Genomic DNA, 72,089 nt, shown 5'->3' on the forward strand with positions numbered 1-72,089 from the left:
GTATTTGATGACATTGGGTTTTGCTCCACTGATGGATACTCAAACCCTGCTGTTTGGTCATTACAAGCAATGCTGTATTATGCACACACATGCATGTTTTTGTTACTTTTTTAATCATTGCTTCCTAAAAGTGAATGGACTGGGTTGACCAGGTGATTAATGAATATTAAACACTCAGGTTTATTTATAAACTGCAGCATGGTTCTCTGCTTCCTGTGCTGTGGGCCCTGGCCAGCTCCGGTGAGTTGGTTTCCACAAGCTGGTTTCAAGAAAGGGACAGAAGAGCTATATTAAAACCACGTTGAGGGTCAAGATGGAGAAGCCAAATCAGATGTCAGAACATGAGCAGATGTCAGGATGCCAGATGTCAGAAATACCACGGACAAATGGGACAAAGTTCAGGAACGAAGCAAGAAAATGGGAGAAACCAGTGCAGAGGTGCAGACCCAGTTGCGAAGGCAACCTGTGTTGGATGACAGCTGGATAGTGTCTGAATGACCTTGCCTGGGACAGACACCCCAAAACCAAGATCCAGGGCAGAAGGCACAAGAGACGGCTTGACCCCACATGTCAGATTGTGAAACTGTTTGGGGTGTTGGAGGAAAGCATTGGCAATGAACTAAGGGACTTCGGAGGGCTTAGTCAGGTGTTAAATGTTGCCTCATTCCATTTTGGTTCAAGAGAAAAAAATAACTGGGTAGAAAAATTTAGAATATTGACTTGCTAATGTTATTAAACCAGAAAAACAAGTTTGTAGGGAAGAAAAAAAAAGCAAGCAACCCTGAATTGGAATCTTGGTCTTTGACTTATTAGCTGGAAGAATTTGGGCAAGCAGTTTGGACTAGTAACCTCTGTGCACTTGAAGTTCTCATCATGAAATTCAGATAATATCCATGGGCTATTGGGAGGAATCAGGGAGATACGGATAGTGATGACTTATTGAATACTTAATATGTACCAGGCCCAGTATCAGCAGCTTCCATATACTTTGCTTTATTTTCTAGTATAATCCTACAAGACAGCACATTATCATTCTTATAGCACAGGTGCAGACTGAGCTTCAGCACGGTTGAGTGCCTTGTGCACGTCCCATAGCTAGACAATACATAGAACCACAATGTATGGAATACAGTAGGTGTTTAACCCATGTGAATTCTCTCCTTTCATTCTGCCTGCAGTGCTAGCCATAGATGATTTTTAAATTATCGGATCATTGAAGATAAAGCCTTGGAAGTGTTCCCTCTGTGCTAGGATTTGTTTAACTATCATGTTCTTTGTGAATTTGATAGCTTCTTAATCCACCGAGGCCATGACCTTATTGTAATGTGTTGACTTCCTCTGACGCCAGTGTCTCTCGAGGGACCTCCATCTGCATTTGTTTGTGGCTGTCTCTCTCAGTGACATTTCCTCCTCTACCTGATTCCCCAGATGATTTGTTCCTCATTTGAGCTTGAGCAGCCTAAGAGATAATGTCAAAATCAATCAATCCCCCAACAAGCTTTGTAAATACATCCCTCAGCTTTGCATAGAGGAGGATCTCTAATGGCACGATTCTATTCTCTCAGGAGCAATGAGGCCACCCAGAAGAGAACCAGGACATTAGAACACTTCCTAGAATACAGAATCTCATCATATGGGGACTTCAGCCTCATAGCACCTGAGTCCAAACACAGGAAGATGGGAGCTGAGAAAGTGTCATCCCCTAGGACTCCTGGGAGCTACAGGTGGGACATGGGAGCCCTTGATCCAAAGTGAATAACCAAGTGCTCTTACAGAGAGCCACTGGAAAAATCCCTGAGTCTTGTCTTCCCTTCTCCCTCAGTATGGCTTTCTGTTTGGGGGAAACCAAAGATGACTTGGGTGGTTTGAACTAGTTTCTGAGGAGAGATTAAGGCTGGTTACCTCTTTTCTCAAGGTGGGCCAGCAGTCATGGGCTGAGTGCAGCCTGTTGTAGATTTGCCCTATAATGGGTTTTTTAAAAAAAAAAAATTTGAGGTGTGCCTGCATGGTTCAGTGGGTTAAGCATCTATTGATTTTGGTTCAGGTCATGATATCAGGGTTTGTGAGACTGAGCCCTCCATTGGGCTCTGCACTGACAGCTCGGAGCCTGCTTGGGATTCTCTCTCTCCCTCTTTCTCTGCCCCTCTCTGGCTCATACTCTCTCTCAAAATAAATAAATAAACTTAAGAAAATTGAATTATTTGAGACATTTAAAATGAGACTACACATGAAACTCCACATTGCTGATTTCTCTTTAAAAAATCATGTTTATGGGTGCCTGGGTGGCTCAGTTGGTCAAGCATCCAACTTCAGCTCAGGTCATGATCTCACAGTTCATGGGTTCTAGCCCTGTGTTGGGCTCTGTGCTGACAGCTCAGAGCCTGGAGCCTGCTTCAGATTCTGTGTCTCCCTCTTTCTGCCCCTCCCCTAGTTATGCTCTGTCTCTCTCAAAAAATAAATAAACATTAAAAAAAAGTTTTTTAAAAGTCATGTTTGATATTCTATGGCTGGTGTTTGCACACCAAGAGTAGGCTGGATCTAAAGAAGCCTCTTTGAATGAGGGAGGCCCTCTCCTATATGTCTTGGTCTCAAGGTAGCCCCACACTTGCCTAGGTTATGTGTCCGGTCTCCTGGGCATTACAGTTTTCAAAGAGGAAACGGGAAGGAAAACAACACTGGAATTAAAAGAGAGTGCTAATTTATAACAGGAAAATTTTTTTAAAAAAACATTTTATAACTCTCAGCTTTACATATTGTTATCTCGACTTTGCAGAAAGAAAAGCTGGAGACCAGAAAAGTGAATCAACACGCTCTATATCACATGTTTGGTAAGTGGTAGAACCATAATTTGGGGCTCTCTGGGGCCAAGCTGCGCGACCACAAAATCCCACTCTGCGTTTCCATCCCACCCGGATTCTGCTTTCCCCTTCTGATGTCCATGAATTCTCAAATCCCCAGGGCACTTAAGGATTAATATTGCCAGGCCCCCCTGAATTAATATTATATCAATGGCCATATGGGATATGAAGAAAAGCGGAGTCTCGCTTTTCTCCTACCCTAGCTGGCACCCTCTCTGCTCTCTGAATCCCTAATGGAAATGTATGTGGTGATTTTCAAATAGGAGAGGAGAACCTGCTTTGCAGATCACTGAAGTTACCATTTGCATTAAGGTTAAGAGGCTGAATGACTCTCAGTCCTGAAACTCAGCAGCCATCTGCACTTCACATCACTGGCCTGAATTTTCAGCCTCATTAAATTCCTTCAGGGCATCTGGTCCCCATCTTTGCAGTTGCCTGAACGCATATTTACGTCCCAGGAGTTATTGCCTTTTCTAACCTGGGCTTTACTGCTCCCGCTCCCCACCACCTTTAGTGGCTCTTGCAGTACTTCTGGTATTATTTTAAAAGACGTCCCTCTCTCAGTTATTTCTGAGAGCCTGCAGGGGCTGCGTGTGTACCAGACATCTGTCTTCTGAGTTTGCATGGCATCTGCCTTGTTCTGTCAAAGCTCCTGGTGAGCCACTTTTGCTGAACACTGTGGTCTCTCACCTTGACACCAAGGCCTCAAGGTCGTACAGGTTCCCTTGCAGAGGTGGGTAGAATAAATGCATCTCTCTCATGTTTGGCATGGCTACTAAACTTCTGTTTTAGAGAGTCTTAGCTTGGTTGGTGTTTATCACAGCACTGCTCTGCCTCCATGCATACCCTTACTTTGCTTCATAGGGTCCAGGGGAGATGTTGCAGGGAAATGGGCTGGGAGGCACAATACTGAGCTAGGATCTGCCCCTCTCCTTTGGTGACTAAGGCTTTATTGCTGCACCAAGACTGTCTGTCCAATGTCTTCTTCCTTTAGACTGAGTTTTCTGTGAAAACCTTGCCCACATTAGGCATGACTGGATCTCAGTGATGCATGTGACTCAGAGTCCAGTTCAGACTCCTGAAATCTTGGGTGTCAGTCTTTTATATTATCTGGTGTTCTTAAAGCCTAAATCACTTGAAATAGGCTTATTACACAGCCTCAATCCAGACACAGTCTGGCTTAAGTGTTCCTCTGGGTGCTTGGGTATGCAGCTTCAATGTCCTCTTTCCTAAAGAAGCAAGCCTCATGACTCCAAGGAGATTTGGGGGTTTGGACTCCTGCACGGTGTGGGCAGAGTAACAGAACCACAGAGCCACAGTGGCTGCTGCAATGTGGGACTCCTCAAGCAGCTTGAACAACAGGAGGATATGGAATTGGAACCGAAGGACAGGCACATAGCTGGGTCTTAGGAATGGACTGAGGTAGGAAGCTCTTTTTTATTACCTCCTTCTTCTGCAGACTGGCTTCATCCTGTCCCTCTCTGTTGGATATTCGTCTTTGTCTCCTCAGTTCCTATGGCCACCCCATCGCTCTCAGGTTTCCATGCAATAGTTCCCCCAAAAATGCAATACTTATCATGCCTCCCCCAATCCCAGTATCAAATTTCCAGAGGGAGAACCTGATTGTTTTCATCTAGAGCAGTGTTGACCTCTGATCCAAACACCTCTGCCCAATCCATCATGTCTGCATCTATGGATCAAAGGCAGTCCACAGAGGTCAATGTGAGCTGGGCAGCTATACTCATGTTCATTCTACTGGATTGTATTTTTTCCACATCTTCTCACATCCATTTGTACCTTCCTGGGAAGGCATTGAGGAGGTGAGGGATGGTACTGAAGAGAAGCAGTGAGGTCTGCCAAATAATCTCCATAGCAAATAGTTGCTGAACATTTCCTAGGTGCCTAATACTGTATTGTGTGTGTCACAGGACTCATCTCACATAAGATTATATCAGTGGTTATTATTAACCTCATTTCACAGTGAGAACAGGTTTAGGGATCTGGGTGGCCCCAGATCTCTGTGGAGAGCAGAGCTCAAACCAAAACTCATGTTTCTAGTCATTATATTTGGAGTAAGGCACACCTGATTTCAAATCTTGAGGTTGCCACTAGCTATGTGATTCTGGACTCATCACTCTGAGTCTGACTCTCCTCATCTATAAATGGAGATAAACATACATTTCCAATTCAAAATGTTTAAGCTAGGCAACCAAAGAACATCTTTCTTCCAGGTACCTGGGCTTTTCTGCCTCATCCAAGCACATCTGTTTCCATTCTCCCTGACTGTAACCAAAACCTCAGAGTTCTCCAGCCACCCTCTGATCTCCATGAGACCTCAGAGAAACAGTTTGAAAAGTGACAAGAAAGCAGGATTTGAAGTCAGAAGATTTGACTCGTGTCAGCATTATACAAATTTCTTGACCTATGGCAAGTCTTTTTGTAGTTCTGAATCACAGTTTCCCCATCTGTCAACTAAGAATAATAGAGTTCTGCAAAGACATGGATGTGGTGGTGGCAGCACGTGTGTCTGCCCCAAGGATTAAATTAAGAAATGCACACGAAAGGTTCTGGAAACTCTGAGGCACCACGCACTTGGAAAGGATTATAATTTTTAAGGCAGAAAAATTCTAGAATGACCTTCTGGCCTATTGCCTGGTTCCCAGGATGTTTTAGGCAAGCCATTCTTTGCACAAGACTTTCATACTCTTAATTTGTAGCTGTGTATATTTGCATGTCTTCCCTTTCGGGGGCATGAGCCTTGAGTCTAGGGTGTGTCGTCTAAGTTTCTTTACAGAACTTAGAAATGATGGATGCCTAATAAGTGTTAGATATACACATGGGATTCAGGCTTTCTATGCATCGGTCTTTCCTGTTTTTGTTGCAATGCTTTTCAATAGTTGAGAGACCTCTTAACAATGAGAGTGAAAGCCTTTGAAAATCTCAAAAAGCCCTGAGTAAATGCAAAGGTATTAAATTTACAGGAGCTGCTATTACTACTAACACTATGCAAATTTATGAGTAGCGATGGAAATAACTCTTTAAGAAAGAAAATGCCTTTACTTCTGTTTTGGTTTTTGCATTTGACAAGTATATCTTATATAGGTCAAATTTTTACATTTCTGTATCCTGGCTGCTTAAGGCACATATTGAGGTATCAGAAGAAGAAAGAAATGTATAACGACATGGAATCATGAAATGTTGGAGCTTAAAGATCACTATGCTTAGTGCTGTCACTCTATGGATGAGAAGACTACGTCTAGGAGACAGGAAATGACTTGCCTAAGGTCACACTGTGAAATAGTAATTCTTTTATGTCATTATTCTTCCTAAGAAACATTTTGATGTCTTCAGTATTATTGACACTTCCTTAGAAAGAGAACAATTTTTCAAATCAAGTCTTTCCTTCCAAAGGCCAGTGCCATATAGCCTAGGTCCCCTGATGGATATAGTAGAAATGAGGTGGTGGAAGGAAACCGGAAAAGAAGTATAAGCTCATCACGCATGTGTCAGCTCACTACAGGTGCGTCATTCAAGTAGCTAATCCCGTAACAGCCAAGATGCATCTAACCAGGTGAATTTCTTCAAATTAAATATTGAGTCACTTCCTTCAACTAATTATTTCTTGAGCATCTACTCCATGCCAACAGTGTACTAGACTCTATAAAGAAATGAATTTTACTCATAAAAATAGGTAACATTTACAGAACAGAAGCAATTAAGTACAGTGGCCAAGTGCATGGATCATGGAGCAGACTACCTACTGTAGGACTTTGAGCAAGATCCTTAGGTTCTTTGTGTAAAGTGGAGCTTTATGATAGTTGCTATAAGGTTCCTGAGTTTAATAAATATCAGGTGCTTACCACGTCTGGCATACAGTGCTATATTAAGTGTCATTTCACATATATTTTCTCACTGAGTGTCCCGGCAACCTTATGAAGTAGGTACCATCCACCTTTAATAGAGGAAGCAAACCGAAGCTGAGAGATCGAGTAACCCCTCCAAGGTCACCCAGAAACCAGTAGCAGAACCAGGACTCAAATCCAGGTCTAACAGCTGGACCTCATGCCCACTGTGCTGTGTGCTATCCTGAGAAGCAAAATCTTGCGCTCAAGAAAGTCATATTCTAGAAGCACTATTGCAGGGTTGAAGACACGATGTGCCACTAGGGAGGTAGAACCAAAGTGGGACAGAGATTGCTTCTAACCCAGGAAATAGGAGAAGCTTTGTGGAGAGGAAGTGGCGTTTGATTTGAGTCTTGAAGGATTTATTTATGCAGAGGCAGGGATGAGAAAGGAAAAGCAAAGGGTTGGGGTGGGAAGGGCAAGGTAGAAGGGAAACAGGCAGTGGGTGTTTCAGTAATAGTAGATCCCGGGGTGTGTGCAGGAGAGCAGAGAGGGATGAGGACTGAAACCCTCAGTGAAGACACATCACCAGGGACCTCAAGTATGAAGCTCCATAATGTGCATCTAAAGTTGAAGATCCCTAACATGGTTCTTAAAAAGACCAAATGGGAAAAGAATAAAACTCAAAAATAGAACCTACGCCTGTGTCAATTAGTAAGAATTGACAAAATATGGGCTTATGTATCTAATTAGTTCTTTTCTGAAAAAGTTACATTAGTTTACTGAAGTTAAAAGGCTTTTTTTTTAACCACAAAGGGAACTGATTTTGCAAACAACACGCTTGTTCATTTGAAGAGTTTTCTTTCTGAAATATGACACAATTTCCATATCTAAGTAAAACGCAAATATAGGTATTTTCCCCTGACTGAATACATCTAGACTTTAAATTTTATTTGTGATTTTTTTTTTTTTGCCTCCCTCCTTCTTCCCTCCTTCTCTCCCTTCCTTCCTTCTGCTTGCATTTCACCTTTGTTCATAATTTGGTTCCTGGACAACTGATGTCTTCTCCATCTTTATTTCAGATTTCTCCTTCATGTTATGGATGTTTTCCTATGTTCGAATATTATATTCACTGTAACATGAACTCTCAGTCACTAGGGCCCCAATGCTCCTAAAATGGCAGAGCCGAAAGGGATCATAGAGAGAATGTACTTGAACACCAGATTATAGCTAAGAAGAGTAGGGCCCACAGAGGGAGCACAACTTTCTCAAGAACATGGAGCCAGTTCAAGATGGAACTGTGTCCCATCCAGTGCTCATTTCAGTGCACTGTCTGAACACATATATAGGCAGGACTTGGGGGAAGAATGTTGTTTCTTAAGAGTGGTTCATAGAGTCACAACAGAGCTTTCATTGCTGCTTCAAGGCTTAGAATCCATGGAGCATTTAGAGCTGGAAGGAACCTTCAGATCATTGAATTCAGTGTCCTCCTTTTGTAGAATTCATGACCAAGGCTGAAAGAAGTAAGGGGGACTTGCCCAGATCACAGAGCAGGAGGGGCAGAGCAAGGTCAGGGATTCCAATCTGCTGACTCCCAGGCCCATGTTTTCTCTCTGTTCATGCTCATCCTTACTTTTCAAACTCTCCATTTCAAGAACCCATCTCTTTACAGTCACATACACTGAAAGGAATTCTTCACATGCCTGGAAGAGCTTCAAGTGGAATGTATCCAAACCAGGAAGAAGCCATTCCTTGGTGTTTTCTCTGGTTGGTTCAGGTCGGCGAGTGGTGGGGATCGAGGTGTGGAAAGCTGGCCAATTCCTCATTAGCAAGTTCTTCATCCTTTCATACCCAAGACGTATCACAGCTATTGATTTCTTGGTGAGACCAAAACCCCAAAGAGTGAAAGTGGAATTGGGATCTAGCGGAGCAATTCCCAACCCAACCAAAACCAAGACTGACTGCACGTCCACATAGCACTTCTGTAGCCACCATGTCCCTCATACTCACAAAGTGAACGTGCGGCGAAGACTAGATGGCCAGACTGTGTTGTGGGTGTGGCATGTGCGTATGTGTCCATGCATGTGTGAAAGCACTGTGTAAACCATAAAACACATACAACAGGAAAACAACAAAGAGAAAGCCGTGACTCTCCCTCACATTATCCTATCCTCTGTCCTCTGTCATGCATCAGACCCAGAGAAGCATCTCCAGCAACCACTCCTAATTTTCAACCTTGCTGCCCAATAAAATCACCTGGGAGCTTTGAAAACAACATGGATGCCTGAACTCCAAAGATTCTAATTCACTTTCCTTGGGATGGTGCCTAGACATAATGCTAACATTAATTTTTTTTAATGTTTATTTATTTTTGAGACAGAGACAGAGCATGAACGGGGGAGGGTCAGAGAGAGGGAGACACAGAATCTGAAACAGGCTCCAGGCTCTGAGCTGTTAGCACAGAGCCTGACGCGGGGCTTGAACTCACGGACTGCGAGATCATGACCCGAGCCGAAGTCAGCTGCTTAACTGACTGAGCCACCCAGGTGCCCCTAAACATAATGATTTTTAAAAGAAACTCTCCAGGTGTCACATGTAACTAGGAGGAAGAGTCACTCAACTAGACTGTCCAGCAGCATTACCTGGTTGCTGGGTAGATTCCTTGTGTGTCTACATAGGGCTAAATTCACTTAAAATGCAGTGTTACACTGTGGCGTGCAATTTAATGGATACCTGTTGAGTACTTTCTGGGATGTGGTTAGACAGACTTCAGTGGGTGCACACATGAATGAAATATCCATGGCGCTAAAATTGCATTGGGTAAAACAAGGGGCTGAGTCACTTATAAAGTAACTACCACCTGGAGAGGGAGCAATTCCATTTTCCTTGGAAAATCCTGAAGACCTCATGGAATTGAATCTTAAAGATTCTATAAACAATTTTTATCTTCTTAGTAGACAATTCCTTTTTATGGAAGGGTATGTTTCATCGAAACGTTGCTTTCGTAAGTTCGCCACAGTGTGTGAAAGAGCCTTGGGCCACTGCTTGGGTTTGGAAAATGGAAGCTTCTCTGCATAATAAGGAGTGGGAGCAGAGCGGAATACTACATAGGAAAGAGGTCAAAAGAATGTTTGGTGACTTTTTGACCAAGAACAGAGGCTCATGAGGCCATTTTTTTTTTTAATGCTTATTTATTTATCTTTGAGAGGGAGAAGTGGCAGAGAGAGGGAGAGAAAGAATCCCAAGCAAGCTCTGAACTGCCAGAACAGAGCTCGATGCAGAGCTCAAACTCACAAACTGTGAGATCATGACCTGAACTGAAATCAAGAGTTGGACACTTAACCTACTCAGCCACCCAGGTGCCCTGAGGCCATTTTTTAATAAGAATATTTTTTAGACAAAATGTTAGGTATTATGGAATGTAAGCCCCATCTTCCATGTTTACTAAGAAACAGTAAAATACACGTTGTTTACTAGTGAATTCTGTATGGAAAATACAAAGAAGCACCAAACCCCACTTTGAGATGGGCAGGATAAAACCAGAGGATACATATAACATCTTATGAGTAGTGTTGTCACATTTGTCAAATGAAATTATAAGATGCAGAGTTAAATTTGAATTGAAATAAACACAAATAACTTCTTTAATGCTTATTTATTTTTGAGAGAAAGAGAGACAGAGCATGAGTGGGGGAGGGGCAGAGAGAGAGGGAAACACAGAAGCCAAAGCAGGCTTTAAGCTCTGAGCTGTCAGCACAGAGCCCGATACAGGGTTCGAACCCACGAACTATGAGATCATGACCTGAGCCAAAGTCAACGCTTAACCCACTGAGTCACCTAGGCATCCCCACAAATAATTTTTTAATATAAGTATGTCCCATGTAGTATTTGGATATACTTATATTAAACAATTATTTATTATTTACCTGAAATTGAATTTCTTAAATTTTATTTATTTATTTTTGAGAGCAAGACAGACAGAGCGAGCAGGGGAGGGACAGAGAGAGAATCTCAAACAGGCTCCGAGCTGTCAGCATGGACCCTGATGTGGGGCTTGAACTCACGAACCATGAGATCATGACCTGAGCCCAAATCAACAGTCAGACACTTAACCGACTGGGCCACCCAAGTGGCCCCTGAAATTGAAATGTAACTGGACATCCTGTATCTTATCTGGCAATCCTACTAGAGGTTACAGTCAGGTGGGGCTTCTACAATCAGAGAGGGAAACAGGAAATGCACACAGGCACAGAGGAGCAAGAGTACAAGCTGTATTTGAGGAGGAGGGTGGGGTGGTGTGAGAGTGCAGTGTAGGGCGTGTTGGGGGTTGTCTGGACAGTAAAGGAGGAAGATAATCTAAAATCACATCCTAGAATGCCACAAAGGCCAGTCTGACTATCTCTGTCAGCAATGGAGAGCCCTTCAACATGTTACAAGGAGGCAACTATGCTCCATCCTTTCATCCATGCATCCATCCACCATCCACATCAAGGTGTCTGTGTCAGTGTGGTACCCTGGAAAGCACGTGTCCTCCAAATGCGTGTTCTGGGCCTGCTCTGCACTCACTGAGTGATGTCTGGCACATCAGCTAGCCACTCTTGTCCTCGGTTCTTTGAGAGACGGGCATGATTAGGCCTCCAACCTACACTGCTCATCAGGAGTATCAAGATGAGAGACCATCGCAGAGCAGACAAGTCCACCTTGGATGCCTTTCGGGGACTTGTTTGCAGGTTCCAATACTGTGTGCACCAATTCATAGTCTTTTTACCCTAAAACGTTCCTCTCAATCTATTTCATCCTTTTGCAAAAGCACCGGACATTATCCCCCTGTGTGTTCACCAGGGAGGAAGGACTGCACCCCTTCTCCTGCCAAGTCAGCAAACTTGTGTGTAGGTAGGTGTTGCTACTTGTAAAATGTGTTATGAAACATTTTCACTTCATTATTTCCGTTGAACTTTTAGGGGAGATCGTTCTGCTATCACGCGAGGGTAGACTGGGGAAGGGGTAACAGATTGGAGATAGAGAGCCCACCAGAAGGGTGGTAGGAGAGTCCAGACGAATCTAATGAAGACCTGAACCGGAGTAGTGGCAAGGTGTGCTGAAAATGAAAGGACCAGATGAAAAGAAATGACACAGAAATAAAAACAAAGGGACGTTGTGACACCCGCAATCTGGTCTCCTTGACACAGCTTCCATTTCCTGTAGGTACATGTCCCGGAAAAGGGTGAAACCTGATGCCCCCTGGCACTTTCAGATGACACCACCCCTAACTTTCCATTGGATAAAGGAATGCCCAAAATAGCCTCTGGTCCCACAGGCTTGCGATTACGGGGACTCACATTCCTGTTCTGAAAAGATGAGGAAAAAGCCAGGCACTTGCCCACTCACCCTCTAACCAGCTGACCTGGGGCATTAGCACCCCGGTGTCTGCTGACGCAGAGCATTTGCCAATTTCGATTAGCCCCGTGGCCTGGCTAAGCCGGGCATGTCCTGCTTTGCTGCTAAAAGAAGCCTCCAGGAAGGCGCCATGAGACAGAGATGTTTTTCCCTACTAACCGTCAATCAAGACTGGCTGCCTGGCAGCTGGAGGTAGGGATAGGGGAGAGAGAAAAACTACTAGAAGGCGCGGAAGGCAAAGCCACATGTTAATCTAACGGTCACTTTGGGAAACAGAGAAACCGTTCCAAACAATCAACACGGACTACTTGTTTTTTTTCTCTTTGCTTGAACTTTATAAGGTTCTTTGGAGTCCAGCAGATCAAGCCAAGTCTTAGTGAAACAATGTGTGGGAGCTTGTCGCTGGCTCCAAGCAGGCTACGGGGGGGTGGGGGGGGGGTCAGGTGATCTGCCTGCCTTCTGGTCTATGGGGTCTGTCCTCCACACCACTGGGCCACTTGACCTTCCTCTGTGGCTCAGCCCTCCTGCAGCCGCTGGCACATCTCCTGTTTGGGCAGTAATTCTACCCTGGCTGGTCAACGGAACTACTAGAAAGCTGTAAGAAAAACATATGCCAGGGCCCCACTCCCGGAGATTCTGATTGAACTTATCTGGGATGGGACCTGGGCATAGGTATTTTTAAAAAATTCCTTAAGTGATTCAAATGTATACAGATCAAGGTCTAGAACCACTGGTCTGGTGGATAAGACTGGGGGCCTTGGCATTTGCGAGGGTATTTTGTTAAGTGAAAGGAAGTCAGAGAAATATACTGTATGCTCTCACTTATATGTGGAATCTTAAAAAGCTGAACTCCTAGAACTAGAGATTAGAATGGGGGTTGTCAGGGGCTGGGGGGTGGGGGAAAGAAGAAATGCTGGTCAAAGAATATAAACTTCCAGGTCTAAGATGAGTAAGTTCTGGGCAATCTGATGCACAGCATGGCAACTGTAGGTAACAATACTGTAATTGTTTACCTCAACTGTTGCTAAGAGGACAGATCTTTAATGTTCTTAGAAATGGTAATTATGAGAGATGATGCAGGTGTTGGCTAAGGCTATGGTGGTAATCATTTTGCAACATATAAGTATATCAAATCAACACATTGTACATCTTAAAGTTATACAATGTTATCGGTCAATTATATCTCAGTAAAGCTGGGAGCGAGGAGAAAAATGACAGAAGATATAAGGTTATACTAGAATGCCAACAGATTGTGAATATAGAGGCAGCAGTAAATTTACTAAGATTTTTAGGTAGCATATGAATAATGAAAGAAAATAAAACAATTTTCTCATTAAAAAAAAATTGGGGGTGGGGCACCTGGGTGGCTCAGTCAGTTGAGCATCTGACTTCAGCTCAGCTCAGGTGAGTTCTAAGCCTCGCATCAGGCTCACTGCTCTCCGCGTAGAGCTGGCTTCGGATCCTCTGTCACCTTCTCTCTCTGCCCCTCCCTCGCTCACTCTCTCTCAAAAATGAATAAACATTAAAAAAAAATACTTTTAAAAATTGGGAACCTTGGAATTATGTAGATGTGGCTTCCAAATCTGAATGTAACCTTTATTAACTGTGTGACCCTTGGGACAAGTGATTTAGGCTTGTGTATTGTTAGTTTCCTTATCTCTTAAATCTCATCTCTCATGGTTGACACGTATTTTGGATAGCATGTGAAACATCTACCATGGCATCTTGTACAAAATACCTCGGTGATGTAATAGTATTGCCTATGGCCAAACTCTCTTCCTTGTGTTCAACCACTTCCTACACTAATCACCCTTCACTGGGCTTCTCACATATGGATCATCCGTCTGTGATGGATATCACTCTCTACGCACTTGTCTATAGAACATTCTTTACCCTTTCGCACCCTAATTCTGCTCCAACTTGATGGGCATGTCCAGTCCTCAGCACTTTACTTTGTTGCCTGATCTATCCCACTACCTCTGAGATCTATTCTAGAGAAACTGGGAAACCAAGACAGCAAACCGAATTCATCTTTGGGGTCAGTTGCATTCAATTGGCAGTGACTACACAAAGCCCAATTTTAAGAAGGATTCTGAGGCTGAAACTCAGCTCAGCAAGGACTTAGTAGTCATGTCTGCCATACGCAAAAGCTGTGAAGGGGCGGTGGCACATGCCCCCTGCATCCTGTCGTCCAAGACCTGTCGTCCAGACACAGCAGGGCCAAGGTCCCTGACCTTTTTTTCTTTTCCACCAATCTCAAACACAGAATAACTTTGTAAATTTTTGACCTGGGGAGGACTGGGCCTTCCTGAGTTTAGCAAGCGATTCCAGAACACGTTGTCTATCCAATGCTGGCAACTCAGAGGAAACCCTTCTGATCTGCCATGAGGGTGAGGGGGGTGACAGCTGTCCCTTTCCAGGTATTGGAAACAGCTGGCACAAAGCTCTAGAAACCCTGCCCTCAGATTGTTCAGCGCAGAGCAGTGTTGTGTCCGCTTTTGGAAGGGCCTCCATGCAACATGAGCCTGTGCATGTTAACCCTTAAAAGAGAAAGCCAGTGTTCTCTTGAAAGCTAAATATTGAAGATGCCATTAGTGTTCTTCCTTTCTGATGGAAGCCCGAATCTTCTTAGATACATAGGTACTTTCCATTTCTTTTGTTTCTGTTTCCCTCCCATGTTCTTTACACTCTTTCCACTTTGCAGCAGTTAGCAGAGTGGCTCCAGACCCAGACTGCATGGATTCCAGTCCCTGCTCTGCTACTCACTAGTACCGCGACCTTGGGCAACTCCGTTGACCCCTCTGTGCCTTCCTTTCCTCACCTCTAGTATGTGAGTGCTAACACTGCCACCTAGATCTGCAAGAGGTACCTGGAACAGTGCTTGCATAGAGAGAGCACTAACCGTTAGCATTGTGTAATGGTCTGGGTAACACGAGGCTGAATGGTGAGATAGGATCCTCCTGACGTGCCATGGCTATTCTTAGAAATGTGGCTGGGGCTCCTGGTTTCTCTTTCCGACTATGTGAGTTCATCCACTTCTCCCTGGCTTCAGTCCTTTCCATTCAGCTGGAATGGACACTTAAGGCTAATGGGCTTTATTTGGACTGGACAGTCTAGAAAAATGCCTTTTATTGTAGTATATCTCCTCCATTTGTGTATTGGCCACAGCTCAACGGCCAAGGAGTATTGTTAGTGGCTAACCAAGAGCTGCCTCTCTGAGTCTTCCAGAAAAGACAAAGTGCCCTAGATGCTTATGAAACACCGATGAAATGGGATCTCCTCTAAGAATCAGAGAATGTTAGAGAAGGATCTCTGATACCCATGCTAGGTGAGCCCAGTTCATCACCAGTCAATAGAATAAGAGCTTGTAAAAACATCTTGACACCTTCCCACAGGTCCGTCATTTTTCAGTGCTTTATGTGTATTCACTCATTTGATCGTCACAAAAATCCTCTGAGGTAGGTGGTAGAATTTTTACCTGTCACTTAGAAGGAAATTGGGGTGAAGAGAAGTTAAGTAACTTGCCCACAGATACACAGCCTCTAGTAGCAAAGCTGGGATTCAGACCCCAACAGTCAGGCTCCAGAATCTATACTTTTAAGTCTCATACTATGCTCCAAGAGGCGAGACATTGGATTCCAGAAGAAACGACTCCTCGGGTCACTAGGAAGAGAGGATGGACATAAACTGGGAGCAGAAGTACATTGAACTAGAAAGAAAATAGGGGCTTCTCAGAGATTCAGGCCTAAAGGCCCCTGGGCCAGGAATAAGCCAAGGTTGGGAGGCTGGCATGAAGAATTCCAGACTCCGCTGTGCCAGTGAAGTTTGTCTTCTAAGCTCCACTCAGAATGACCTTCCCTAAAGGTCAGCTCTGAAGAAGTCTGCTGTTGGGTATAGTGTTGCCCTGGTTTATCGTGTGACACTCTTGTCTTCACCGCCATTGTCTCAAGAAAGAGGACACATCCAGAATGTTTGGGGCAGCAATGAGGCAAGCTGAGAGCAACATGTCGTTGGTGACAGCAAAGGGACTGAGGTGTGAGCCCTGTTTGTTCAGAGTTCTGCGACAGTGATCTGCAGGATGAAGATGCTGTGGTTTGATCCAGGGTTTCCTGACTGTGCCTCCACAAAACACCCTGCGTCTCTCTTGGCCAGGTACCACTGAATACGGAGTGACATAAAATAGGCAAATATCATTGTCTGGCTTCTGAAATTAAGTTTAGATGAAGTTCACCCCTTGAATAATATTTGGGCACCACCTCCAAGGCATTTTCTGCCTGATTGTCAAGCAGTTTGGTACCATTTTCATAGTCACATATGAAGTGAACACCTTCCCTGGGGCATGTCCCCGCTTCGACTTCTATGCAGGACCCAAGTGCTTCTGGATTTCAATTTTGTGGTACGTGCCAAGCAGTAAGGGCATCAATGATGGAGACAGGGGATGGACAGTGAATCCTCAGATTTGTTCCCCAGCCTTTAAGTGCTTCAGATACCTCTTTAATCTCTTTGTACCACAAGTGATTTAGTAGGAAGAACAGGATGACAGACTCTTGGAGCTGGAATTTGCCTCCAAGACGGTCCAGTTGAGTCACTTCCTGATAGATGAGGGCTTTAAAGTTCAGGACCCAGAAAAAGGCTTCACTTAGTTAACTGAGCTACAAGGACTCCTGGCTCCTAAGGCAGCCTTGCCAGAATTCAGGTCTCCACGTTGCCCAATAGATGGTTAACATATTTGGACACCTCCACCCCAGCCCACAAACAGAAAATCTTCAAACGCTGTTTGCGGAGTCTAACATGTGCAGAAATGTGCACACACACAGACATACACATACACACAGAGATGGGGTGGGGGTGGGAATAGATTACTCTCCAGTCCCCGTTTCCAGAAACAGTTCCAACAGTCAGGGAAAGGTTTGCCACAAACACTGGAGAAGCCCTTTGTGTTTACAATCTGGTCATTCTGGAGGGGTTGAACCTAGGACTTCTCAGCTGGATGTTAATAGCTGATTAATTCAGGAAGCTTATTTAATTTGTGACCAATATAGCTCTGTTTCACAGAGAGAGGGACGTGCTAGCAGGTGCAGAGCCCAGCTCCCCAGATGGAATAATCTTTTCCTTATTAATTTGCTGCATGTTGTTTCTCATTTCTCCCAGTCATTCCAAATGTGTTACAAACGACTACATGCTCTGGGTCCTGAATCCACGACTGCTGTAGTTTTGAAAGGAAAGAAAAGAATTGTTGACTATAAACTATGGTGAGCTTTCCCTGCACACATGTACGTGCTCGCTTTTAAATCGTCAGTGCCTTCTTCCAATGCTGAGCAGTATTCTGCCTGGAACAGCCACTGCTCTTGTGGCTTTTAGGAAATGAAAAGCTAGATGGTTTGAATGAAGCTTTCAGGGCCCTGGAAAGAGGTAGCGGCATGGCTGGGATTCAAACTCACGGTTCCAATTTCTTGGGCGGCTATCTTCCAGTGATCTAAAACATAGGGTGGGCCGGTTGTCTACTTCCCTTAGTCCAGTGATTCCCAAACTTGTGTGGGCATGAGAATCGCCCAGAGGACCTGTTAAAAACACAGATTTGCTGGCTCCACCCCCAGAGCTTTTGATTCAGCATGTCTAGGGTGGGGCCTGAGAATCTGCATTTCTAACAAGTTCCTGGAGAAGCAGCTGCGGATTGGAGAGCCCATCCAGAACCACTGTTAGTCCAATTACACGAGAGTATGGGGACCACTAACTCCAAGAAAGTGCTGTCTGGTACCTGTCAGAGGTCTCCTGTTTAGGGAGTTTCTGTTTTGTTTTGTCTTTTCCTCTTTCCCCACTTGATATGCACCAAGTTTCAGTCTAGAAATTTTTTTTTGGTTTAATGTTAGGGTTCAATGGAGAATGTAGCTCAACTAAATTAATTTGAATATGTACTGCAATACTTGATATGGATTTTTCCAAAATGTGAGCACTTAAGCTAGACAAAAATATTTCCCCTGGGTTCAGTCATTCTGTGCAGACCAGCTCCTGGTTTCTAAGGAACCATTTGAACAGAATACAACCCAGAAGCGCCGTGCTGCTGAAGCATCCTTATGATGAATTCTAAATGTGGAACATACCCTTCAAGCCAGTTGTCCAATCAACAATTCTTGGTCATTTACAGGCTTATGACAAGCCCTGTCATTAAACTGCAGTGTTTTGTGTGAGATATTTTAGGACAGAAGGAAAGGCCTATTTTTCCAAAGGAAAAATAATTTTGTTTCGCCAGATATAAAAAATTAGTGGTTCCCACAAATATATAATGACTACAAAGGTCCTGTTTGGTGTGTGTGTGTGTGTGTGTGTGTGTGTGTGTGTGTGTGGTGAAAATTAATTGGAAGAACAGCACTTACAATTCCAGGATACTGAGAATATGCTATTGTTATTCAGACCAGCAAATGCTAGGTCAGGGAGCCCCTGATCTGGTGTTTTGTGCCTAGCAAATAATCAAAGGGGCTGAGGTAAGGGACTATGGAAATCCAACAGGCAGTGTACCACATAAAGAGCTCTTTCTTAATGAGGAATATAATGATGTGTAAGATCACAATATTTTTCTGTTAATATTTAAACATTCTTCAGGCAACTTACTGCATCTAATTACTTATCAAAAGAGGAGGAGGTGATCTTTTTGCCTTTCTATAAAGAATTAAAAGGTGGCTAGCATTGGAGAGTGGATGACGATACTCAAGTCTGGGGACAGAGGCGGTGGCGGCAGGCATTTATCAGCTGCACTATGCATAAACACGGGCTGGTTTGGAGTGGTAGCACCTACTTTAGTCACTCATGTTGACTCTTGGGTGGGGATTCACAGAACCAACCCATCAGTTAGCTTAATGTAACCGACAAGAATCAGATTCCCAACCCTCCTTCCGCCCAAATCACCAACCACCTAACCTTTAAAACTACAGTTAAAACACCCCACAGCTAAAACCAAAACCAAACCAAAAACCAAAAATTTTTTTTTTTTAATTTTGTTAAATTACAAAGTGCCCCAAAGGGCCCAGATTCCATCACTAATTTCACTGTCCAACATTTTGAGGATGGATAAAATCCATGGATGAATTTCTCCAGGCTAAATACTTTATCTACCTACATTTACGAACATATATTATTTCTTGTGTTGTTAACATTCCTTAACAATAGCTTACCAAAATATGCAGCTGTCTTAACTTTAACTGACTTGTAGAACAGGCTTGATGTGCGAACGCAGACAAGATATGTATTTTTTGTATTAGGCTTAAGCCCTGATGCTGCCTCAGTGCTGGTTGAACTGAGGCCAGGCTGGAAGGCTTTGGTTGCAGTTCGTAAGGTGTTTGACATTTTATCCAGAGTCCAGTAATCACTTAAATGAATAAGAGAAGATTTAGCATTGATCCGTTCTAATACTTAGCTCACAATATCACAACTGGGGTAGTATTCATGGAACTAGTACAGCTTCATAGACACTGCCAATAACCACAGAGGCCTCTCAATATGGTGGGAAAAAAAAAAAAAAACCCAATAGATCAAAGAAAGCAATGATCTGGGCTATTTCTAGGCATCTCAGTGATGGAGCAGATTTAACTGCTTGTACCCAAAGAACAGAATACAAATTGACTACTACTCCTGTTTAAGTCCAAGTTGGTTAATTTGGTGGATGCCTTCATTTTTTGTGTCTCTGATCTCATCTTCGGATGAAAGCTCTCAGTCCTGTTAACCAGATTCCTTTAACTACAAGTAATTTGAACGCCACACTTAATTCTCCCTACTTTTTACATAATCCTTTCAAAAATGTCTTAGTCTTCTCTGACTATGAAAATTGGTTAAATCTGACGTTTACCAAAATTCTTATTCCAGGGCTGGGTTCATGCCTCGACTGGCAGTCAAGGGGTTCTCTTAGAGTTTAGAGTACTTTGCAAGCTCCCTGGACAGATTAGGATGGAGCAATTCATCTCATTTGATCTGTTCTTCCATATACACAAGACAAGTCAATGTTTGTTATGACTTTCTTGATCCTTATTTATAAGACAATACAAGAGGAAACCATGTGTGTATGTTTGAAATAGAAATGATACACTGCACAGATATAGTTCACCACGTTATGCGATGGGTTGTCAGTGTTCAAATGGGGAGTCTGAAGAGTAGGAACAGATGCTTTTTTTCCTTAATGGCACTTTCTCTAATTTAAAATCCTTCCATTTATTTCCCTAAGATTTAGTGATAACTTTAAACACTTTAACTAAATTACCCAGCGGCTTGGCAGCCATCACAGAGGCAAATCTTTTTAGAAATCCTAGCAATCTGTTAGATCATGGGTACTATGATATAAAATCTGCATGCTCCACATTCAAAAATTAAATCAGTGCAATGGATACAAATACATAATGCAAATGGCACCATTTCCAAACTGAGGGTACATGACCTGCCTCTAAATATTGACTTTCTATGTTTTCCTTCAGTCATTGACTTTCTAAATTTGGGCCAATTTATTCTCATTATTCCTAAGTAAACCTGCTTTTATTTTTTTTTTTTTTAACAGTTATTTTATAATCAAACAGAGCCAGCCAGCCCTGATTCGTGGATCCTGATGTTGCTAGGATACATGGCTTGGTACTTGATGAAAGTATATCACTTCAAAGGAGAAAACTTTCAAGTGTCCTAGAATATGACACTCCTGTCTTCCACTGTGGAAGACGGGCCCAATCCTAGAGCTTCTTGGAAGCTCACAGACTGCAGGATTGGCTTCCCATGCTTTGCAATAAGCATCCCCTCCAGGGAGGGGAGGGGGGACTGTGCAATTGCTAAAACTAGTCAGGTTGGTCTTAAAGCAAGGAACACACGTATTTATAATGAAACACGTTTTCATGTTTGTTTCACAGTGAAGAGAAAAAACCCAGAACCCCCAGATTTTATGTACTTTGAAAATATATTTAAAAACATTAAAAATTCTATATTTAAAACATATATTATATGTTAATTAGTACACTTAAATAGAACTTGTATTTACAATAGGCTTCTGATGCGGTTAAGTTTTAATGCCAATTTTTTTCAATAACATAATTATATAAATATACTAAAATACAATAAATATTTTTTTTGTTTTACATGGTGAATAATATCTTTACCATAGAGAAAACAAGGCCACAGACATTTACTTACATTTTCAATGGAAATCACCATAAAAAAGCAACAGGCCTGCCGGCATGCACCAAACACTTCTGCCACAAAGAGACCACAGCAAGACTTTAAAACAAAACAAAACAAAACAAAACTGAACAGAACAAAAATGAACAGCAACAGAGAAAGATTTTAACAAAATAAATCTTAGATCAACGTAAACCACCAAGCATGTGACCGTGATGTATCCTATCGGGTAAGAGAGAGCCAGTGACCACACAATTGCCGAATGTCTCCTGTTCAACCACTTAATACATCTGGCCTTAGCAGGACTTTTGAGACTGTGATGGGCACTTCTTTGATAATTTCGTCCCTCAGAAGGAAGCTGCGAAAAGTTAATATACAGCAGATTTTCATTACATGTCAAAAATAATTACAAAGACAGTATTTCCAAACAACACAAAACAAACCTAAAGTCTTCCCTCTTTGAAAGACAGGTGTTCGGATGGTATCGTAAAGGATAGGCTAGGCTCGTTCTAAATGAAAGACTGAACAAATAGAAATTATTTGCTGATGGTATCTTCATTCCCTGGGTCATGGTGGACAACCTCTTTTGCTTAGCCCTCACTCTACTAAGATGCGGCAACTTCTCGAGGCTTTCTGATATTCAAGGACACTGGTCAAGGACATTTTCAGATTTGGATAACGGGCTGAATGGGTGAGTGGGTTTAGCACTAATTTTCCCTGGGATTCATTTTTCCCAGGACCACGCTATTCCAGGCTCTCACCTTTATTTCTCCAAACCCAAGATGGCAGAGGTGAGGCAGGGACCCTCTCCATGAACGGACAGGATGGGCAGGAGGTTGCTGAGGCCTTCACTGGGGAGCAAAACTTTATCAGCTCTGTCCTGGCCTCTTCCATTGAGCAAGGCACCTTCAAGCCTTTCGTGTCCTAGACATGCAGACACCTTCCTGAAGTCTTGTCTTGGGACAAGATTTTCTCTTGGTAGCCTTGGTCATCCAACCTGAGTTTTTGGGGCCTTTTCCTGTCCCTTCCCTCTTACCGAAAGTTCTCAGAAGACAAAACCCTGGTTTTCCTCAAGTCTAATTTCAAAGCAGAAAGTGTTCATGTCGCAAGCATTTTCCATCTCATTGTATCAGTTTCATGATGACAATGTCACATTTGGTTCTGAACCTGCCCCAGGCTAATCCAGCTGTAGGACAAATTACCCAGGGTGGAGAATGTAAGTCAGCTCAAGTGGGGTCCTCCAGCGAGAACCTCTTAGCACAGTTAGATAATGTAGGCACTTAAAGCGCGAGGTCCAAGCAACTTGACACAGTCATTCCAGAGCCACCTCTGAAAGGTCCTTCAAAGGTCTCCCTCTTGGAATGTCTCAAGTACCATTCCCCACCCCCACCTAGACATCAGGATGGCCACGCAGAAATTCCTCCTGCACCACCCGGAAATGACGTGTCAGCTCCACACAGCCTCCATATGGCTGGTTCAGTCTCACGTCACTGGCAGTGTGGACTCCTGCTCTGATCTAGGCATTTCTGGGTCCATACAGAACTCCACCTTTTGCTTGCAAGACGGTTTTAAGCCTTACCATGATTTTGTTAAGCCTTACAAATGATTTACCCAAGTGTTTACCCCTCATAAAAAAGAATCTTTGAGTTTTTTGTTGTTGTTCTTTTTCTCTTCTAAAAGAAAGAAAGAAAGAAAGAAAGAAAGAAAGAAAGAAAGAAAGAAAGAAAGAAAGAAAGAAAGAAGAAAAGAAAGAAACCACTGTTCTCCATGCTTATGAATGAGTGCCACAATATGACAAAATTTGTCCACTCATTCACAGCAGTGGTAAATTATTTCAGAGCACCCAACTGATTTTTCTTCCTTTAAGAGAAAACAAAATAAAGAGGGACCAAAGGGGGAGGGAGGGAAAGAATGTGCTCTAAGAAAATGTAGATCTTTCCAGCAAAAGAAGCTTCTGCTGACCAAGGCCCAAAGGGTGAGTGGGAGCCCAGAAGGTGCATCATGGGAAGTGGAGTGAGCACTTCATTCAGTTGCCTTTTTATTCAGTTTCCAATCATCTGATTGATATTGCCAACATCTTTACAACATACAAATAAATCTTTTATCAACCAGAATATATACTGAAGGAATTCTTTCCCCATCCCTACTCCCTGTGGGAACAAGAAAGAAAGAAAGAAAGAAAGAAAGAAAGAAAGAAAGAAAGAAAGAAAGAAAGAAAGAAAACAAAACAACAAAACAAACAAAAAAAACACAAAACAAACAAAAATATACCCCTCCCATCCACCCATTCCCTAAGCCAGTAAAGCAATGACAACAGCACCTTGACATTGTTTTAATTCCAACGCTATCAGAAGTTAAAAGCAGTAAAACAGATAATAGTACTAACAAGAACGAAGATACTTACTGTCTAAAATGTAAACGGAATGTTTTGGTTCAAATTTTTGTTGGTTTTTTTTTTTTTGTCTGTTTTCTGAAAGAGGACAGTTTATTATCAATTCACAATTAAAGCAGCATGCAATTTATTATTATTTTTTTTTAAACTTTTTACGTTTTCAATTCTTGGCAACGGCAACAAACCACAACATTATCGAGGAATGAAATGCAGACTTTTTAAAGTTGTGCGCAAAATGACTGTTTCCCTTCTGGTCATGGATATGTCCAATAAATAGATTGTAGAACCACTGTACTGTATAAACTTCATTTATACATGCAGTTCATAAAATTATTTTTTCTTAACTGAATAATTTACCCTGTTATGTATATATACAAATAGATAATTTTTGTCTCAATATAATCTATACAACATCAATCCACTATCTTCCCCTTTTAATGGTCAATGTACATACACAGGAAGTGTCTATCCTTATGAATCGCCAGCCAATTCTCTTTTTGCTATCCATGGTGAGGGCCCGCACGTACGACTGGGTAGTTCGGCACTGGGAGTTCCAATGCCTTTTGTCTATGCCCCTGCAGCCCTCCTTTGTGTAACCCATGGGATTGCACTTGGTCTCGTAGAAGTACTGCTTCAGTTGGCCTTTCGATACAGGGACTTTTTCAAGGACGGTGACCGTCCCGCCCGACATGTCCACTGCAGTCTTTTTATCTGCCGCTGTCACCCACTCGCTAATGCTGTCGCACACGCTCAGCTCCCCGCGGCGGGCAGGGTCAGAGTGGCGCCGGACCCTCATAGACATGTTTGCAGCATCCAGGTAATTTTTGTATTCCTCAAGCAGAAAGAGGAGAGGAGGCTCCAAAGGCACTTGACTACTGAGCATCACCCTGGAAGTGTATAAGTCCGCGTCCTTACTGTTTTCTTCATTGGGTCGACCTTTCTGGTCCTCGTCCAACAGCTCTTCTATCACGTGTTCAAAAGTGTCAGCCAAGGATGTCAGGCCTCTCGACCCTGCCTTGGGCCCGTTCACGCTCTCCAGAGTCCCATGGGTCCGCACACCTGGGTAGGCCAAGCTGCCTTGTCCTCGGCCGTTGGCTTCTTTCATGGGGGCAGCCTTCATGCAACCGAAGTATGAAATAACCATAGTAAGGAAAAGGATGGTCATCACTCTTCTCACCTGGTGGAGCTGCAGGGAAAAAACAGAAACAGGACACAGAGCCAGTTAGCACTTTCTTTCGCAGGGATGCGCTGTGGCCATCGGACTGTGATTCCAGGCCATTCTGCGGGGGCAAGGATTTTATGCACTGGTGATGAACTCTAGTTGCATCAGACACACGTTAGCGTCAGTCGTGTGCTCTGTGTGGCGTTTACACCCAAGGTTAGATGGCTTCTACATAAGTGAAAAAAACTGTGGCTGCAAGTTCTCCCTTACCAGCTTTGTAAGTTTAATTTTTAATGATCTCTGCTCAGGCTGTCACAAGAAACACAAAATCAGAAATGTTACTAGGCAACAACTCCAAGTGTAATAGTAATTTTTTTTTCAAGTTAGCAACACGGTCCTATTGCGGGAGCTGTGTGACAGGAACAGCAGTGGCCTGAGGGGTCTGTGGGGGCCTTTCCGGCTGTGTGATATCTAGGTATGAAGAGCACCGTAAAACAGAAGTCGGGGAGCTGTAAGGAGCCTTTTACATGGACTTTTTTTTCCCCTCCCATAATCTATTAGGACAAAGCGTAAAGATAATCTCATCAAGCCATCCCGCTTTACAGATAAGGAACCAAAGGCCACCGAGGACTTGCTTCCCGTCCTGAAGAAAGTTTATGTCCTGAAGAAAGTTTACATTAGAACTCGGGGCTCCCAACTTTAGCTTCAATGTTTTCCTAGTACACCTGGGTGGTCACTACTGAAAATGTTCTGCTTATTTCCAAACACAAATCATTTTCTACACGTTGATTTTAATGGTGTGTCTATACCTGGGGCTGATGTCATGAAAACAATGTGTCTGCTTAAAAGAGCACTGAAAAAGTCAGCATTAAAAAGGCAATGAAGTCAATGTCAAATGCCTCCCATATGCGGATCCACGTTTATCTCCACTAACTCTGAGCCCCTCACCCCTTTGACTTTTCTGGCTCATGTACAGAGCCATCCAAGCAAGCTCAGCTTCTCCTTTTATTAGAAATGTGGTCCTTTGAGTACGTGTATGTGAGAGAGCTCAGAGTTTATCATAACTTTAAAAGGCTGAGTGGCGTTTTGCACATTGTGGAATAGGCAGCGAGCACTTCTTTCTGTGCTTTTGAAGTTTTCTGGGAAGTCCCTTAACAGCACACCACAAAATTAATCTTTTCCTGTTTGCCAGAGGGTTGCTATACTCTAAATCTGGCTCTACATCTATAAGCAGGCTCTGGGAAGCCAATTAGAATGGAAGAACAAACAAAATGAAAACATACCTATAGACCGACCCAAGGTTACCGTCAGATGGTGAAGGACTTCAGAATCACTTACCTGAAGCACTGGGTCTCTTAGCAAGAAAGAGAAGCATCCCTGGGCTCCGACACTCTAACTATTCCTACTTCTCAGTCCTGGAGCAAGGACTTACAAAAAGACACACATGTGTCTAACCAGTAGGGAAAAGGACTGTTTTTCTGTCCATATGAAGTGTCACTGAACAGGAAGACAACCTACCTCCAGTTAATAGGTCATACTTCAGAAATGGCTAAAAATTCTGGCATTGAAAAGCAAACGTTTCTCTTCTCCACTTTCATAAGAGATCACATTTTCTACCACTAAGGGGCTATTACCATCCCCAAACACCCACAAATTTCTTTGTGGATTCACTCTCACTATATACAAATAGCAAGAACGCTCAGAGCCGTTTGGAGCGCACAATGGCCAGAGTCAGAAGCACACACTGGTTTGAATAAACCACAGACGTCTATTCTGCTAACACCTGAACTTTTTGTGAATGTTCTGGATTCTGCACCATCAAAGAAATGTATCCTCCAAGGAGGTTTCTATTCCTGGCAGGCAGTATTTACACCATTGAATGAAAACCTTTTCTCCTGATGTTCCCAGTCCAAGTTAAAACAACCCAAGGGGCACCTCAAATGTAGGTCGATGAAAGAATGCAAATATAGAATATTTTACTCCAGTCATCCATATCACTCTGGTAGAGATTTGCTGTGATCAGCAATCTTTTAATGCCATATTTCATCAAGTCTAAGATACCAGCATTATAAAACACATCATTTTACGTACCACTAAGAAATAAAAAATGCAGCCAATTAAACCATTGCTTTCTTTATCACTTGGAAATATTATTGTACACTTACTGAAGAGTTCTTTTAGACTTATTCAGACACATTTTATCATATACAATTTTTCTGCATATGTAACAAAAGTAAGCAAACTAAATTGGTTAAGGCGATGACAACTATACGATGACTCCTACATGGCAACAATAACAATACAATAATATCAGCTATAAGACACAACTTCAGAGATATTACAAATATGAATGACAAACTGTGATTCTAGAATTAATGAAATGGAGTAAGTTTCATAAATACTTACTAAATGCCCACATGAACCGCTTAAAATGGCCCAAGGTACTGAGGCATCTTCAACTACAGAGTTAGGAAATTGTTTTATTATCACTACCACAGATAAGAGGCTTTTAATGATATACCTTTTTCTATACTTGGCTTAGAGAAGTTTACTCTGCCTTTCACTGGTCTCCTCTTTATATGTTAGTAACTTTTTGGTTCCAAAAGTGGTACTTTATGTATCATTTTATTAGCAGTTCCATAAACAAATATTTCAGAGGACGAAATGGTATCTGAGTAAATATAACTTGGCTTTCATCCTGAAGCCCAAACAGTGGCATCCCTCAAAGCGGAACATCTGCACAGATTCAGTTAAATTAAGTATCTGGTGCTAAAGCCCAGCCCCCTTTGCCAGCCCTGACCCCAGTGACACTTCTAGGATGCTTACTGCCTACTCCCAACGCCTTGTAAGTGCATCCAGCACCAAACTCAATACCTTTTGTGGAAACAATATTACTTCCTAACTTGTCTGTTTCTGACTGTGATTTCTTAATACTTTGGACCACCCAGGGTGGAGGCTAGGAATCTTGGAATCAAGTTTGACCATACATTTTGGGTATGGTCTTCAAATCCAATCAGTGAAGAAGTCCTGCTCATTTTTCCTTTACAACATTTCTCCTGTCCATCCCTTTTCCTCTGTCCCGCTGCCGCCATCTTGGTTCAGCTCTCACCATCTCAATGTCCCCCGATGCACTTTACGTCCTTTCTGCTCCATTCAACTATGATGATCACTGCCTGACCAACCACTCACCTTATCTTTCTCTCTCAAAAACTTGCAATAGCATTTTCATTCCATTAGATACCATCTAACAACTTCTTTTACCTGGTATCACACCCTTCAAAATCTGGCCTCACCGTTACTCACCTCTACTCTGATCAGGCCAGAATCCTTGGAGCTGTATATACATTATTGCCTGGAAGTGACCTGTTCCATTCTTCTGGCAAACTTTTTTCTGTCTGATTAAATCTCACTTATCATCCTTCATAGCACAGTTCAAGCATCAGATCATACATGCCACCTTCTCTAATGTCCTCCTTCTCTTCTAAAATTTGCATCTTATAGCTCATTGAGCATTCTCATATCCCTACTTGCTTGTTAACTAACAGTGTTTGCTAACCATGGTCAGCCTTCAGTTAGATGATAGGCTCTCTGAGGGAATGAATCATGTCTGACTACCTCACCCCTGCAATTAATGGTCAACATAGAATAATATAATAGTTCTCAGTAAAAACTTACTGATGGGCTTACTAAACCATTAGAAAAGGCAGTATTAACCTTTCATGGGAAGGCTTTCCGTTTGGAAAGCACAAGTGAACTCATTGGAATTATTTGGTCAAGTGCAGGCCATGCTAAACCCAAATTAAAAGCTCGAAGGGATCTGATAAATGGCAATTATCAGTCATGAAGAATCTCTTTAGCTTCTCTAACAGGGTAAAGCCTTACTTGACTAATTTCTAAAAAGAAAATAACACTATATCATACAAATTCCTCCTGTCACTTGTGTAGCCCTATTCCTAACAGAAGACTTAGAAAAGTAGCCAGTGATAATAATAATCACAGTGAAACTTGGATTTTTAGTATTTCAACTGCCTTTTTGGCTGTTAACCTCTTCAATGAGTAATTTTATATACTATATTAGGAAATCGTAACAATAAGTAAGAGCTTCCATGACAATTCCTAACATTTTAGCCCTTCGGATGTGTCTTTATTACACAAAAGATAAAGAGGCTGTGTAATACTCCTAAGTAGATCGTTAGTCTATATATCTGTTTCTACATAATAAATTCACTGGTGCTGTCTAATTCTGCTCCAAGGCTCACAACAATCAGCCCAATCACATCTATAAAATGCTAGGAAGGATTGTTTGTAGCCCCATTCTCAAAAAATTAAATATAGTACACAGGGCTAAAAAGAAAATTGACAAAATAGAAGTAAAGTTTAGTTTTAAGTATGACTCATGAGTCTTAAACATTCAACTAGATGAATATCCATGACAGCATGCTGTAGTAATAACTTAACATTTGTCTAAAAGACGATAGAGCATTCACAAGCATGATCTAATTTGATTGTTACAAGGAGATTAGACAGGTATTATTATCCACATTTCACAGATGAGACCACTATGGTTCAGAGAGGTTAACAGGTTACCTCTTCACCCAAGTTTTTACTATCAGGACGTGCTGCCAGTTTTAGGATATTTAACTGCAGGGAGAAGACAGGCTATGCTACAAAGGGTGGTCAAAGAAGGAGCTTATACAACACAGCCATAATTTTCTGTAGCTGTGTGTATCCTGGAGCCCAGCTTTCTAAAGGCAGCACCAGTGAGATACTACTTTGCAGTTCTGGACTAATCATGACCTAAAAGTCCCTTCAACTTTAAGGCCTGATTATTTCAGTAGATGAAATATCAGACAACATGGTCTTCCTCTAAAGGAAAGCTATGCAAAAATATAGGCATGATAGAATGATGTTTCTATGGCCAAAGTTAAGAAGGAAAACCAAACAGTAATATGGGTAATTCAGGCACAGAGGAGAAAAAAATGCAAAGTGTTCCCTATTCCCCAGTCCCTTAGGGTTATGTCTATGACATGTAATCAAAGAAAATAGTTTAAAGATATGGTTGCTCATCTTAGTCGTATAAGCAACAAGGATGATGGTAATATTGAAGAAATTATCAATTAATATTTAATTCCTAACATATATGATGCAAACCTATTAAGAGACCACCTTAATGCAATCTTTCAAATCAATATAAATAATCTTCAATTTGTATCCAGTTTCACTACATGCATTTATTAGCCTTTGTTCATTCATCACACATGGAATCTACTTTCAAATCTTATAGTCTAGGAGAAAAGTAGGATATGTATGTAAGTAACTAAAACAGAAAAGTAGAAACAACCCAGGAAAAGAAAAAATTCTATAAAGAGAAAGAGGTTACTTCCAGTTAGAGAAGGAAGTATGCTTTGTGAAGAGGAAGGCAAAGGATAGGGAAGATTTAGACGTGTTCAGAAAAGACACCAATGGATGGATGGAGTCTTGGTTAACGGCACAGAGTACATTTCTGGAGAGAAGAGCCCTGGAAAGGAATAGTGAGAAAGAAGAGTGAGTGACTCTCAGATTCCAGAAAGCTCTGAGGGTGATGCTAGAGAGTTCGGACCCTGCCTTATAGGCATGAAAGAGCCAGTGAGAGTTTCTGAGCAGGGAAATGCTTCCAGAAGCCCCGTTTATCACCAGATACAGGAGGGCCTAAAAGAACAATAGACTGGAAGAGACAATTCATTGATTTTCTTAGCGGCCATTGAGCTTTAAAAATAAATACTGAGTAGTTACTTAAGTGTGAGATTGGGGTTAAGGGCTTGGGTATATCTTTTAACTTAATTCATTTATTTCTATTTTCTATTTATTTATTTTTAGGCTGAAGGGAGTTACAAAAGAAGGGGTTAGAGAGAAGTGTGCAGAAATGAGTGCTAACCATGGGGTCATGTCTGGTTTGGCTGAAAGAACACCATGGAAGAAGGTGGAGAGAAGGCGGGAATCGAAACTCATTCCAATTATAATTACACTGAACTTGGATTCCACTGCTCAGCACTTTTAATTCAAAGATCTCCAAACACTTTGCAAATGTTAACTAATTAAGACTCATAGGACCCTAGAGGTACAGGTAACTATAATTATCCACCTTTCGTACAGGAGGAAAGAGGACTAGAGTTTTTAATCAACTCATCCACTCACTGTGGTTCCCCTGATAGAACAAGGTTAGAACCTCAGATTCCAAAGGAAAACTAGGCCTTCAACTACAGAGACTAGTTTCTTTCATCCCTCTGCATTATTTTCCCATTAGGTATACACTGCTTAGCTGAGAAGAATTAAAAACAAATAAACAAACAAACAACAACAATAAAACTTCACATTCCTCAAGGAAAATAATTGGCAGTTGAAATCCATAAATAAAATAAGGATGGGGGCTGGGGCTAATGATCATGACAGATGCTCACCTACTTGCCTGAAAGACCAATCAACTGAAACTAATAAATATTTTAGTAAATGAAATCTGATAATGCAGATTTTCCTAAGCTTTGAAGGAACTGCCTCAGGTCTTGGGTGGGGGGAGATCAGTCAGTTAAGCGTCCAACTTTGGCTCAGGTCATGATCTTGTGGTTTGTGGGTTCAAGCCCCGCGTCAGGCTCTGTGCTGACAGCTCAGAGTCTGGAGCCTGCTTCGGATTCTGGTTCTCTTTCTCTCTCTCTGCCCCTCCCCGCTCACACTCTTCTGTCTCTCTGTATCAAAAAATAAACATTAAAAATTTTTTTATTAAAAAAATGTAGGTTTTGGGGCTCCTGGGTGGCTCAGCTGGTTAAATGTCAGACTCTGATTTTGGCTCAGGTCATGATCTCATGGTTCATGGGATTGAACCTGGTGTTAGGCACCAGAGAAATTGCTGGTTCTTAGAGACCCAGAAAAATACAATACATGTAATTATCATGACAAAAAGTATATTCCTACGAATTATTAACTTGATAGATAAATTTATATACATCTTTGATACAAAGCAAAATATCTCTGGTCCTCTATTAACCTCCTCTATTCCATACCCTATCCTTGAAAAAGCAAACACGCTTCTACTGGTCAGAGATCTCCTTCACCCAGGAGTAAAACTAGCCCATATTCTCCATTAGGAAGGATAGGGATGGGTATTCTCTTCCGAATTACCACAATTTGTACAAGACCTTGTATCAACTAGGTTCCCACACATGCTGAATGACTCTATTCCCTTTGTGCTGGTAATATTTGCATAGTATTTAGGGAGGTGAAATTAAAGTAAAAACAGTAAGTCTTAAAATGAGCTGGAATGAATTTTGGAATAAGGGATAGAACAAGGACCAGGTCTGGGCAAAAAACACCCCACTTGCCGTTCCAGTCCCAGGCACAGCTGCCACCACGATCCAAAGGTTTTTGTTTTTTTGTTGGTTTTTTTTTTTTAACATTTACTCATCTTTGAAGGGGGGGGGGGGGGGGAGGAGCAGAGAGAGAGGGAGACACAGAATCCGAAGCAGGCTCCAGGCTCTGAGCTGTCAGCACAGAGCCCGATGCGGGACCCAAACTCACTGGCTGCGAGATCATGACCTGAGCCAAAGCCGGACGCTTAACCAACTGAGCCACCCAGGCGCCCACGATCCAAAGGTTTTTAAGTGCCTCCAACACTGCTGCCCCAAGAAACCTACTGTTTGACTGTAACCAAGGAAGACTCCCTGAAAGCCAGAGCCACCCACAGCTGGCAGTCCTATCCATGCCTGCCCTCTTCCTTCACCGCCACAGAGTAATATCGGCCACACGGTGCACATCTCTATAATAAAGTCTCAAACATACACAAGCCACTTGCCTATCAAATGAATAGATGGCCAAAAATTTTGCTTTGTTTTCAAACTGTTTTTTAAATTATAAGAACAAAATGGCAGGCAACATTCAATTAAAAAGCCTAACCTCTTTAATCCTTCTCCCCTCCCTCCTTTCCCCCCTTCCCCCCTTCCTTCCTTCCTTCCTTCCTTCCTTCCTTCCTTCCTTCCTTCCTTCAAATGTTCATTGGGGTGCCTGGGTGGCTCAGTTGGTTGAGCACTGGACTCTTGATTTGGCTTAGGTCATGATCTCATGGTTTGTGGGATCGAGCCCTGTGTGGGGCTTCACACTGAGCATGGAGCCTGCTTGGGATTCTGTCTCCCTCTGCCTCCTCCCCTACTCACACTCTCACTCTCTCTCTAAAAAAGAAATTAAGAAAAAAAAAATATGTATCTTTGGGGGAGGGGCAGAAGAGAGCGAGACAAGAGAATCTGAATAGGCCCCACCGCTGTCAGTGAAAGCCTGAGGCAGGGCTTGAACTCACAAACCCTGAGATCATGACCTGAGCTGAGGTCGGACACTCAACTGACTGAGCCACCCAAGTGCCCCAGGATTGTTTTCTTTAGATTTTCAGGTGAGATTTGTTTATAATAAACTGAAGTTCAGATTTAACAATATTCTAACTATTATTTTTTGCTTTTTAAATTTTTTATTTTAATGCCAGTTAGTTAACATTAATACAGTGTTGTATTAGTTTCAAGTGTACAACATAGTAGTTCAACAATTCCATACCTCACCCAGTGCTCACCACGACAAGTGCACTCCTTAATCCCCATCACTTATTTAACCCATCCCCCTACCTCTCTCCCCTCTGGTGACTGTCAGTTTGTTTTCTGTAACTAAGAGTCTGTTCCTTGATTGGTCTCTCTCTCCCTTTTTTTTCCCTTTATTTGTTCTGTTTCTTAAATTCCACATGAGTGAAATCATATGCTTTTGTCTTTCTCTGAATAATATTCTTCTATTAAATTGCGAAAAATAACACATTATCAAATTCCCATACATGGTAGACAGTAATGTTCATTATGATATTATCTAACAGGTTCTGCTAAGTTTCAGTGACCCACTCTGCAAGGAAGGACATGAAAAAATTAAACAAAACCTTGCTTCTCAAAGTGAGATGGATGGGCCAGTAGCATTAGCATCACCAAGGCACTTCAAAGAAATGAAGAATCTCAGCTTCCCTTCCTCCATCCCTTCCACCCTGTTGACTAAAACAGAATATGCATTGACAAGATTCATATACTTCAAGGCGGTTCATTAAAGTTGAGAAACACTGGACTCTGATAAAGAGAGAGGAAGCTACTTATGATAAGGAAATGAAAGGGTTAAAGTCAACTTAAGTATTGTGGTACATTCTGAGCATGCCATGGGCTTACTCACCATCTCTCCTCCTTGGCTCAACTTGTTTTATTGGAACATTTATTATGTAGGAAAATATTTTTGCTTTTGTAATGGTATTAAATAAATCTGGGTTCCCTTCATGTCAACTTGCTTTTCCACTATTGTGTTTGTACAATAAAGCACAGGATACCTATAAACATGATTGACTGAATGAGAATTTATATTGTACTACCGATCTAAATCTGAACTCCCACTCAATCACTAATTTTTATCTCAATGCTACAAAGCAAGTACAAGCATAATTGGCCTCCCTGATCACTTACAAAGGCTAACATCACTCACTCAATCAGAATCAAACTGGAAATGATACAAACAACACTAGCAGGTGATAGATTTCAACACACATTAATATTCCTTTCATCCAGGTTTCTGATGGTGAAACAGAGACAGAGGCAGGGAAAACTGATTCACTCACTCAATGAAGATTTATTTCTAGGCCTGTCCTAAAGCTAACAGATCTAGCTAACTCCTACCACCTAACTCCTAAATAAATCTCCCCACACACACAAAAAAACACAGCAGCAGTGGTAGCAACAACAAAACCTTAAAACATATGATTGTATCAAGCATCCAAACCCCTGTTCAACCCTAATCCATCTCTACCTCAGTAAGGTACCCAGCAGGCAACTCAATTTCTCAGTTGGGTTCCAACAATTGGGATCATTTGCCTCAAGACTAAAGGAGCCAAAATGACCAAAAAGAAAAGAAAACAAAACAAAACAAAAAGTTAGCTTTCTAAAGAAAAGTATAAACATTTTTTTGAGTTACAAGGACATCATCATCAGGGAGTTGATAGGGTGGTTTCATAAATAGAACTGGAGACAGCTTCACTGTTTAGGTTTTTTACAAAGGATTGCAAAGACAGCTAGTTCCCAAACACCAAGTCACCAAGTCACCAGTACGGACACACATGACTCATACTGGGAATGCTGATAGTGTTGCTGTTAAATCATCTGATGCTGAGTGGGGCTGAGATGTCACAGAACCCTCTTTTCCCAGGCAGAATCCTAAGTATTATTGGGTTCCATCTTGAGCCCCACACAGTACAGATGTGAACACAGCTGAGCGACAGACAGCCTCCTCCAAATTACAAACATGGTGCACCTGCTAACAGGGGATGTTGTGAAAGCACAGCAGAGCACTGTCTTCTAAGTTCCTGGACCCAGGAATAAACATGCCCTGGGCTTAAAGAAAGTGCAAGGGTGATGTGATGGTAGTCTTTGTCCCTAAGGGGAGAGCATGCAGTGGTAATGCTCTCAAGCCAGAGGATAAAAGGAATCCCCTTTTAAGAAAGAAGTGTGCCAGGGACGCCTGGGTGGCTCAGTCAGTTAAGCATCCGACTTTGGCTCAGGTCATGATTTCATGGTTCGTGGGTTGGAGCCCTGCATCGGCTATGTGCTGACAGCTCAGAGCCTGGAGCCTGCTTCAGATTCTGTGTCTCCCTCTCTCTCTCTCCCCCTCCCCAAATCACGCTCTGTCTCCCTCTGTCTCAAAAATAAATAAAGATTAAAAAAAAATTTTTTTTAAAGAAAGAAATGTGCCATAATGTGGAAATTGAGCACAAGCCAGAACAATTACAATTAAAAAAAAAAAAAAGAGGGGCGCCTGGGTGGCGCAGTCAGTTAAGCGTCCGACTTCAGCCAGGTCACGATCTCGCGGTCCGTGAGTTCGAGCCCCGCGTCGGGCTCTGGGCTGATGGCTCGGAGCCTGGAGCCTGTTTCCGATTCTGTGTCTCCCTCTCTCTCTGCCCCTCCCCCGTTCATGCTCTGTCTCTCTCTGTCCCCAAAATAAATAAAAAACGTTGAAAAAAAAATTAAAAAAAAAAAAAAGAAAGAAAGAGAGAGAGAGAGAGAGAGAAAGTTAAGACCAGTCTGTTCTATTTCAGTCTCTTTCCCCAGAATTGGAAACTTCAAATCAACAGGTTGCTTGTAAGGTGCTGCTGGACACTTTGTGGAGTTCCTACAATGAGACGTTATGGCGATTTTGACAGCTGTGAGCCAACGCCCACTAGACACACACACACTCGTAATGGACCCCAGAGCTGTGGTAAAGGCATGCCCTTCTCAGTTTTTCCACAGATGGTGCTCCTGAAATTTTCCACAGCCAATGTATTCCTGTGGTTAATTAGTTATCTGAGTGAATTCCATCACAGAATATCTGTTCATAATTAGAGCCATCTTAGGTCCAAACTGGAAGCCTTCAATGTTATTACTTCAGAAGGGGTAAAATGGGAACAGGACAGATGAGTCTCACCTGATGAAGAGCCTCCCACTCTAGATTAGATCCTATCCTCTGAGCTACGACAGAGAACATTAATTTTTAAAAAGCAAGAGGTGAAAAATAGGTGGAGGAAGAAACTGGACAGATAAGGTGTCCCTAGAACAAAAGGATAGCATTCCCTTTAAAACCACTATCAGGAGATCCTAGGGGAAAGATGAAATTAGCAAGAGAACGCCATTAGCTCTCTGTTGCTCACCTTTATGAGACCATTTTCAGGAATCAGTTTGTTAAATTCCACTGAAGCACAAATGTACACACCGCAGCCCTTCTTCTAGGTTGCTGAGTCATACCATACAGAAGTGTGTGGGCAGATGCCAAAACATGTGTGGACACGCAGCCCTTTCTGTAGAAACTCAACGTTCCAAGCATTAACAAGGATTAACCTTTTGCACACGAGGAGAAAACTGGTGGGTCCACACATTCAGCTGTCCTTCAGGTTATTTTTGCATCTAACTCTACAATTTCTTTTAATTACTTATTGTAAAGCACAAGAAAGTGCTCATTATTTGTAGGTTAATGCAGTGGCAAAAATTATTGTGTACGTTCCCCTGCCCACTGCCCTACCCCAGCTCCCAACTCTTCTAAGTGTCCCTGTTCATTTGAATTGCACAAGCAAGCCAGTTTCTGGGTCCTGCGCATAATGAGCCATGTGGACCCTATTCAAGAAACTGGCCATGTTCCAGAGCTACTATAAAATTCAAGGAAAATATTAACATCTCAGATGACAAAAGATCCATATGGCTGGTCAGAAAATATCCACATTGCTTAAGCCAATAGAGTGTACCTATATGGAAACATTCAATTCTGTTCCATGAGCATCAGGACTGTGAGAACATCTGTTTGTCTCCATTCCTTTTCACTAAACATTGATTCCAACAGAATACATGCAAACTCAGACACCAATATATTTAATCTAAGCAAGAGGACGAGGGATGTGTTTTTACATCGTATCTATAAGTAAACACTGGAGCGCCTGGGTGGCTCAGTCGGTTAAGCATCCTACTTTGGCTCAGGTCATGATCTCGAGGTTCATGAGTTCAAGCCCTGCGTCAGGCTCTGTGCTGAAGGCTCAGAGCCTGGATCCTGCTTCAGATTCCGTGTCTCCCTCTCTCTCTGCCCCTACCCTGCTCACACTCTGTCTCTCCCTCTCTCAAATAAATAAAATAAAATCATATATATTATATATATATACATTATATATATATATTTATAATATGTATAATATATATACATACATATACTATATATATGTACTATATATATGTAAACAGTACTGTATATTCTATGTATGTATTATATACATACATACATATATATAATATATATATGTACTATATATATATGTAAACACAGTATTGGTGGTAGTGGTGCATATGGAGAGAGGGAGGGGATTTTGGAAGAAGCTGTGGGCAGATGAATAAGTAATATCAATCTTCTCTTTGTATAAAAATGATTAAAAATAATAGCTAACATTTACGAGCTGCAAGGTAGATAACTGAGTTATCCATAGCTCACAGCTAAGAAAACGGAGTCTCAGAGAAGTTCAATAAATTGCCTAAAGCCACATGCCCAGCATGTGGTAGAAATGGAATGTGAACCAGAACTGGCTTGCATGCTTCTTTCCATATGGGGTCAGATGTGGATGTGGTGTCTTATATTTTGAGGGAGGTCTATTTGGCAGAGTTGGCCTGCAGACCTGAAGCATCAATTTCTCATTTATTTAAGCAAAGCCCTCTATGATCATTCCTGATAAGCAGTTTATTCACACACTGATTCCACAAACGTTGACTATAACTCTAATGTTTCTTCTTTCCTATCTCTTTCCCATATTGAATAATTTCCTCAGGTGTCAACCATACATGCATCATTTACAGGCCACAGGGTCAATACTATGCACAGAGGTAATTTGTTTGAAATGTCAGAACATTTCCCCCTGAGAAGATCTCACTGGGCCTGGAACAGAACCACACGCTTTGCAGATCAGTAACTGCCACTGCCAAACACTCCTGGGTCAACTTCATTGAGTAAAAATGATTTCAGTCAAGATTTAAGTGCCAATGTGTCTTAAAACAAAAAACAGGGGCGCCTGGTGGCTCAGTTGGTTCCGTGTCTGACTCTTGATTTTGGCTCAGGTCGTGATCTCAAAGTTGTGGGATCTGGCCCCGCATTGGGTTCCATGCTGAGCACGGAGCCAGCTTAGGATTCTCTGTCTCTCTCTCTCCCTCTCTCTCTCTGCGCTTCTTCCCCTCTCATGCTCTCTTGCTCTCTCTAAAATAAAAACAAAAAAAACCCCTTGTGACATAAAATCTTTCTTTTTTTTTTTTTTCAATGTTTATTTATTTTTGGGACGGAGAAAGACACAGCATGAACGGGGGAGGGGCAGAGAGAGAGGGAGACACAGAATCGGAAACAGGCTCCAGGCTCCGAGCCATCAGCCCAGAGCCCGACGCGGGGCTCGAACTCACGGACCGCGAGATCGTGACCTGGCTGAAGTCGGACACTTAACCGACTGCGCCACCCAGGCGCCCCTAAAATCTTTCTTTTTAGTACCCCAACCTAATCCCCTCAAAGTCTAGAAGCCTCATTCCTTAGGCCACCCTATTTGTGACTCATGCCCTGGTCCTCAAGACCATGATACTCAAGAACAGAGCTGAGGGTCTGAGATGGGAATGAAAAAAAAAGGTATGGCAGGACAATCTCAAATTTATTGTCAAGTAGTTCATACGAGTTATGGCCAAAAAGACAACAGAACAGATGGTCCAACATGGACAGAGCAGCAGCCTCTGAGAGTGTACCCACAAGAGCAATCAAGTCAAAACGGCCAAAGGAACAAAGGTCATGGGGTGGAGAACCCACACAAGTTCCTTGCCTCCAAATAGTGCCCAGGGGCCCTTGGCATCGACAACAATGGCAAAGTGGACCCAAGAGCCACACTGAGTTGACAGAAAACATACGCCTAAGATGACATCCCGAGTGTGTGTGGCAGGGTGGATGATGATGGCACAATAAAACAGAAGATGCTTCTGACCGTAGTCAGCCCCTGGATGAGAACAGGCTTCTAGAGAAGCAGCTGCAAGGAGCCTAAGAACAAAACTGGAAATGCCTCTTGTGGAAGCTTTTGGGTATTAACAACAGAAAACGTGTATTTGTCAGTGGTGTGTCAGCTAGCTTCTGGCACGCCCCCCTTGTGCCCAGAAAAGGTTTCTTGGGTAGGCCAGATAGAGTCATCCCTGCAACTCTCCAAGTGCAACTAGGCCAGAGAGAGGAAGAGGAGTGGCTTTCCCTTTGAAAGTATCCCCCAAAAAATTCTATGAAAAAGCAGAATACCTGTTTGAATGGACTAACCATTCTGCCAGGCTCCTTTTACCACACATTTTTGTGCAGTGGAACTAACGGGAATTTTCTTTTTCTAAATATAGCACACTGTCCGCGAGAAAAAGAAGACTAAGAATCAGTGTTTCCAATGAGAATGGTAGAGTCATGTGAACATGACCTGGAATGTGGAGATGTTATCTAAGTTATAAAGCCTGTGTTTTCACATGATGCCCTATTTGTATGATGCAGGAAACTGCCTGGAAACTTCACTTTACATAAGTCTAGCAATGCTGCGTCATAGTTCGACGTGTACATTGTACTCCACCAGTTTTAATTTCTCTTATAGAGTACTAATTACTCAATTATAAATCTTCAGGAAAGTGCAAAATCATTACTCAAAAGTGCATCCCCTTGGGTGTGAAAGTTCCAGGTTCAGCAAGACTGTCTGTGATTTGGGATGTATCTCTGGAACTCCGTACCTTGAGATAAGGCTAACAGCTGCAAAATGAGCATGGAAAGCCTGGTGCAGTGTGTTGTGTTGGAACAATCTCCTTTTCTGTTCCAGTAAACACTGTTGTGGTCTTTAGATCTACCATTGCCAGTTAGGTGAATAATGACCACATGTTCAAAATTCCATTGCAAGAATTTCTGCTGGTGGCAATGTGGGTCAGTTCTGTGTGTGTGTGCCACCAGAGCTGGCAGAAGCCCATGGCCATGGTGAAGTGTTATTTCCACTGTCTGCACCACATCTTGGAACTGTGCAATATTCCCGCCACAAACCAGGGGCAAGGTCAGAGGCAGAGACCTCACTTAGAAGTTCACATTCCATTTTGCATCTTTCAGATTGACACACACTCTGCCGGTGAGGCTATAAAAAAACAGCCATTCTCATACATTGATGGTGGGAATAGAAACAGTTCAAGCCCTTTGCAGGGCACTTAGGCGTTATCTATCAAAATTATAAATGGATTTTCCTGCTGATCCAGCAATTTCATTTCTGAGAATAAACGTACATATACAGGTAGGTGCACATGTACAAAATGAATAGCCAAGGTTGGTAACTGCAAAAAGGCACATAATAGCAAAAAATACGAGAGGTTGAGAAATTTCCAGTTACAGTAAAACAGATAAACTATACTGGATACTTACAAGAGAATCCACACAACTGTAAAGAACAAGTTAGCTGCCTACATACTGAAATATAAAGCTCTGTGAAATATATTGATAAGTGATAAAAGCAAGGTGCAGAACAGTGTACATATGGCATACTACTTTTTGTTCAAAAAATGAGGGAAAATAGGGGCACCTGGCTGGCTCAGTCAGAAGAGCATGTGACTCTCGACCTTGGGGTCATGAGTTTGAGTCCCCCAAATAGGATGTAGAAATTCCTTAAATACTTTAAAAATTGGGGGAAATAACAATACATTCATATTTACTTATATTTCCATAAAACATACTATGAAGAATTCACCTGAGACCAGTACAAATGCTGATCTATAGATGGTATGTGTTGGATGAGGAACCTGAGGTGAACAAGACACTTCAATGTAGACTTATTTAATATTAGTTTGATTTTGAATCATGTAAGTAAATTAACTATCAAAAAATTAAATTTGGGGCACCTGGGCATTTCGGTCAGTTGAGTGACCAAGTCTTGATTTCAGCTCAGGTCATGATTTCACAGTTTCTGGGACGTTGGACTCCGTGCAGGTGGCATGGAGTCTACCTGGTATTTTCTCCCGCTCTTTCTCTCTCTGCCCTTCTCCCGCATGCTTTCTCTCTCTCTCTCAAAATACACAAACATTTTTTTTAAATAAAATTAAAACTAACCAAATTTTTAAAAAAGTTTAACCTAGTCTTCACTTTTGACACAAATGACTCTCCTACACTGCCTGGGTGCAACAGACACTCAAGAAATTTACACAAGTTCCTTTGCTATGTCCCAGTAGTGACTAAAATCAAGAAGTCCGTTAAATGCCATCTCAATTTCTGGGACATTTCCTGGAAGAAACCAGTACAAGATGGGACAGTTAGTTATAGAGGATAGTCTCTAGGGCTAAGGAATGAAGACCTGAGTTCTGGGCCTGCCTTCCCACCTGTTATTAAGTTGACCCCATGAAATGGCTGATAATTGGCCACTCTTTAACCAACAAATTGGGCTAATTCATGGGGAAATCCTCATGGACCTTGAAGGTCCCTGAATTCCCATGAACCTTGAAGGACCCTGTTGCCTCAGCTCTGTGGTAACGAGGAGGATAAGGAATCTCACCCTGCCTGACTCACAGCGTCATGCCAAGGATCATCAACACAAGGAAAAGAGTTTTATAAACCATAAAGAGCAATTGTACAAAGAAATGTTAAACACACCACCAGCCGGAGGGGTGACCATAGACAAACATAGGAGGGGAACAAGACCCATTGCCAAGAGTCTCTGAGACACTGAGATGGTGGAGGGGAGAGGAAATCTCCAAAAAAAGTCTCAAGATGTAAACAGAAAACAAGAGCAGGCTGACAAAGACAGACTTGGAGAGGAAGGCATGTGGTTAAATGACTCCATATGTGGTCATCTGCAAATACATATACTGCAAATTCCATAAACCTAACAGGGAAATTAGGGAGACATGACATATCTGAGGCAAACTTTAAGGATACAGGCTTGAATATATGAATGACAGATCAATGTTGAATGAATGATCCAAAAGGATGGCCCTTATCCATAGTGATCAGTATAGTTGTTGGAGACAGGTGCCTGTCACCACAGGTGAAATTAGGCCTCCAACTTTCTTCCAAAATCAGATGCAAACTTCAAACACTTCTGAAAATACTCCCTAAGAGACCTTTTACCCCAAATTTAGAAACTGAATGAAAAACCATGCTTTATAAAGGCAAAAAAAAAAAAAGGACAAAAAAAAAAAGCTTCTCATCTCCATATGTGCAGTCATCTGGAAAGCAGATCTCCCATTAAACGGATGGTCAAAGCTGCATCACAATGCTAAACTAATCAGGAAAATCCAAGGGTGGCTTTCCACACCCTCCTGAAGTGCAACATTCCTAGAGGCAGGAAATAACCACAGGAAGTTCACTGGAGGTGCTGTACTTGGTACAGCTACCTAGAGACATGGTGAAACACCAGAAGGCTATGTGGAACTCAGAAAGAAGTAAAGAATTCTTTTCTATTTTTGGTTAAGGCAGACCCTGTGCAGGATGCCTGGCTCCAGCTGGGTCTTAGTAGTTTAAATGGTGCAATGCATTCTGGGACCACCTCTTAATGAAATGGATCTCAACTTTAGGCCATTCTGAGGAGTTGCAATGCCTCTTTGAGTCGAATACAATGTCCTTCCACCTCCAGCTTCATTTCACAGCAGTCCATGATTCTTTAGAGAAATTTCTCTAGTAGGCTTACTAACCTATATTATTTCAAGTCAGAGTCTCTTCTTGCATAAGAACCTTAAACTATCTCTGAGTAAGAATACATTATATACATTTTAATGATTCATTTATTTATTCGGCAAAGGTTATTAAAAACTCACTGACTTTAGACATATTTTGCTTAAGGAAAATAATTTTCAAGGCTGCTTCATGTAAAGTGGAAATGATCAATTTAGCAACTCTTACTTTTTTGTAAGTAAGCTCTACGCCCAATGTAGGGCTTGAACTCATGACCTCAAGATCAAGAGTCAAATGCTCTACTCACTGAGCCAGCCAGGAGCCCCGCAACTTGGTAACTCTTAATGGAGTCTTCAAGTGACTGAACTCACTGACTTTTATGTAAAACAAGAAAATCAGAGATCTATGGACCAGAGGTGGGTGCACTCTCAGCGGTCAGTAGCTTTCAAGGAAGTGTTTCAGTGTTACCCCAACTGGTCAATTTCACACAGTTAATCACTTAGAGGTTCACAAAATCAAAAACAGTTCTTAAAAAATGTTAATGAGCTGACACCTCCAAGGTACACATTCAGGGTCAGGGATTCAAGCTCACGTTTCATCCGCTGAGCTCTGGTCATATCATTGAAGTGAAAGGTCATAACCAGCTGCGTTTCTGTCATCCCTCACGTGAAGAAAACTCAGTGGTAGACCATGATTATTCCATGAGGAAAAAACCCCACAAATATTTTTAAAGCTCCATGTCTGCCTTTTCTCCCTTCAGAGCCACCAAGGTCATCCTCCCTTCTGTGGTTGGGTTATCCTTGAAAGTCTTTCATGGGGTCAACGTGTCAAACTCACAGCTTAGGAGAACTGTGACTTAGCCTTCTCCTAAAATTTGCTTTTTAACCTTTTGTTACCTAACAGTCTCTGAGCACAGACACCAGGGACACCAAGATGAATGAGACAGAATCCTTGCCTTTGGGGACTTCACTGTTAGAGAGGGAATGGGGAATAGACTAGACCCATATTAAATCAACAACTATAGTTCAATGTAGAATATGCTGTCATTGACATAAGCCCAAGGGCAGTCCCGAAAGAGGGAATGAACAAGGGAGGGGGGAGGAGGACAGAGAAGAGGAGGCTATTGGCCCAGGTTTTTGTTCATTATAGACCATATCGTGTAGAAAAAAAGATTACGTTATCTGATCTGCTTAACTTCTTATTACCTACAAGCCACAAAGCAAGAAAAGTACCCAAGAAGAGTTCAATGGTGGTGAGCTTTTGGAGCATGTAAGCTGGAAATCAAGACTCATTTATGGCTACTCACCTAGAAATGATTTCCCATTCCCAGTGCTTGCCTAGCTGAACATGACAATGGCAAAGCCTTTATCTTTTCCATGTGGGAAAGAAATGTTGACTTATTTAGTAAGTGCCTCTGGCGCCACCTACAATGTTTATGCCCATCAATCAGCCATGTGCTGTGGGAACTAAGACAATGTAGGACACACAGTTTTTGCTTTCAAAGGGTTTACAATTTTAACTGTAGAATTAACTAACCAGAATTAAAATAAAAATTTTTAAAGACTAAAATACATGAGGGAAAAAAATCTAACTTACAAGACAGCTGTTTTGGGAAAAGGACCCTATCTCATTCAACTCTGAAAAACATTACCATTTATCCAACTTCTTACTTATCAGTTCATATTCGGGGTAATCATATGTCCTCCCTTTGGGATTCTGAATTGAGAACAGAATAGAAACACGCTGCCAAGTGGGAATCAAAATACAGAGTCAGGTTAGCAAAGCTGGGTTAGAAAACATGGTGGGGTCTATTTCCTATTATCTCAAATAAAGGCAGGAAAATGAGAACCGAGAGTGCAGAGGTTTGGGCAGGGCCTGCAAGAAGCCAGCCTTCCAAATATTGCTTACTGCATGACGGCTAGAACCCCAAGAACCTACAAATTCGGATGTGGTGGTCCCACAGAGGAGCAGGAGGTCCCACAAGGGAGCACTGGGCTCAATTTCACTGCAGCAGTCCATTGCTTTGGTTTATACACTGGAGACACTCCAGTAGAGAACAGATTCAGTAAGGTACCATCAATCAGATTAATTGCTTCTCACAGAAAGGAGCAAGTAAGGGGACAAGAGTAGGACCCAGAATGATCCTCCGATCTGAACCCTTCTCTTGTGCATTTTAGAAAGCAGACACGCTTGTGGAATCACAGAGTGAGGCAAAATATCTCCCTCAATATTACTCAAGGCATGAAGAATTTAAGCCACTTGTCCACGATCATAGCTCTAGTCAGTGGTGGACCTGGAATCCAACTCCATCTCTCAAGCTATGTCTTGAAGAATGAGTAAGATTTAGATGGAAGAGAGTCATGAATAAACAAATTAGGCTCCAAAGATTACAGCAAAACAGTCTTGGTCTCATCAAGTTTGGTACAAAGTGAAGCAAATTTAGGCAGGAAGCGTGTTAACAAGGTTTTAAATAAGTCATCAACGGTGCTATTTAGGGTTGGAAAGTGCCAACAGTAACACAGTGACTGAAATTCATTAAGCACTTACTATGCCAAACACTGTTCTAAGCACTTTACGAGTGTTAACACATTTAATCCCTACCACTACCCTGTTAAGAGGCTGAGGCACAGGCAGCTGAAATAATGCGTACAAGGTCACACTTCTAGTAAGTGGAATCCAACTTGATCATTGAGCTGGGGAATACTGTTCCAGGTCTTCTGCTCTCATATGGACGTTTCTGAGAAAATATCTTTCGAGTCAGAAAATATCTTCAACAGGCCTCCCATCTCAAAGCCTCTGAACTTCTGATTATTTACAAGGCCTCAAAAATCCCTTCTAACCATGGACTAATCCACGTATTTGGACAACGAAGTAAATGATAAGTCTCTCTAAATCACAGGATATTCAATTTATTTGCCTTTTAGTTCAGCAATTCTTAAACCTTCCTGCACACAGGAACCACCTGTGGGAGTTTCTAAACATAATATATGTCTGGGTTCTGTTCCAAACCTACAAATCTCAGGGACTAGCACCTGATATCTGTTTTGTTGTTGTTGTTGTTGTTGTTGTTTGCTTTTTTCCAGTTTCAAAGGTAATTTTGATGATCACCATGTTTGGGAAGCTGGCTGTACATTATGTTCTCCAATGGTTCACTTACCAGGAACCTCAGCTTTAAGTAAAATTTTAACGAACAAGCTCAAAGAACAAGACATCAAAAATCATATATTCCGTTTCTCTCTTTTTAAGAGTTTTTTTTTCTTTAAAAAAAAAAGGCAACTGAATTTAAAAACTCTTTAAAATAAACATTTTTTAATCTTCCCATCACCATTTTCCTACTTGGCACACAGAGGGTCACCAATCTCTGCTCTGTAGAGAGTGGACACCAGGCCAGGGTGACAATATTGGCCTACACCTGTGCCAGACATTCATATTAATATGTCAAGGGTGAAATATGGCTTCTTACCTGAATACTGTAGGTTATGGTTGTGAACAGCCAGTGATAGTAAGAGGGCTAGGTTAGGAGAAGTCACAGAGCTGTAATCCATGCTCTGGTTCTATAGCTATGCATCTTGGATCAAAGTTATTTAGCTACTCTGAGCTTCAGTTTCCTCATCTGTTATATGGGAATAATATCTGCTCAATCTTTTTCAAAGGGTTATTTGTAGGATCAAATGGAATGAGATATGTGAGCTCATTTTTAAAGCATGAAACAAGATTTTGGACCAGATTATCAGTGAAGTGTGCAGCCTTGTCTACCTATGACTTTAGCCAAGAAAATCATGTAGGAACGTTAGTGATGACAAACCAACAGAATTTTGGTTCTAGTACCAGTGCTTACAGCTCTAGGGCAAGTTTTCATAGCCTCCGATACTACTTGGAATAGTGATGGTGAGGGTTCCCCTAGATTTTTACATGAGACTGACTCTGAAGAAACGATCAGAGGCTCTGGAATAAGAGAGCCTTCCAAGTTTTAAGAAAGTCATCGTCAGGAATGTGAAAATCAGCAAAAATTACATTGGAATTTTATAGGAAAAGCAGTTTAAAATAAATTTTGTTAATAACGATAAATTCTAGGGTCACTTGGGTGGCTCAGTTGGTTAAGCATCTGACTTCAGCCTAGGTCATGATCTCATGGTTCATGGGTTTGAGCCCCACGTCAGGCTCTGTGCTGACAGCTCAGAGCCTGGTGCCTGCTTCAGATTCTGTGCCTCCCTCTCTCTCTGCCCCTCCCCTGCTTACACCCTGCCTCTCTCTCTCTCAAAAATAAACATAAAAAATTTTTTTAATTATAAAATGATAAATTCTAATGACTACTAAAATGTTTAAGTTAAGGTCATCCCTCATTGCTTCTCACCTGTTATACACCTATGATTATTTCTAAAAATTATGCAATAGGAAAAATCTCATGTAGAAGTATCTCCTTTACCAAATTTCATTTGTGAATACTCGGAACCAGCAGGTGAATATAACTGGCAACGCAAAAGAATGGCTGAGGGATGAGAAAGAGGGCAGTCATTTTCATGAAGAAGGAAGGTTTAGGACTTTGGCATTTCTACTTGTTGACTTTTATTGAGAAAAAAAGCCCATAATTTTCTAACTGGGCTTTGCAGAGCAGAGTGTCAAGGGACCTCTTGAAAGGGACAAAACTGAGGTCAAAGGGACAGGACACTGATGCTCCTACAGGATGTTCAACTAGTGCAGCCCTACTGGTTTTTGTTTTGTATGTTTGGGTTCTGTATATGATTTTGTTAGGGGGGAAAACCAGTCCTACAATTTACTTATTTATGTTTATACCACAAATTTTGAGGTTAGTGGCATGTGCCTATCTCTCTGAATTTGTCTCAAAACACAAAGAATGGAGTGTGCTCTGGCAATATTTGTTCACTGCTTATTCTCCCTGCCCTCCTCAGGAGTGAAAAAGAAGGCTGGGGACGTGGCTATACCTTTGATACTCCAAGCAAATGAGACCTACTACCACTTTTTGATCCATTTCCTAATTTTAATGAGAGTCACAGAAGAACTATGTGAAAATTTGCCTCCCTGTTATCTATCAAGAGGTTAAAAACATTTCTTTCTGAGTTGATGACGCCACACTGCTCTTAGTTATATTGGCATACTTCCATGATCCACGAACACCACATATTTGAGCAAAAACACTTGTAACTCCACCAGGAAAGGAGATCCAATGGATTAAAAAGTGGTTTTTAGTAAACTCTAAAGAGAGACATTACTAAATTTGTTACTGACTAATGTTTAAAGGCAAGATTGTGTTCACTAAACTCATTTTTCTGTCTTTTCCTTGCTCAGCATAATCATGAAACCAGCTTCTAGTAAATGGAAGCATTCTCAAAAACTGAAGTTTCTTCAGGGGGAAAACACACAGCATTTATAAACACTGTCAAATGAAAGACACATTCCTGAATACGAAGAGGCCCAAACATGTCCTCATATGTAAGGGGAAAAAATCCGTCATAAAGTCAGTGGAAATGAACCCACATCTTCGGTTCAGAAGTTCTTCCACTGTGGCTTCTACTAGCATCAAGCACAAAGAGCTCCTCGTGAAATACCCTCAAACAGCAAAATGTTTCAGACAATATGTACAAACATTTTTATATTTGGATACAAAATGACACCTAAAAAAAATCCAGTAATAAAAAAGACCTATTATTAAAAAAATTTTTTTAAGTGTATATATTTACTGATAGCGAGCGAGCACACTAGTGGGGTAGGGGCAGGGAGAGAGGGAGAGAGAATTCCAAGCACTCTCCTCCCTGCCAGGGCAGAGCCCAACCTGATGCAGGGCTCGAACTCACGACCCATGAGATCATGACCTGAGCCAAGATCAAGAGTGAGATGCTTAACTGATTGAGCCACCCAGCCGCCCCCAAAATGATCAACTCTTAAAAGAGAAATAAGTCCGTGCAACATGTTACAGCCATGGCTGAAAATACAGTACAGACAAAATCAGAGAAGTTGCCCAACAAATTTTTTCTTTCTAAAGGCCAGGCCTCTTTGGAAGCAAGTATATGAAGAGGTGATGGAAGGCTCACATGGGAAAATCAATGGAGTTCCCTCTCAGGTAGTACCTAAAGATAGATGGATCCATCCATACAGGGAAAAGAAACCCTATCTAGCCCAGTGCCTCGCACCCACCAGGCACTCAATAATGCTTGGTGAATTAATGAGGAAAATAATCATTCCCTGTATATAACACATTTCTCTTCTTTCAAAGAAGAGCTTTGAAACAGAAGACATACATGCAGCAACATAAACCATAAAATACGTGATATCCTAAAGGGGATGTAAATAGTAAACTGTCTGATACACTGACTGACAATATGAATACTTGAAAGCAGTCTGAGAGCTCAGTCATAAAAATAAATATTCACAGGGCACCTGGGTGGCTCAGTTGGTTAAGCGTCTGACTTCTACTCAGCTCATGATCTCATGGTTTGTGGGTTCAAGCCCCACATTGGGCTCTGTGCTGACAGCTCGGAGCCTGGAGGCTGCTTCAGATTCTGTGTCTCCCTCTCTCTCTGCCCCTCCCCCACTTGTGCTCTGTCTCTCTCTCTCTCTCTCAAAAATAAACATTAAAAATTTGTTTTTAATAAAAATAAAAATAAAAATAAATAAATATTCACGAGTACTGGAGTGGGCTGTGCACCCCCATGGTCCAAACTTGCATTATAATGACATATCCATGTTGGTTAATCTCCAATTACTCTACACAAGAGCAAAATAAGTTAATAATGAAAAATAAAAAAGTAATTTATGTGGAAACCTGATGGGGTTGGGGAAGCGGTCCATTTCTTCAACACTTCACATTTAAAAAGAGAAACTCTGGTAACGGTCATATCTGAAGATCTCATGGTTTCCAGAAGGGGAAGGTGAATGCTGAGAAGGGTTTTTTAGTTCAGCTGCTAAACTCTCTAGAAAATCAAACGTTAGAAGTTAATTTCTTAAGCATTTTGGGTATCTGAATCTGATCAGGCCTCTTTTTAGAAACATTCTGCTGAGTCGGATCCAAAGGAAAGTAACTACTTTTGGGAATCCATATGTAAGTATGGAAAAAGTAGAAGTGCAGCACTTCTGATACTCAATTTACAAAGCTGCAAAAGCAGAGGACTCAAACACAAAGATATATAATTGTCATTATTAGGATTGTATGTAAACCAAAAATAGGGAGCCGCACTTCATGATACAATCAATGTATCCAAAAAACTTCGGAGCACAAAGGTACTTCAGATCCCATATACCCAGCTCCAACCTCCCACATTACCAGGCATCCTTTCTAAAAGGTTTTCAGCCTCTGCTTAAACATCGGTAACAGGAAACCAACCACATCCATAAAAAGCCTCTTCTTTTGTTAGATTGTAAGTCTCCCTGATGAAGTGCTTTGTATGCAGTCAGCATTCAATATTTGCTAAATTAAATAGAACTGAAAATACTTCTAGATACCACATATGGTTCCAACATTTGTATCACTGGTCCTAGATCTGCTCTGGGGCAACACAAAACAAACCCACTCCCTGCTCCACATGTGAAGACTGCCCTGTAAATGAGGATGGCAAAAACATTATCACACGTGCCGCCACCAATCCCCCAGCCATGGCGGGCATTAGCGGTTAGAACATTCCTCCTCTTAGAGCCTGGATGGCTTCAGAATTCCTCTTAAGCCAGCATTCCAGGTAGCTGGAATCATGTGATGGGAGTTGCTAGGAGAGACCAAAAACCATTTGCCATTCTGGCCTAAGTTTTTCTGTCCCCAGCCACCCATTCCAAATACCCTCAACCATCCCTCACATGGAAGGATTTCAAATGCCCTGTGTATCTGTATCAAAATGATTTCAACATACTAAAGCAATTTCAGGGGGCTCCTGGGTGGTTCAGTAGGTTAAGCGTCTGACTCTTGATTTCGGTTCAGGTCATGATCTCACGGTTCGTGGGATCGAGCTCCACTTTGAGTTCAGCACTGACACTTCAGAGCCTCCTTGGGATTCTCTCTCTTTCCCTCTCTCGGTCCCTCCCCTGCTTGTGCATACTTGCGTGCTCCTGCACTCTCTCTCTCTCACTCTCTCAAAATAAATAAATTCTAAATAAATAAATAAATAAATAAATAAGCAAGCAATTTCAGTTCCTTGAAGACAATATTCTATATATAGTCTATCGAAAAAGTGGACAATTATTAGCTTCCCCATTTGGTATTACACTTGTACGAGTGCAGACCAAAATTTCAGTAGCTATGTTCACTGCCTGTAGTCACAGTACTGGCTCACACTGAACCTGTTGTTACTTAAAACATCTAGGTTTCCTTTCTACTGTCTGGTAAGTCATCCCCCAAAACCTTTCATAACTCCCTATTCTAACATTTTTATACAATTGATTTTAACCGAATCATACTAGTTCACATCTAAGTAAATGTAAATGATCCAAATTCTATGATTCAACAGAATGTCTGCTGGCTTTATGTTTCAATATGATAAACATATCATCTGTGCCTTTAGATACATTATCAGCCAACATGTTAATGCTGGATGTACTTTCCCAGTGTTGCATAAGAGGGAACACCTTTGACAGTCTGGTCTAGGAATGTGGCCTGGGACTCTGCCAAGCATCCCTTCCAGCAGCGTGAAGCAAATTTCTTGACCTTCAGATTCTGCATGATGTAAAAAGAAATTTATCTGTGTTTGAAAACACTCCCCATAATTCAAGAAAGAAACATGTGAAAAGAGAGAGAAACTTGTTTCAATTTGGGCATAGCTTCAGTTTTCAAAAACACAGGAAGGCAGAAAGAACATCAGAAAAGGCGGCAATGCTGAAGCCAGCAGCTCTAAAACCAACTGATTAGACTAAATCTCATGTGGCAAAAATTGTATTCAGTGAGTTTCCTTTTTCCTCCTCCTGTCTCTTTCTTTAGTACTTTTTTTATTTCCTGAAAAATAAAGTTTTCTGCGCCCGATTGTTCCTATGGGTGACACAAAGTACAGGCAATGTAATGACTTCTTGGGTTATCTGCTTACCAGAAATTGACACTAACTTAACATGTGCTGCCCCCCCCCCAAAAAGCAAAAGAAAACACCAAACAATATATTATTTTCCACCCCTGAAGCACAATAACTGCCATCCAAAACTTGGAAAACATTTAAACAAAAATCCACCAGTTAAGTTTATAGTTGGTACCATCCAAATCGACTCTTAATATTTTGTACCTTCCAAACATGATAATTTCATGACTGAATCAAATTGTGCATAAGAAATTTCAAAACTAAGCCAACTAAAAGACATCAATGATAGGTCCTAGAAAAAAAGTAGCATTACACTCATTTCTTCCAACTTCTGCTTCTCTGCCAACAAAACAAATAAGCATTTTTCTGTAATTATAAAGTATCTTCATTGTCTACATGCCTCAGCAGAATGTGAAGCAACTATTAATGAATCTATTTGTTAATTCAACATTATTTGTCAAAGTGCGTCCTCTGCTACCAGCACTGTTTTGGATGCTCTTGTGGGAGCATGCAAAAATGAACTGAACACAGATTTTGTCATCAAAGAATTTTAACCTAATTTGTAATTATTGGTTTCTGGCTCCGTTACTATTTTTTTGGAGCTGGCTCAGATGTAGACTTTTATCTATTCTAAGGCTGAAGCAGTTCTTTTAATTTCCTTCTCCTTGTCTATTTCTCCCCCTTACTTTTTTGGTGTTTAAAGTCTTGGTACATATATGACCCTTTATTTTATTCTTAATTCTTCTCAAATCATTAAAGTTAAAATTGGATCTTGGATCAAAGACATTCTTAAGATCTCTCCATTCAATTTATTTGGTGTTACTGTATCTCAGAAAGTGCAATGAATGGCCTGTAGCAAATGAATAAAATCAGAACCTTTGTACCCAATGTTTTAATACATAATCTTGAAAATAATAGTTGGAAAAAAAAAAAAAAAGCCAGTCTTTATTCTTGGCAGGCTAGTCTACATTTGGCCACTATATTAAAATGCTAAAATGACTTCGTGTCTGTGTTGAGTTGTGGATCTTCCAGTTTTAAAACCTCACTTCCAATCCCAATTGCCTAATAACCCCCCTACACATCCCGCCCCCAGCCCCCACACTCACCAAATCTGAATAGGGTGGCAAGGAAACCCTAGTAACTGTAGCCTTAAAAGAAATGACTCATACGGCAAATAAGCCATTTGGCTTGGTAAAGCTGGTGATTTTGTTCTCTAGGTGGCACTATTACTTCAATTTTTGATGAGTTGCTTAAGTTTCTTGAAAATACGTTTTTTTTTTAATTTCCATTATATAAATCTTAATTTTATCACACACTAGTTGTAATTAAACGACAGGTTGTCTTCTAGTTTTATTTTAATAAGTCAGTTTGAAGTTAAGTGGCTTTTTATCATAGAATTTTATATTTCCTAGTTATATTGTCTTGGAATTAAGGAATCCTCCTTTGCCGGCCCTCCTCCCTCTAAATACGCAAAGGCATGTCAAAAACACAGAAGGTGGTCATAAAGCTTCAGTCAGACCAAAGGAATGAAGATGAAAGCACATTTAAGAGCTACTAGGTTCTGCGAGCTTTCAAAATCAGGACGTTACTACCATGACAACCAATGAAAAGTTCTTTCAAGTGAACCTTTGGGGAAAACTGCATAACATTTGTTACTCTCTGGGCTCTGGAAATAAACTTGTGCTTTATTATGGCTGTCACTGAAGCTTGTAAATTTACTCTGCTTCCGCCTAGCCACTCTCCTGGTCCCATACCCGGCCCCTCAATTCATTTAATGGAACCCATCCTCAAACTTCAGACAATGTATGAATGAGACATCAGGGCAACGAGCCTATTTGGTTAGATTTGTTTCACCAAGAGCTTAAGTGTCCCAGAGTTTGAACTTGAATTTGAGTACGCGCATTTAAATGAAAGCTTCCACGCTTCTTGGCGGACCACATGCACAGGCTTTTCTATGGAAATAAGAACACCTTCCTGTTCCACTTAGGGAACACACCCATTTACCATTCCCGTACCTCAAAAAGTTTTTCAAAGTCAATATATTAGCGAGCTTCATTGTTTCATGTCTGTCATCAAGAATGATTCCGTATATTATATAATTGGGTCCATGACTTTTCTAAAGCTTTAGTTTAAGTGTTCTGGAAAACCAGAGGTGCGTTTAAGTATAAAATTGTTTAGGATTGAACAATTCTACACCTTATGTGGAAGTTTAAAGGGACTATGAGGACACATATGCCTAAGCTTAAAAATACCAAAGCTTTCCTCTGTTTCCTAGGGTTAAACCCCACATACAAATGACATACGGATTTCATTTGCCAACATCATTTATTGCTTAACATTACTCCACACTGAAGAGAGTGAATGCACGCAGAGGGTAACCAGTAAGTTTGCTCAATCACCTTTGAAGCCCATCTGGGTATGTTATTTACCCTAGTAGAGAAAATTTATCACAACCCAACTTAATGTGATTCTTGTTCAAATGATTTCTTCCTCCACTGAACAGCCAGCATTTAAACCTAAAATTCCCCTGAATTCTCTTCTCCATTCCTCTTTAAAATGCAATTCACAGCTTGAGATTACAGTGCCTGCCAGGGGCTGAATGGCTGCTCTCGAAGGCTGAGAGTCCTTCAATTAAGCAGCAATTTTGCAATTAGTGGAAACTGAGTGCTCCATAACAATCGTTTGAAAACAAGTTGAGAAAAGTTAGCAATTACCCTATTAAAGAGACATATTCACTTGCATTTGGCTGGGCTGGCCCCCTCGCACAAATTACAATCTTCCATACAAGGAGATGCCAGTTGAAAATTGTTTCAACCATTAAAATAAATTCGGTATTATGGACATCGAAATGAGTGCCTTTCATTTTAGAAGATATTCAGAGTTTAGCTATCATACACTTCCCATGCTCTCTGTTTCCATTCACAAAGTCTAAAATTGTTCTACTATGGGACTAACTTCCTAAATCTTAAAATGTTAATGAACTGCATGCGTATGACCTTTCCATTGTGTACATCTTCAATATTCTTGAAGCTTAGTAGAAGATTAAGTCCATGATTGAGACCCAAAGCTGCTGGCTGTTACATTCCACAAGTTCACTACCTGGATATAGAATATAGAGCTCTGTGTGCTCTGTGCTTGTGAAAGGGGGTGGGGGGTGGGATGCGAGTGGGGGTGGATATTTACAGAATGTTTTAAAGACAAAGGTTAAAAAAAAATGTAACAGAGCTCTTTGCTATTATCAGGTAGGCGTGCCCAGCTTGCTGTGTGTGCTGAGCTACAAACCAGAGCTATCTATGTTTGAAAGAAATGAGATTATCAATCATCTGCATTTTGACTACTGAAGAGTAAGATTCCTGGAAGAAGGGAATAGCTTATATTCTCATGGTGCCCCTATTAAAAAGGAAACCGAAAAGACTTTAAGCCAGGATTTCAGAAATTTGCATTTACAGGATTTCCCCCCTCCTGGTCATTCAAAATGAGCCAGCAATATTACAGCATCTCCCCACCCCACTTTGGCCATTGTGAGATTTAGACTATTAATTCACCTAGTACAAATGAATCATTTGCTTTTTAGGCAAATGATCATTTTCTTGGTTCCTCTTGATCGAAACTAAAAGTTACACTTACTGAGAAGACATCCTAAAACAGATTTCCCTGGTGCTTTATTTTGTGGATACTCAAATGTTGACCTAATTTATACCTTAAATGACCTTAAATATCACCTTAAAATAAACAAGATTTCCAGTTACTAATTCAGTCCTGAATGGGCTATGAATGGTTCCAAAGGTATGTGAAAAATTATGCTATTTTGCTTTTTAAAAAATGTGATGTCTAAGTGTGTATGCAATGTTCTAATGCTTCAAAACATGTACGTAAGTTTTGTTTATCTGGAAATCATTTCTTTCTGCTCATATCATTTATAAATAGAAAACGTTCTGTAATAACTTAAAATAGCCCTACCTAGATAACAATTCTCCTTTCAAGATACTTATTACCGGTCTGTATTTACCAACATGTATCACATTTTGCAAAATAAGGTAGAAGAAAATAGATAATGACTTTATGGCCCCGGAATTCCAGTAATGGTGACCCACGTGTTTTAAATTCCAGTAAAAGTTACGGTTACATTTCAACAAGTGTCTCCTTCCTTTCTCTTACCTCTGCTGGTAGTCCAGAGGTAAACTTACAAAAGAAGAATGTTAAGCAAGGTGTCTGCAAAATCAGGCAATAGGAGTTAGTGACTGTTTTAAAGGGAGCCTGGTCCCAGGGCCAAAATTTTGCAATCTCTAAGTGCAATGTGTGATGTGATCTATTACATGTGACAACATGGAGCACTACATGCTCAGAAACTTCATCTTAAAAATGATAATGTTGCAGGAAGTAAACACTGAGGATTCCTGTGTTTAGAAGAATTAAATCCGTAACTACACCTCAATAAATAAAAGTGTAAAAAATGTATACAATTTTAAGACTAAAATGACTTTTGACATTATAAACACATATACAAACATATTTTTGGATAAAAATAGAGAAGAGATATATTCCAGGAAGTCGAACCAGTTTGAAAGTCTTACTTAATAGCATAACACGTTTTATATAGTTTTTTTAAAAAGTCCCAATTAGATACTAGTTTGCTTTAAAAGATAACTGTACTGGAATTAATAGACAGTCAGAAATATGATTTTCTTTGCTTCTGGCCAAGAACATTCTTGCATTCTTGTCAAAAAATATTCACTAGCTACTGCTGACACTGAAGAGTGTTAAGATACCTGAAGGACCCTAAAATTAGATCGAGGAAGCATTAACACACCAACCGTAGCCCATCATAACTCCCCCAGCGCGAGGAAAACTTGCACTGGAGCCAAAGAGAGGCAGTCAAAATACATCCGAATCGGGAGTCTGAGCATCATTCAACAAGTCAACAAGTCCCTCCTACCAGCTCCCAAAGGGATCCCGAAAAGCCATCCCTTACCACTTCCCCACCCCCAGCCTCTCGGCCCCAGCAGCTGCTCTGGGTAGCTGGGCCGGCAGAGGGCACCCTCTACCTTCCCTAGCACCAATCTCCCTGCCCCACTCCTCCTCGCCCCCAACCCCTGGCCTTCCACCCCGCTCCACCCCCACACAAACACTGCATCCTCCGACCGCGACTCCAGTTTACTCCAGCAGCCCCGAGGCTTATCTCCCCTGGGGGTGCCCCCACTCTGCAATTTCCCTAATCAGCCCGTCGGGCATAAACCCCCCAAGCCTCAACTCTTTCTTTCCAGGCACAGCTCACCCATTCTTTTTCCCCGGCTTTGCATCCCCAGAGACCCACGCGAGTCAGGACACCCCACGCTGCCCCCGAAAGTTAAAACTTCTGTACTTCCCTAGAAGGTGCCCCAAGGGAGGGGCGCGGGATGGGGAGACGTGTGGGCGCAGCTAGCTCCGGAGTCCTGCAGCCCCTTTCAGGTCCGAGCAGCAGGAGTGTCTCAAGCTTTCCAAGATATATTGGCACTGGACCCGTGTTGAGTCTGCAGGTGACCGAGTGCAGCCCGGCTGGAGCCCCGGGGGTGCGGTGGTGTGGGCTGAAGGAGCAAGAGCCCCCCCCCCCCCCAATCTGCGCGGGGACCGCCCAGCTCAGAGGAAAGATTCCTATCCCAGCTCGGATACAGGCACCGCAGTCAGAGCCCCCGACAGCTGGCGCCCTAAATCTCTCCCACGACCCCGCCTCTGCTAGGGGAGGGTTTCGGGGGATCGCCAGGGCGCCGTCTCCGTTCCCACCGCGCAGCTCCGCGTCTCCTCTAGGCTTTTTCTCCCCCACTTAAGGGCTGCCCAGGGTCCCTCTCCCTCGGAGGTCCTGGCTGCCCTCTGGACCAAGGGATGCGAGGAGAAAGCTCCGCCAGGGCAACTCCAAGTCCCCCTTCTCCAGGAGGGGAGGAAAGGCGTTTCGACCTCTTCCCACAACTTCGGGGCCCCCCCAGCCAACTTTCCCCCGCGGACGGGCGGCTCCCGCGCCAAGCCCCACGCCTGCTGCTCGCCTACCTCCGGGTCCACACAAAGCTCACGGGTCCCTTGCGGAGGAGTCACATCGTTATGTCGCTCCTGGCCCCTGTGCCCAGCCCCGATCCCCGTCGCGGAGCCGCTGGCCGCCGGCCCCACAGCAGCGGTGGCAACTGCAATTCAAGCGTCTCATCAAAGCTTCCCGAGGAGTAGGAGGCGGGGGGCGCGCCGGACCGGCTCCTCGGCCCCGCCCGGGAGCCCGCGGCGCGACGGGGGACGCGGGACGGCGAGCGGGCGGGTGCGCCCGGGCGCGGCGGCGGCAGCGGCGGCGGGGACCGGGAGCTCCAGCCTGCGCCTCGAGCTCGGGTCAGACATTATTTAGCTCTTCGGTTGAGCTTCGATTGGTCAAACGGCGCCGCCCCCCGCCCCCCTCCCCCGGCTCGCCCGCGCCACCGATACCCGTGCGGGGCGGCCGCTTAAAGGGAACGCCGCGCCTTTTCCTCACTCCGCTCAGCCCCCGGGACTCCCGGGACTCCCCGGGCCCGCGCGCCCCTCGCTCCCAGTCCCTGCGGTCCCGCGACGTGGCCCCGCGAACCTCGCGCCCGTCCGGGTCGCCTGGGCAGGACGCACGCGCCGCGCCCGCCGCTTCGAGGGGCGACCTACCCCCGCCCGGGGGAACCCCGCGTCCGCGCCCTCCGCGGAAACCCCGGCTGTCCGCGCCGGGGCGGGAAGGAGCCAGTGGAAATCGGGCGTCCCCGGGGTCTTGCTCCCCTCCCTGGCAACTCCCTCCGCCCCATCCCAGCACCCAAGTTCTGCAGGAGAGGGCGTGCGTTTCCCCGGCCACAAGACACACCTTCCCGCACCTTCCCGCACGACGGAGCTGCAAACGCGAGCACACAATGAAATCGCACGGAGCATGGGGGCTATTGGTTTACTCCGCTGTCTTAAACACTCCGGCTTAAACAGAGTTCGTGCACTGACCTCTCCAGAGTTTGCCTAATAGGAATTCAATCAAGATAATAACGGCATTTTTTATTAATGAACGCCCCCAGATAACGTTACACCAAGTTACTTGCTCCAGCCAGGAAGCCGAGGCAATGACAGACCTCACTAAAGCCACACGCTTTCCAGCCGACCAAACAGAGAAAAACGGAAAGAGAAAGAAAGAAAAGAAACCCACCTTTTCAGTCACTACTTGTCAAAGTAAACATCAAGGCAGCTGCTCTGGGGAAGACTTCGGCCCCAAAACTCCCAGACTCTATTATTTTTTTCACGTTCCCTTTGGTTAAAAAGAAGTGGGGGGTGCGAGTCTTTGGTGCCCGGTATGTACTCCTTCTGTTCTGCAGCAAAGAAGTTAAATTATTGATAGTGGAAATTGCATGGCGGAGGTAATACTCGCACCCCCTGAGCGAGGAGCTCCATTTGATCTCGGCAGGGGCAGGGAGATTTCATGCTAGCTCGCCAGGGGGAGCGGCAGCGCGAGCAGCCCTCTCCGCGGTGAATGGGAAAGTGGGTGGGAGTCCACGAGAGGGCTCCACGGTGCCTTGACGTGCGGTGTCATATGATACCTCCGCTGCCTCGAAATAGACACTCTAGTGCACGAATTACCAGAATCAAAATTCAGCGCATTTAAAATGATACATCTTTTATTAGAAGAGTTCCGTTCCAGGGCATTGCATGGTTTTGCAGATGTTTTCACTTCCCTCCCTAGCAAACTTCACACATAAACCAATCCTTTTAATAATGAACCTGGGCAGCAAAGATAAATAAAAAGCCTTCTGTTTTTTACCTACGTGTGGGGGTGGGGGTGGGGGTGAGGGGGAAATTGGCTCAGTTAATCCTCTCCTCGCGCCCCTCCCCCACCCAGCGAAGAGCAAACAGACTTTCGGGTGCGGGTAGCCAAGACCCTTGGAGAGAACCGAAGTGGGTAGGGTCCTGAGGACTATTTTCAATTTGCCATTGGAAGAACGCTGTTAACCGTCTACCTAGGTTCCTGCTTTAAAGCTGATTTTTCTTCCCATTAGTTCAAACGATTCTTACGCTACTGGGAAAGACCTTAAAATACAGAATAAGGAACAAGACAGCAGTACCTAATTTGTAAGCCTTGGACCTCCCGCAAGTGTACAAATATCATCTTGGGTGCCTACTAAAAAGCAGATTTCTCCTCCGGAATTTGTGATTTAGTAGGGGTGGGGCAGGGTCCAGGGATTAGCATTTTAACAAGCCCCTCAGGCAATTCGGATGCAGAAAATCTGAGGTCACACTCTGAGAAACACTTTCTTAAGGGCTGCATAAATGGGTGTCAGAGGAATCTCCCATCAGCCCCCCCCCCAACAAATTTGGTGGGCAGTTTTATGTGTATGTACATTTTTCTGTAATCTCATAGGGGTTGACCTAATAATTGCTAAGACTCATTGCTGTAAGAATTTCCTTAAACACTCCAACATTAATTTGGGGAAAGGGAAAGATTTATAAACAGTTTCCTTTCCTGGACCCTCTTGTGGTTATCAAGAATGTGCTGGTTGAACTGAGTTATATACTCGGTTCAGTTTATCTAAGGGTTTAGAGTTAACAAAATGAGTTCACTTCTATTAGCTGTTTTAGAGCTTGTAAAGACTAGTGACAGAAACGATTATTATTTTATATATAAAGAACCTGAGACTCAGTGCCACGAAATAATTCGCCCAAATTCACACAGCTAAATGCCAAAGACAAAACTTGAATGAACTCAGGAACTCTAGCTAGAAATATCCCTGCCTCCCCCCACCTCAATATAAATAAAGCTATCTGTTCTTTGGAAGTGTTATCCGGAAGTATTTTGCAAATTGCTGGGCTGAATAGTCAAATTGTTCAAAAATGTGCATATTCTTTGAGTGTCACACATTTAGCTTGCACTTCTATCAACCTGACAGAACACAAGACCGATGTAAACTACCCTAGAGCACAGAGGATGAAGTTTATTGTGGAATATTTAATGCATTTGAAACATGCAGGCTAGCCCGCAGCAATAAAGGACCCAGGGCATGAAGCTGGGCTTGGCCACCTCAAAGTACCTCTGTATTGATAACCCAGGGGTGTAGTCTGAACGCAGATAAAATTTCTTTTAATACTGCAAAACCATTTCAGAGGCTAGATTTATAAATTTAAAAACATACAAACGAAACCTTGTACTATTTTATAAAGCACTGGAAGAGCTCTACTCTAAACTTTTTTTTTTCTAAATAGCTTTATGCTAACTTCAAACCCATGCTTTGTTTCCAACTGTAAATTTGCTCAAAAATGAGTTATTTCCTTAGCTTTTAAAGCTCAATTGTAAATTGCTTCCTTCGGGGGGAAAAATACCTACCAAGTGAGAGTCAAGAATCTTACCATTCTCAGTGGTGCTCAGAGATTATGGCAAATCTTCTACCTGCTAAATTCACATTGCCAAATCAGCATTTTGCTGAAGGAAAAAGTGTTCTCCTTTACGAGACAGACTCTGATTGTGTCTGTGGCCAATCTTCTTATTTCTACTCTCCCTTGAATAAATAAATGTTTGTATCTCTCCTTTCCAGTGTGTGGTGCAGTTTTACTGAGGAAAAGGCAGAGGAGTCAGAAATGGCAATGGCAGGAATATTTCAAAATAGAAGAAGATCAAATGCCAATTCAGATAAACCCTTTGATGAATCAGACCTCTTGACATTTCTGAGCATTTTGAAACTTTCTGATTTGTGATTACAGTATTACAGAAAAAGTAAAAGATCAGACTTATGATACTAGCTTATTTGCCTTAAAGATACACCTTACATTCAGAAACAATGAAGCTAAGATAAACTAAAGTTGTACTGGTACGTTGCATGGAATTCTGAATAATTTTTTTATTTGTTTAGTTCAGGTAGCATATGGAGACAGTATTAGAAGTCTAAGACCAAACTTTTTACAAAATTATTTCCCTATTGTGATCAGGGACGATGCTGAGAATATAGAGCATTAGTCTCTCACATGATTGATAGGTTAGAAACAAAGTTCCCAAGTTCATGAGCTGAACATTTTCTCAATCACCCAAAGGAGGAAAAACTAGAGCTTGAAAAGAAAATGCTCCCTATTTAATTTGGGGGGGGGGACTTCAAAATTAATTTTGAATTAGTTAAAATCTTTATTTATTTTTGGTTATGGGCTAATTCTATTCTAACCCAATGTTCTAGAAAGACAAAGGTCAGGAAGAAATGTGAATTCCCATCTACTCTTGTCAGGAAATATAAACTAATCCTCATTACTCAAGTGGGAACAGAGGCAGTAGGCTCAGATTTGACATCAACATATTTTTTCTATTAATAATTTTAATTGGCTGAGGTCAATTCCACTATCATTACAAGCATTTTATGTTTAATTATGTTTATTTAAGTTTCCTAGTTACTCCTGCCTTCAATCCTCCTTGCAAAAAAAAAAAATAGTTGTCTAGAATCAAATGAATTGACCTCAAAAACTGCTGAAAATCTTAGTAATTAGCATAGGGAAAATAATAAGTAAACAGAAAACTCTCCTGCTTAGCAGAGTGGCAAAGGTATTTTCAAAGTCATGCTGCATGACTTTCAAAGGCCCAATCCAGCATTGAACTATGTCACAAATAATCCTACAAATTACTGAGTAAGACCTGTCCTGAGAAAAATCTTGCAGAAGAAATAATATCCCTGTTCATTAGATGGTACCTTTATATGAGGTATACTTCTTCTCTGTAAGCTTTTTATGAACAGATGTGTCCAAATTGGCCGACACCTGTTAAAAGAATTATGTAACCAGGCATGGCCGTTAGTGGCAAACAAACAAAAGAAAGGAACCACAGTGTGAAAATGTTAGAAGGGCAAAAATTAGGAGAATAGAGCAAGAAGGTCAAAAACCAATCCCATCTGGGAATAATATTTAGTTGGATCAAGAAAAACGGCACCAAAACCATTATGAAATAACTGAGACTGACCCCTAAACATATGAGAGTCATCAACTCGTAACCCTATGAGTTACCAGATTTTCCTGGAGAACATTTAAAACTGAGTAGTGAAGAATAAATCGGTTTACTCATTGTAACGTTTCTGTAAGCATGGTCAAAAAGGATGCGATTGTAGACTTAGAACAAGTTAGAACTGACAGTGATAGCTGCCTGTGGTATTTTGTTAGTTTTATTGGGAGAAGTGTAATGAGAAGTATTAGCAAATTTAAACCAAAGGGTTTCAGGACGTTGAATCAAATTGTAAGAAACAGATTACCTTATTTTGGACACCTAACTATTTAGGCTGTGTGAGATGATGGGGGTGAGAGATTTTCTACTGCTAAATTTCATATTCTTCATGGAGAAAGTCAGAAACATATACAAAAAGATAATTTAAAAAAAAAATCACTGAACTTCCTAAAGTCACATAAAAAAAAAATCACACTAAGAATTTGGCCTGTTTTTGTGTGATTCTGAGTCTACACAGTGCCTATCTTGAATGGTCTCTTTGACAAAGGACCAGAGCAGGATGTGCAAGTGGCTCTTTTGTCAAAATCCTCCAGGATAGTGTAGGCATGGTAAGAATACAATCCTCAGGGCTACACATGTGGCAGCCAAGGGTTAGGCTTTTGGTTTGTCTAGCATACAGAATCATTTGGAAACCTAAGAAACTCTTGACTTTTCTCAACTTTTAGTTCATTTTCAGTTTATTATCTTCACATCATGGTTACATTCATTCAGTTGATGAAAACTTGCTGAATACCTACTGCCAGACATTGCTGTATGGACTATGTTTTGTTTTGTTTTAAGATTTTATTTTTTTCAGTAATCTCTACATCCAACATGGGGCTCAAACTCACCACTGTGAGTTCAAGAGTCGCATGTTCCACTGACTGAGACAGTCAGGTGCCCCAACTCTATGAACTATGTTAAAGGAAGATGAATAAAACACATTTCAGCTCTTTAAGATGCTCAAATTCTGGAATATAAGATTTGTCTTTTAATCCATTGGGTCACTTGAGAATTAGTTAAGGGTAGGAAATTATGTTTGGTTTTGTTTTCCCTTGTCATGGGTTTGGTGTATGGAAAGATGACATCAGCAGGCTGCCAGTGGCCAGGTGATAGTAGCGATGGACAAGAAACTTGTTCCCAAAACTGGAAGGGCACCTAGCAGCTGGGGAGGACCCACCATGATTGATCGGTGCCCTATCTACTCTTGGTTGGCAGCATTTTACAAAAGGTAGAAAAAGGGTAAGGGGTCATGGATGTAAGTAGTGGTAGGAAGGAAATGAGGCATAGTTCAGGCAAATAATTTTTCTAAATATGATTAGGCAGATTTATCAAAAGATAGACACAGAAGGGATCTTTTTTTTTTTTAATTTTTTTTTCAACGTTTATTTATTTATTTATTTTTGGGACAGAGAGAGACAGAGCATGAACGGGGGAGGGGCAGAGAGAGAGAGAGAGAGAGAGAGAGAGAGAGAGAGAGACAGAATCAGAAACAGGCTCCAGGCCCTGAGCCATCAGCCCAGAGCCTGACGCGGGGCTCAAACTCACGGACCGTTAGATCGTGACCTGGCTGAAGTCAGATGCTTAACCGACTGCGCCACCCAGGCGCCCCGACACAGAAGGGATCTTAAGAGACTATCTTGTCTTCCTCACTGCTCATAGGCCTACCATTACAGACCAATAAAGGAGATTCTACATCTCTCTTCTGAGGACCTTTCTAAGGATCCAAAAATTCTAGTGCTTGGAAGTCCCCATTTATAACACATTACGGTTCTTGTTGCAATTTACATCTTATTTCATTTCATCCAACCTTAGTGAAGATGGAGAACAGCTGCTTACTAACCTCCTTGTGTTATTAAGTCACCACTCGGACTTTTCTCATAGCAAGAAATCAGATCTCACAACCTTTCTTCATAAACTCCAACTTCCAATCCATTAATCATTTCCCTCGGTCTACCCTGGACCTCCTCCAAGATCTCCATATTCTTCTGAAAATGTGGAGCCCCAAACTAGACATGTGTGTGAAATTATCCAGGGCTCAGGAAACATGGGAGTCATGAATTATCTGAACACAGCTGTTGGGAAAAAACTAAAGGGGAGATTCAATTAGATTGACAAATCCTTCCCTTGCAACTTAGAGACAGAAGTGGTGTGTTTCATAAAAAGATGAGCCTTCATGTCAAAGCTGTATCTTCTATCCTTCGTTTTCAGATGAAGCACTTCTCAAAAGAAACAGATCTTGAACAGGGCCTTTAGTTTTTACTTCTTTTCTTCTCAACAAAATTGTTTAAGAACAAGTGATTTTTCTGTACTCCACTTAATACCCCCACGTTATGGGCCTTTATCTGTTAAAGTGGGATAGTGCTTGCATAGTCTCAAATGTTTATTTTGATAAAATTTCTCTCAAAGGGTAAGGACTATGAAACACTACACTACTTTTAAAGCTTCAACTTTCTCCTAATTTGAACCATATCTTTTCATTTTGTCTGTATATAAAGCCTAATTAGAATAGAGTAAAACGAAATTGAAGTCCATAAAAAAGAATCATGTTAACCTACATGACACCTAGAATAAAGTTTAACTGATTATTCACTTGTCATTTCTATCTCTGTTATGATCTCACAATTCAGTGTGACCAAATATTTTGGGCCTTCTCATTCTTTATAGATCAAATGAAGAGCATGGGATCAGCAGAAATACCATTCCCACTACTCACGGCTGTCTCTTTAGGTCATGCTTAGAGCATTCAATGGTGACTACAACATCAATCTAGTAGTCCCAAGAAGAAATTAGGCCAGACATGGGATGAAGTCAACACTCGAAAAAGAAACTGAAGGGGAGAGGAGAACATTTATTTCCCCTTCATAATATAATTTTGAGAAGTTGTTAAGGGACTCTGTGACCAAATGAAGACTGCTAAGAATGTTTGCTGTAAGTAGGCACTTCTTAAGCCTTGGTCTATCATTGCAGGGCACCAAGAAGTGATAAGTCTAGTTGGATCTAAGAAAGGGTGATGATGCAGATGGACAGGACAAATATAATGTTTCATAAACGTTGAGTACAGGGAGATGGAATAGAATGGGGAAAGAATGGGGGGAAAGTAGAGGCACACATTTAAATTCCAAGATGCCTTAATTGATTTTTTTTTTTTTTTCGTCAGTCATTGCTATATTTACGCTCAAAGAAACCCATTTTTCTCTGCCTGGACAGTAGTTATGACCTGGGAAAAGTGGGTAGTGTATGTGATGTAAGGGAGTATATGGCTACATATACAATTGTGGAAGTCAGACATTGATTCCATGATACAAATTAAATATACTTCTGGGATGCAAATTCAGACCACAGTCAGCTTTCCTCAAGATAGCCTCTCTGCTGAATTAGAAAAATGAAGACCCAGAACTTTAATACCAAATTCCATGCCTCTCCCAAATGCAGTAAAATGTGTAGCATTGAGGATCTTTTATTTCATAGACATGTTTTCCTGGAGTACTTGGGAAGAATGAGCCAATACTATTATATATTCTGACCTTTTTAATTTAAAAAAAGAAAAAGTTCCCAGGATAAATAACTGAAGTTAGCTTGCATTGCTCATTGCTTTATGTCTATACTGAATGCTAATTTGAATTACCATTCTCACATAATAAACATATTCTTATGGCATTACAACCAGATTGTGGATGTAGATCATCTTAGAACTACTTTGCAAGCCAAATTTCCATTGCCTTCCATTTTATCTGCACACAAAAACTAATTAAAGTGAGTAAAAATAAGTTGAATTCCATAAAAAAGAATCATGCTAACCTACATGATGCCAATTTGTCTCAAAAAATATATAGAAGTTTGACATATTCTTGACTATTTGCTTGACTAATTAGCATTTTTAATATTACTTTTTGTTATTGTGTTTTTGATAATTCATATTATTGTTATTTATGTAATTGCATTTTTCATTTTAGGAAGAATTTATAAATATCTAATTTACCCTTCAATTAATTAATTTTTATAAGAACACAACTACAGAACAGTACTTAATAATAGAAATTAATCACAAAAGTGGAATTATGTATATGGATGTCATATGAAGAACAAAGAAACAGCCTTAAAGAGTATTTATTTAAGGGGTGCCTGGCTGTCTTATTCAGTGGAGCATGCAAATCTTGATCTCAGGGTCATGAGTTCAAGCCCCATGTTGGGCATAGCGCTTACCAAAAACAACAACAACAACAACAACAACAACAACAACAAAGATTATTTCTTTGGAAAATGATGTGGGTTAAAAATATAAAATTTAAATTAGTAAACATTTCCTAACATTTTTAAGATTAAGGATTTTGATAAATACAATTAATATTAGAAGTCCCCTCTTATTTTTGATCACTTAAGGGAGATAATCAATTTTTTGTTTTGTTTTGTTTTCCTAGGGGGAAGAGGGAGAAAGCTACAAAAATTCTGTCACTGAAAACCAAATAAAGCTGTTGTCAAATCTCAGATAAGAATTTAGAACCAAATGAAGAAATGAAAACTCAGGGAATAATATAGAAATCAATGAAAGCTTGAACTTTCCATTCATCTTGTCTTAGCTAGTGTCTCAATAATCATAAAATAACTGTGGAGTGTTGAAGAAGTTTAAAATAATAATTATTTTTGTCCTATCCACTTAAAATTAATAAGGACTTATTGGCATGCTATCAATCTTGTTAATTATGCTTATATTTTGGCAATTAATCTAAGTTATATATGAAACACTTCATTTTGAAAACCAAGGTAATTAAAATTTTACAGACTATCCATTGTTTTCTTATGTTTTTATTATTGGAAAATAGAAGAAATACCATTGCCACATGATATAATTTTAAGGCCCATATAATAGTCAAGAGATTTTGGGTCCTAGTTTAAATTTCATCACATTCTGGCCATGTAACTTGGGTAAGTCACTTCACTAGCCCAAATGGATACTCTAAGTTTCATAGAAACGTTTGTTGCGCAAGAGATCTTCACTAGGTACACCTCCCTTGCCTGATCAATAAAACAAGGGCAGTGGGCTGTAAGTCATGGCTGTCAGGCCTGGCAGCACATTCAGACCTTAGCTCAGAAAGAGCATAAAAGGGTGGTTTCAGTGCTCTAAAGGTAACTACTGAACTAGATCTTTAAGGTACTTTTTTTCCTTCTATATTCAGACTTCTTTCAGGAACTGTATATCATTTGATAAACTAAACTTGAAACTCATCTAATTATTTCCCCTCAGGTTAGAGCCCTGAACCAAGGTAAGGATTCATACTCTTATAGCATATAGTTACCTCTGACAAGGCTTTAGGTGGACTTTTTCACACATTAAAATGCCCTTTAATATCATCCTTTCCTGCTGGAATGGTTTCTGAGCTCAGGGACAAAATAAATACATTATGAGTTCAGGCCATACTTTCTTGCATAAATCAGAGTAGAGGCAGGATGAGGTCTCCCCGTCTTTGATTCTTTACATAATTTTGACAGTTCTGCAGATATCACTGACTCATGCTAAGCCTTACCAGTATGTATCCAATCCCTCATTTAAAGCCACATCTTTCGAGGTGACTGGGTGGCTCAGTTGGTTAAGGATCTGACTCTTGGTTTCAGCTCAGGTCATGATCTCATAGTTCATGAGTTTGAGCCCCAAGTCAGGCTCTGCATTTGCAGTGTGGAGCCTGCTTGGGATTCTCTCTCTCCCTCTTTCTGTCCTTCCCCCCATCCCTCTCTTTCTGTCTCTCAAAATAAATAAATAAACATTAAAAAAAAAAAGCCACACCTTTCTAGGAGTTGCTTTTCAAGAGGAAGATGAATGAATTTTATCAGGAAGATGCCCAAGTACATGTATAACTGCCTTACTTGGACTACCTTCCAGCCAATTTCTAGAGCTGGTGTTCTGAATTCTGAGTTGGTGCAAAGACACAAAGGACCCAGACACCAATTTTTGGCATTCTTCCAAATGAGATGCTATTTCCAGAGAAATTCCAAGTTTGGAGTGGAGCCTTTGGAGGAAGAATATTGAATTGCACAAGGAAAGCCAATAAACATTTTAGTCCCTAACAGGGGCTGTAAGCCTTGTAATTACACTCAGGATTGTGCCTGTCCATCCTTTTCTTCTCCATATCTGTAAACAACATGTTAGCTTTGGATATTTGTCATCCACTGTGTTTTTGGAGAGGGCATGTCTCATCACAGCATCTGCAGTGCTATAGCCACTAATAGTTCGAAAAGGCAAATTTATGAAATGGCTTCTAAACACGCTAAGTCCTAATCTAAACAATTTATAAATTTCTTACTCAATAACTCTTGCAAGTCGGCTAAGTTGGAGCTGCCCTGAATAAGTTAAGAAAGGAGTTAGACATCATCCACTGGGTTAATAAACTAAAGTAAGTGGAAGGAAGAACAGGCAGGTGAAGAGTTCCAGATACTCTTCTTTCTCTTCTGTGACTATATACTTATTTCTGGAAATTCTCTTTCTTGCTAGTGTTTTAAACATGACAACAACTGTAATAATAACAGCTAAGGGATTTGCAGATTAGTTTACTGAGTGAAAGAAAGGACTTTGGGATGAGACTGACCTGGCTTTGAGTCAAGCGTTGCCACTTATTGTCTCTGCTAATTTAGGACAGCTAATTAATGAACTGATGCCTCAGTTTCCTTACCTTTAAAATACGAATAATAATAATAACCTTTGCCTAGAAAGATTGTTGTGAGGATTCAATTAACTATGGGAATGTAGAGTACTCACTACAGTGAAAATAAATTTCGATTGCATTAATTTATTTGATCCCCACAAAACTCTAAGTATGATCACTGTCTCCATTTTGTGATTGTAAAAACGGGGCGTCAAAAAGAATAGGTGTCAATGAGTGGTTTGAAAGTCTGTCATTAGTTAGCAAATATTCAATAAAATCTAGACCAGCACTTGTGGCCACTAATTTTGAGATTCTCAGCCATCTCAAAGAATGTGGTGAACGGGGCGCCTGGGTGGCGCAGTCGGTTAAGCGTCCGACTTCAGCCAGGTCACGATCTCGCGGTCCGTGAGTTCGAGCCCCGCATCAGGCTCTGGGCTGATGGCTCAGAGCCTGGAGCCTGTTTCCGATTCTGTGTCTCCCTCTCTCTCTGACCCTCCCCCGTTCATGCTCTGTCTCTCTCTGTCCCAAAAATAAATAAACGTTGAAAAAAAAAATTTAAAAAAAAAATGTGGTGAAGATCTCTTAACAAGATGTATGTGCAAACCTGAAAATGGGAGACCCAAATCAAATCTGGGTGGTAGCTATTAGGTAGGGAGACATAATTTTACAATGGATTTTGGAACCAGAAAACTTTAGGTTTGAATTTTAGCTTTTCCACTTAAGATCTGCTATATAATTTTGGGTGAATCACTTAAGATCCGTGAGCTCCACTGTCCTTATTTTTACCATTAGAATATAACCCAACTCAGAGTTGCTTTGAGGGTTAAATAGTATCACCAAATGCAAAGCAAAGAATTTAGCACTGAAAAAATGGAAAGTAAATGTTATCTCAGCCCATCATAATTTGCATGTAGTTTCCCATAGTGTGGTAGTGACAAAAAATGGAAGTTCTATAGTTTGTTGAGGTTAGTAAAGTCACACCAGGTGTCCAAGGCAATGCTCACTGAGTTAGTGACCCGAGTCTGAACTTTTTCTCTTTTTCAATATAGGGATGGATTTCTAGAGTGGTACTAAGGGTGAACTTTAGAGTAATAGCACACTCGGTCCATAGAAATGTGTCACTAGACCCTAACAATCTCATCAGTTGGCCCTTCCTCCACTTGGCAACTTGTCTAATGGCAAAAGTATATTTTAAAAGTTTCCCCCAAAGGCCTGTTTCCTTTTGCCAAGGAGAAAAACTTAATGGCTAATACTGTAAGAGAGCAAGAGACTAGATTAGCATTTCTGAATCTATGCTAACCTCATAAGCAACCCCCAACAAGTGTTGTGTTGTCAAATATGTTTGTGAAATGCTACACAGTAGTGCTTGCAGACTTTGTCACCAAAAGAAATCACAGATACCTCCATTTCACTGGTCAGTTGCTACAGACATGATGCTCATCACTACAAAATTTTAGCATCTACATACTGTTAGATCTCATCTAGTGCATTAAAAAAACACATTACTATATCACACAATATACTGTTTCTTAATATATTTTTATAACTGTATTAAATGTAATTGGCTTCCTTTGTAATATTATATATTTTTTTGCAATTTTATTATTTAGAACATTATTTTATTTACATAGGCTTGGCCAGACTGTCAGGAGTGGAGTCCATGGCACAAAAGTGGTTACAAAGCTCATGTTAATCCAACATATTCTAAGGAGAAACAATAACAAGGCCATTTTCCAACATTGATAATGGAAGTTGCTGGGGAGAAAGAAGCCCTCCCTGAAGGAGGAAGGTAAAAGCAGAAGAAATGGTTTCCTACCAAAGTAACCAGAATAATGAGCACGGATGGTGGAGATCAGTCTCATTGGACAAATGGCCTTAAGGAACACTCACAGAGGGATACTTCTAGATCCCTATTTGATACTAACCCTGTTTTGGCTTCCCCTTCTGGCTCAATTTTCTTCATGCTTCTCCTTTCTATTCACTCACCTGCAGTGTCTGTCCCAAGGCTTTAGACCTTTATGAAGCCTTTCTATAAAGGTATTTCTGCCCACGGTCACCTTATTACCTAGGGAGTAGGTAGAGTTGATATTTTCCTTGAAGCTGTATATGAGATAAATCAATTCCAACTCCTTTTAGTGCTGGCAAGTATGGGACTGGGCATATTCTGAAGGAATTTCTAGATTCCATAACATTATAACATGCAGTCTGAGCACAAAGATCTCAGAGCAGTTTCTTCTGCTGTTTAGGGCGATTGAATGGATTTCTTTTTCCCAGTGTGGGGATTTTTTTTTTTTTAAATCAGTGCATTTAACGTTTACTCAAAGGTTAAAAACATCAGCAAAGTACTTTCGAACTCCTGTGGTGGTCCAGAAAATGCTTACAACTGACCAAAATGTCTCATATAGGCCACATGTTTCCTCCTCGCTTCAGAATGAACTGTTAAATTCAGAGGTCACATGTTGCTAAACTGTTGGGTCTTCG

At 41.5% G+C, this 72,089-nt stretch overlaps 1 protein-coding gene across 1 annotated transcript; it reads right to left on the reverse strand.

Moving 5' to 3' along the window:
- Positions 1-24,054: 24,054 nt before the first annotated feature.
- Positions 24,055-24,798, reverse strand: BDNF (brain derived neurotrophic factor). The gene is given in 1 exon segment (NM_001009828.1): positions 24,055-24,798. A coding segment is annotated over 1 exon segment (744 nt).
- Between the last annotated feature and the right edge of the window lie 47,291 nt (positions 24,799-72,089).

This window comes from Felis catus, chromosome D1 (assembly GCF_018350175.1).
Source record: "Felis catus isolate Fca126 chromosome D1, F.catus_Fca126_mat1.0, whole genome shotgun sequence".
Lineage (NCBI taxonomy): Eukaryota > Metazoa > Chordata > Mammalia > Carnivora > Felidae > Felis > Felis catus.